This window comes from Sus scrofa, chromosome 6, assembly GCF_000003025.6.
Source record: "Sus scrofa isolate TJ Tabasco breed Duroc chromosome 6, Sscrofa11.1, whole genome shotgun sequence".
Lineage (NCBI taxonomy): Eukaryota > Metazoa > Chordata > Mammalia > Artiodactyla > Suidae > Sus > Sus scrofa.
Window position 1 is genome coordinate 89328280 of NC_010448.4, and position 60948 is coordinate 89389227.

A 60948-nucleotide genomic window follows, 5' to 3' on the forward strand; every position below is an offset into this window, starting at 1 on the left:
CAGTGTGTGGGGCGCGCCGCACCCCACCACCTCCCGCCCCAGGCCATGCTGATACAGGGCTCGGTGCCGATAGCTTCTTCTGCTGGCAGCCTTGGGTTCCCCGCCCCAGCTCACCTCTTAGCCCCCATGGCTTGCTGCTCCTGGAGCATCTACCCCACGCAGCCCTAATCCCAGGGCCTGTGGACATGGGCAGAATCTGTCTTTCTTCCTCTTCTTGTCCATTTGTCACCTGGTCACGTCCTTGGCTTTCTCTCTCTAGTGCCCTTTCCCCTATTTCCGCCGCCCCGGGGCAGGTCAGCAGGTGCCGTGGCTCAGCTGACATCCCCAGGGAATGAGCTGTCAGACGCCCTCTGGTGGTAATCTGACCTGGATGAATACTTCTCTTGGCTCTGTTCTCATTAACTACCGCTGTGTAATAGACCACCCCAAAGGTCAAGGCGTACACAACCACCATTTGATCACGCTCATGAATTCTGTGGGTCAAGAATTTGGGGGTGGGGGGTGCCTGGGAACCTCCAAGATGGTTCCCAATGACCCTTGGCTCCTGGTTTTCATGCCCTTGTTGTAGTCCCCTCCCACTTTGCACCAGATGGGTCTGTGTGGCGGATAAAATATGGCAGAAAGTGAGAGTATATCATTTTGGAGTCTAGGTTATAAAAGGTACTGTGGTTTCTGCCTCTGTCGTTTGGATCATCACACTGGGGGAAGCCAGCTGCCATGGTGTGATGACACTCACATAAGGAGAGGCCCATCTGGAGAGGAACCAAGGCCTCCTGCTAGCCCCAGAGAAAGTCTTAGATGACTGCAGCCCTTGGCCAATGGTTTGACTGCCACTTTACAAGAGCCCCAAAGCCGGAACCACCCAGATATGAGGGTCTTGGATTCCTAACTGTCAGAAACTGTGTAAGACGATAAACGTTTGTTGTTTTAAGCTGTAAATTTTGGGGGATAATTTTTTCATGCAGCAATAGATAAATAATACATTGTTCCATGATTTCTGGGCCCTTAGCTAGGAAGACTCAAATGGCTGGGGCCAGAATACCTGGAGGCTGCTTCCATTCATAGGGCTGGTGCCAGAGCTAGGATGACTTGAAGGCTCAGCTGGTGCTGTCACTGGAGGGCTGACAGGTGGCCTGTCCACATGGCCTGCTTCTCACAGCAAAATAACTGGCTTTGAGAGGGAAATGTCTCAAGAAGGAGTGAGCTATCCAAGAGACTAGGAAGAAATTGCAAGATTCCTTTTGGCCTTGGAGTTCCTGTTGTTGCTTAGCAGGTTAAGAACCTGACATTGTGTCCGTGAGGATGTAGGTTCAATCCCTGGCCTCACTCAGGGAGTTAAAGTTCCAGCATTGCTGCTGATGCTGCTCGGATCCCAGGCTGGCAGCTGCTGACCCCTAGCCCATAACCTGTGGCATATGGAACTTCCACATGCCACAGGTGCAGCCCTAAGGAGGAAACAAAGAAACAAAAACCCAAAAGACTCCTTTTGGCCTTGGCTCAGAATTTATGTGGGGCAATTTCTGCTGTGTTCTGTGGTTACAGTGAGTCACCGAGACCAGTCCGGATTCAGGGGAGGGCTGTGACTGATCCTTTTGATGGAGGAGGGATAAGATCACCTTGCAGAAGACCAAGTGGGATGAGACATACCATAGTGGCCAGAGGGGGACACAGCTGCCCTGCCTCAGGGAGAGGAACCAGCCCATTGCTCCCTGCTCTGCCCCTCAGGGAGAGACACACCTCCAGCCCTGCCAACTTAAAAGCCACTTCCTACAAGTCCTGAGGAGAGCCACTGGTCCTCTGAGCTTGGAAGGTGGAGTCCTGCTTGCATTTTGTTCCCAGCTCTGGGTTCTGGTTGGGCCTGCCCTGCCGACCACTACTTCCCATCATGCCCCACTTCCAAGTCCCTCGATGTGACAGTTCCCAGCACCTACTGCCTGCCAGGCACAGAGCTCATGTTGGGGACCCAGGAATAAAGGAGATGAAACCTCTTTCCTCGAGCAGGTCACAGTCTAGTAGAAGGAGAAACACATTTGGTTATCTGCCAAATGTCAGGTGCCAACTGAGAAGAAAAGCACAACCTAAAAACTGAAAATTATGTTTTATTCAACAGACATAATGAAGACTTAAGCCCAGAAGACAGGGTCTCAGCTCTGAGAGACTGTTCTGAAGAGGTAAGGAAGGAGCCAGGATATATAGCTTTTGCAAAAAAACCCCCAAACCCCAGAAAACCTCATAAATGAATGCTTCCCCCCCCCAAAAAAAAGCCAAGATGGGACATGAAAAGTCGTGCCTGATACACATCCATCCTTTGACCATGTTTGCTAGCATGTTGCATTGTGTGTTGGCTGAATACTGGTTTGTTCTAGTGTCGGTTTTCTTCATTTATTGTATAAATAGTAAAATAGTCAATTTAAAACATTTCTATAATATGGGACCCATTTTTGTTTTAATCTTTTAAATTATTGTTCCAGAAAGTCCATCCAGATTGTACGGTCCTTACACTCACGCAACACAGAAATAAAAACACTTTGCCTTGCGTTGTCAGTTTCAGGTGGAAGTTGGAAGCAGATTTTAGGATTCTGCCTCCCATTAGCTGTGTGATATAAGAATGAACTTCTAGGGAGTTCCCGTCGTGGCGCAGTGGTTAACGAATCCGACTAGGAACCATGAGGTTGCGGGTTCGGTCCCTGCCCTTGCTCAGTGGGTTAATGATCCGGCGTTGCCGTGAGCTGTGGTGTAGGTTGCAGACGCGGCTCGGATCCCGCGTTGCTGTGGCTCTGGCGTAGGCTGGTGGCTACAGCTCCGATTCGACCCCTAGCCTGGGAGCCCCCATATGCCGCGGGAGCGGCCCAAGAAATAGCAACAACAACAAAAAAAAGACAAAAGACAAAAAAAAAAAAAAAAAAAAAAAAAAGAATGAACTTCTAGCCAACTAGGATTCAGTTTCTTAATCTGTTTAGAGAGAAACATTTTTGTCTAAAGCATTTCAAAGTCTCTTAATCGGGAGTACTGCACAAGTGTTCAATGGTTTAAATAGAACGGCTCTTGGAGTACGCATTGTGGTTCAGCGGGTTAAGATCACGCCATGGTATCTATGAGGATGTTGGGGAGATGGCTCTGATCGTCAGTGTCGGAAAATGAGACACATGAACACGGGGAGATCTCGACAAGACTCTTTACCTCTGCAGAAGGGCTCGGGTGCTCAAAAAGCACGTGCAAAGAAGAAAAGACCCTCCCTAACACGGGCGATGTACCTGTCCCCTTCGCATTGGTCAGGTCAGGGCGCACTTTCTTCTTGGTTGGCTAACTTGAAACAAATTGTTACTGGGAGAAGAGGGAAGGGGAGGGGGCATCCAGGAAGGCTTTTCAGCTGAAACAGGAGCAAAATAGAATAACCAAGATTTCCTTTAATAGAAAAGTCATTATGTTACGTTCCACAAGGATATGGGTTCCATCTCTGGCCTTGCTCAGTGGTTTAGGATCGGGCATTTCAGCAAGCTGCTGAGCTGTGGCATAGGTTGCAGATGGGGCTTGGCTCCAGAGTTGCTGCGGCTGTGGCTTAGGCCAGCAGCTGCAGCTTTGATTCAACCCCTAGCCCAGGAACTTCTACATGCTGAAGCTGTGGCCGTAAAAAGGGAAAAAATAAAACAATACACTTCTCTTATGGCAGGAAAAAAAAAAAAAAAGAAGAAGAAGAAGAAAAGAAAACCTAAAAACCCAGGTAGTTGAAACATAAAAAAGTTACCGTAAATCAGTAAAAACCAGACACCTCAAGTTAATGAATTTCGCACTTTTCTATATATGGGAAGATGCCAGATCCTGGGCTCATTGGAATCATTCTTCTGACATGCATCTCAACTATCTAGGGCTGATCCTGTTTTTCTCCATCCTGAATCCCCTCAGGGTATACAGCAGGTCGGCTTCGGTGGCTGATAGTTTGATGGCCTAACATCTTTTATTTACTGGTGGCATTCTCTGTCCACACAGGCTACAGGGCACACTGAAGACGGCAGGGTAATACACCAACGTGAGAATGCCTCAGCCATGAAAAGGAATGAACTAGTGATAAAACAGGAACAAATCTCATAATTGTTATGCAGAACACACAAAAGAAGCCAGACACACAAAAATGTACAGACTCTCTGATTCCACATTTATGAAGTTCTAGAATGGGCACAACTGTGGATTATGTGTAGATAGAAACAAGATCAGCAGTTTCTTGGGGTCAGGAAGGACTGCCTGGGAAGAGGCATGAGGTGATGGATATTCTAAAGAAGATTCTGAGGATGAAGATGAGGGGCGTTGGCAATGTTTTAAATGTTGGTAGGAGTGTGGGTTTCACGAGATTGTTTGATTGTTAACATCAATCAAACTGTACACCTAAGATCTGTGAATTTCATTATATGTAAATTTTTAAGGGGAGGCCACATCCAAGGCTTGTGGAAGTTCCTGGACAAGGGATTGAACCTGTGCCACAGCAGTGACTCGAGCCACTGTAGTGACCACGCCAGATCCTTAACCCACTGTGCTGCAAGGGAACTCATTATACTCATTATAAGTAAATTATACCTGTGATAGGCAGCACTCAAAAGAGCTCCCAGTAGACTCTCTTTTTGGCACAGTGGGTTAAGGATCTGGCATTGTCACTGCAGCTTCTCAGGTAGCTGTTGTGGCGTGGGTTCGATCCCTGGCTTGGCAACTTCTACATGCCGTGGGTGTGGCCAAAAAACAAAAAACAAACAAACAAAAAACTTCCAGTGACCCCTCTCCCCCTGGTGTGCACACTCTGGTGTGCATGCCTTCTCATCATATCAGGTAGGTCAGTGTGGCCCATTGAATATGGCAGAAATGATGGTGCACCATTTTTGAGATTAGGTTATAAAAGATGCTGCAGTTCTTTCCTGGACTCTCTCTCTCTCAGATCACTTATTCTAGAGGAGGCCCAATGTTAAGCATCCCTATGGAGAAACGCGCAAGGCAAGGAACCGAAGTATCCTGGCAACAGCTCCATGAGCAAGCATACAGTAAATGGATTTTTAAGACTCAGTTAAAGCCTTCAGATATCTGCAGCCTTGGCCGACTGCTTGACCACAGATTCATGAACGACCCAGAGCTGGGCCACCCAGCTTAGCCGCCTCTTGATTCCTGACCCTCAGAAATGGTGTCAGATAATGTTTGTTATATGCATGACTGAGTCACTTGCTGTATAGCAGAAATTGATACAACATTGTAAAGCAACCATACTTTAGAAAAATACAACAAAAAAATAAATGTTTGCTGTTTTAAGCCATAGTGTTTCTGGAATTACTTGCTTTGTAGTTGTAAATGACAAATACAATATTTCAATGAACTAAACATGTGGGGAAAACATCTCCTAAGGAGTCCTGGCCCAGATGGCTTTTCCAGACAACTACAAATACTTTCGGTGACTCAGACTTCTGGGTTCTGTCTCCAAGATGGGGAAATGAGGGGCCTGAGCTCTGTCTAGACATCAGCAGCTAGTGTCTCCAAAACAGCCACAGCCTCCACCCGTGCTCACAGCAGGAATTGGCTGCACACAGTGCCCAGGCCCACACCTGCAGAGTCAGAGGACTCCAGAAACGCTCCCCCCCCACCACCCTGCCTGGGCATTCCTGCGGGAATCCACTCAGGGCTCAGACTGATAACAGCTGCTATTTTTAGAACACTTTCTATGTGTCAGGTGATGTGCAAAGCACTTTGTATGCCTTATTTTTATTTATTTATTTATTATTAATTTATTTATTTACTTTGCTTCTTTGCTTTTTAGGGCCACATCCAAAGCATATGGAAGTTCCCAGGCTAGAGGCTGAATTGGAGCTGCAACTGCGGGCCTACACTGCAGCCACAGCAACGAGGGTTCTAAGCCGCATCTGTGACCTACACCACAGCTCATGGCAATGCCAGATCCTTGGCCTACTGAGTGAGGCCAGGGATCGAACCCATATCCTCATGGATACAAGTCCAGTTTGTTTCAGCCGCACCACAATAGGAACTCCTTGTGTGCATCTTTTAATTTACTCTTCCCAACAACCTTCCAAGGAAAATATCACTAAATCTATTTCGCAGTGGTTAAAATTGAGGTCTGGAACACTGAAGGAAATTGAGTCATAGAGCTACTAGGCTGTGGCAGCTTTAGATTGAAACACAGGTTTCAAACTGAGAGGATGGAAGCAGCAGCCCTCAACATGAAAGTACTTTTCTCAATTCCCTGTAAGGAAACGCCACATATTCTTTCAACTCCAATGCTCCAAGGCAATGATGTAAAGCAACTTCGGAGGAAATCTGAGCTACCAAGAGTCTCAGAAGTCACAGGAGTCACAGAAGAGGGAACTGAAACCCAGAGAGGAAGGTGACATTTCCAAAGGCTCCTGTCCAGTGCTCTTCCACCACAGTGTCCTGTCCTTGCCACACAAGAGGGGAGTGGTTGCCACGTAGGGAAAACACATTGGGTGAAGGATGGCTTTGGGATGGGAGAAGGAGGAAAATAGGGAAGCCAAATGTAATAACAGAATTGAGATTTCGTAATATTGTCTTGGGTCATCCCCACCAGGGCTGGGGCTACGCAAACCAGCACCACAGATGGGCTCATTGAGAGCCTAGGCAGCCCTAGAGGACATCACAGAAAAGCTCCAAGAACAGAGCCTGACTTGTGTCAGGGCCTGATGAAAAGCACGGCACCGTCATTTGCTGTGACCCTGGGTTGCCTCATTCATGCATTTATTCCTTCAATACGTATTTATGGACTGTCTGCTTTGTGCTAAGTGCTGTTTTAGGAGCTTGAGATATTTCAGTGAACACAAGTGAAATGAAATTTCAAGTACATAGGCTTTTTTCTTTTCTTTCTTTCTTTTTTTTTTTAGGGCCGCACCCGAGGCATATGGAGGTTCCCAGGCTAGGGGTTGAATCGGAGCTACAGCTGCCGGCCTACGCCACGGCACAGCAACTCGGGATCCAAGGCGCACCTGTGCCCTATACCACAGCTCACGGTAATGCCGGATCCTTAACCCACTGAGCGAGGCCAGGGATCGAACCTGCAACCTCACTGTTCCTAGTTGGATTCGTTTCCACTTTGCCACCACGGAAACTCTTTTCTTCTTTTTTTTAATGGCCACACCCACGGCATATGGAGGTTCCCAGGCTAGGGGTTGAATTGGAGCTGCAGCTGCTGGCCCATGCCACAGCTACACCCACAGCAATGATCTGAGCTGCATCTGTGGCCTATGCTGCTGTCATTGGTAACGTGAGATCCCTAACCCATTGAGAAAGGCCAGGGATTGAACCCATATCCTCATGGATACTAGCTGGGTTCTTAACCTGCAGGGCCACAACAGGAACTCCCAAGTACAGCCTCAATATACAAATTCTAAAGTATTCTAGAAAGTGAAAGGTGATATAAAAGAAGAAAAATTAAGAAGGGGTAAGAGGACCAAGATTGACAGCAGTGTGGGTGGAGGTGTTAGGTTGAAATCTTTAAAAGGTGATGGGGAGGCCTCCTTGAGAAGGTTTCATTTGGAAATTCAAAGCCCTGGAGGAAGTGAGGGCGTTCTGCCTCTGGAGCGAGTCATCTGAATTATCTAGAGAAAAACATATTCCAGGTGAAATACACCCTGGTGTACTTGCAGCGAAGAGGAATTTTGCCTGTCATTTAGTTCAGAAAAAATAAATTATATAGGTAGATAGAAAAAGATATACAATATGTACATACATAAATATTTTTGTATATAGAGAAAAGGAATAGTAAAGCAGTGTGAAAATGTTAACATTTGGGGAAACTGGGAAAAGGGGATATAAATTTAAAAAAAAATTCTGGGAATTCCCGTCGTGGCGCAGTGGTTAACGAATCCGACTAGGAACCATGAGGTTGCGGGTTCAGTCCCTGGCCTTGCTCAGTGGGTTAAGGATCCGGCGTTGCCGTGAGCTGTGGTGTAGGTTGCAGACACGGCTCGGATCCCGCGTTGCTGTGGCTCTGGCTTAGGCCGGTGGCTACAGCTCCGATTCAACCCCTAGCCTGGGAACCTCCATATGCCGCGGGAGGGGCCCAAGAAATAGCAAAAAGACAAAAAAAAAAAAAAAAAAAAATTCTGTATGAGATTCCAAAATAAAATATTTTAAAAAAAGATTTATATTATTTTTTCTTTTCTTTTCTTTCTTTCTTTCTTTTTTTTTTTCTGGCCAGACCCAGGACATGGAGAAGTTCTAGGGCCAGGGATTTAACCTGTGCCACAGCAGTGGTAACTCCAGATCCTTAACCTGCTGAGCCACCAGGGAACTCCTAAAAAGGTTTATATTATTATTATTTTTAAAAAGTATTCTAGGCAGAGGGAGTAGCCTGTGCAAAGACCCTAAGGTGAGAGAGTACCTGTGTGGGTGAAGAAAACACACTCAGGGCACTGGCGAAGAAAAGGCAGGTGGTCTCCCACATGATGGTTTGACTTCTAATTTTTCAACTTGCTGGTGATGTGAAAGGAATATGCATTCAAGTAGAAATCGTACTTTGAATTCAGGATTTTGATCTTTTTCCAGGCTAGTAATAGGGGGTGCTGACGTCTCTTGTGATGCCAGGCGCTGGCAGCAACCAGCCGTGCTGCACGGCTCCTGGTCAGCCGTGCAGGCACGAGGGTAAACAACACATCCACTTGTAACCATTCTGTACCCACGTAACGATTCTGTTGTTCACCTTCAGTACAGTGTTCAGTAAATCACATGAGGTATTAAACACTTTATTATAAAATAGACTTTGTGGGAGTTCTCATTATGGTGCAGTGGAAACGAATCCGATTAGGAACCATGAGGTTGAGGGTTCGTTCGATTCTTGGCCTCACTCAGTGGGTTAAGGATCTGGCGTTGCCTTGAGCTGTGGTGTAGGTTGCAGACACAGCTCAGATCTGGTGTTGCTGTGGCTCTGGTGTAGGCTGGCAGCTGCAGCTCCAATTAGACCCCTAGTCCAGGAATGTCCATATGCCGCGGGTGCGGCCCTAAAAAGACAAAAAAAAAAAAAGGCAATAAAATAAAATAAAATAAAAAAATAAATAAATAAATAAATAAGATAGGCTTTGTGCTAGGTGATGTTGCCTAACTCTCAGCGAACGTCCGTGTTCTGAGCACATTTAAGTTGGGCTTGGCTAAGCTGTTATAGTCACGAGATTGAGTGTACTATTAGCTTACAATGCGTTTTTTTTTTTGTTTTTTGTTTTTGGTCTTTTTGCCATTTCTTGGGCCGCTCCCGTGGCATATGGAGGTTCCCAGGCTAGGGGTCCAATTGGAGCTGCAGCCGCCGGCCTATGCCAGAGCCACAACAACTTGGGATCCGAGCCGCGTGTGCAACCTACACCACAGCTCACGGCAACGCCGGATCCTTAACCCACTGAGCAAGGCCAGGGGTCGAACCTGCAACCTCATGGTTCCTAGTCGGATTCGTTTTAACCACTGAGCCACACGACAGGAACGCTTACAATGGGTTTTAAGGGAAGGTAACCTTATCCCAATCTGGCGAAGATGTATAAAGGGAACGCCTTGGTATTTATTACCTGCCTAGAATGCACCCTCCTTCTTTAGGGAACAACACCCCATTTTCCTTTGGGGAGCTACCCCTTCCCCACCCTCCTTCCTTCCTCGGGGAGGGAGGTGGCTGAAGGCCCAGGCCCCGCCAATCAGAGGAGCTCACATCAAGCAGCAGGGCCATGGAGACAGAGTCCTGGGGTCCAGGGCTGGCAGATGGGGTGAGGACCTGCTGGGGGAGGAAGCCAGCCCCTCTGAAGGTCTAGTTGAGACTGGAAATAAAGTCTTGGTCTGAACTTTTAATCCCTCCCTGGCTTAGTTATACTGGCTATAAGCTCTCCTTTGCTTGAGCCAGGTTGAGTTGGGCAGCAGCATCGGCATTACCGGGGAATTTGTCAAACTGTGTATTCTCAGGCCCAACCCAGACTTACCAAATCAGAAAGTCTAGGGTGGGGCCCCAAAATCTGTCACTGAACAGGTGTTTCTGAGGCACACTCGTTGAGAGCCACTGGAGAGTGCAGCAGAAGAATCAATACACTTTTCATTTCTACTCCCAAGTGGCTCTGGGGATAGCAACTGAACAAAGAGAGAATTTTCAGCTGGGTATATTTTTGTGTGTGTGTCTTTTTAGGGCTGCACCCACGGCATGTGGAGGTTCCCAGGCTAGCAGTTGAATAGGAGCTGTAGTTGCCGGCCTACGCCACAGCCATAGCAATGCGTTTGGGACCTACACCCAGCTCACTGCAAGGTACTTAACCCACTGAGAGAGGTCAGGGATTGAACCCTCATCTCATGGATACTAGTTGGGCTCATTAATCGCTGAGCCATGGTGGGAACTCCTGGGTATTTTTTTTCTTCCTTTTTTGGCTGCATCCACAGCATATAGAAGTTCCCAGGCCAGGGGTCGAAAATCTGAGTTGCCACAGAGACAACGCCAGATCCTTAACCCATTGTGCCACAGCAGGAACTTCTCGGCTGAGTATTTTTTTATTTGATTGTTGTTGTCTTCTCATTACATTTGTTAAAAATGACTTGGGTCTGGCTTGAGAGATAGTGTGTCAATTCCTTAGTTGTTGTACACTATTATTTTTTTTTCACACTTGTGTTCAGCCTAAAAGAGTGAAAATAAACATAAAGAAATCCAAAGTACCAAGTTTACCATCTTGGCATCCTGTCTGTCTATGGAAAAGTTGGGACTATAATCCCACACTCAGTCATTTCACTCAAGCTTTGCCTCCTTGGTACCCAGTCTTGAGCTGGGCTCCAAGGCATAGACTGGGCCTCTGTCCTGCCTATCTCTGTGTCAGAGAACACATACAGTCCACTAATAACTAAAATTTGGGGGTCCTAAGGGTTAGAGTCTGCTCCAGCATGAACCTGGGCTGTACCATTTTCAAGTTCCTTACCAGTGCACAGCCCTGAGTTTGGGTCCAGGCTCTGCCACTTACCAGCTGTGTGATCTTCAACAAATCACTTAGCCTCTCTGGGTCTCAGGTTCCTCCACTGCGAAATGAGTATAATAATTCCCATCTTGCAGGCTTGTTTTTAGGATGGAGGAAATGTATGTAGCCCAGTGGTGCCATTCACTAGCTGTGTGACCTTGACAGGTGAATTAGCCTCTCTAGCTTGTTTCCTGTCCTATAATATCAATAGTACAAACCTCACAGGGTTGTTGTGAATTATTTAAAGGTTATTTAAATCCTTACCACAAGGCGGCATGATAGGAAGCACTTGGGCAATGTTAGCTGCTATTGCTATTATTAAGCACAGAATACAGGCCCAGAGCACAGTAGATGCTCAATAAATAATGACCACTGTCAGGAGTTGTCTGGTGGCCTAGTGGTTTAAGGGTCTGGCATTGTCACTGCAGTGGTGACCAGGTTTGATCCCTGGCCCTGGTACTTTTCATGCTGTGGGTGCAACCAAAAATAAAAATAAATAGGAGTTCCTGTCGTGGCGCAGTGGTTAACGAATCTGACTAGGAACCATGAGGTTGTGGGTTCGATCCCTGCCCTTGCTCAGTGGGTTAACGATCCGGCGTTGCTGTGAGCTGTGGTGTGGGTTGCAGACACGGCTCAGATCCTGTGTTGCTGTGGCTCTGGTGTAGGCTGGCAGCTACAGCTCTCATTAGACCCCTAGCCTGGGAACCTCCATATGCCGCGGGAGCGGCCCAAGAAATGGCAAAAAGACAAAAAAAAAAAAAAAAAAATATATATATATATATATATATATATATATATATATATATATAAATAAGGAGTTCCCGTCGCGGCTCAGTGGTTAACGAATCTGACTAGGAACCATGAAGTTTCAGGTTGATCCCTGGCCTCACTCAGTGGGTTCAGGATCCAGCATTGCTGTGAGCTGTGGTGTAGGTCGCAGACGTGGCTCGGATCTGGCGTTGCTGTGGTTCTGGCGTAGGCTGGTGGTTACAGCTCCAAATAGACCCCTAGCCTGGGAACTTCCATATGCCGTGGGTTCGGACCTAGAAAAGACAAAAATAAATAAAAATAAATAAATATAAAAATAAATAATGGCTGCTGTTAGTACTTAGTTTCCATCTTAACTTGAAGACAACTCTGACCTAACAATAGCTAATGCTGCTTTCAGCTTCTGGTTTCTGGTTACTTCAGGGTCTCTACTTTACTGATGCTTTCAGGGAATTTACTGTGCTGACGTGGGGTTGATGCCTTTTCTGCCAATTCATCCTGGGTCAGACTCCAAGTGCTAGCCTCTCTCAAGTCTCAGGCTGTTTGTTCTTGGCTTGTTCTCAGCATTCTTTGTTCTGGCTTCACGTTCCATTCCCAGGGCCCAGCTCATGGACAGAGTCAGTCAGACCAGAATTAAGTCCCAGCCCTATTACTCACTAGACAGAGGATCAATTTATCTATTTATTTATTTATTTATCTATCTATTTATTTACTTATTATCTTTTGAGGGCCACACTCAGGCTAGGGGTCGAATTGGGGCTGCAGCTGCCGGCCTACACTATAGCCACAGCAATGCCAGATCCAAGCCACGTCTGCGACCTACACCAGAGCTTACGGCAACACCAGATCCTTAACCCACTGGGCAAGGCCAGGGATCGAACCTGCATCTTCATGGATACTAGTCTGATTTGTTACCACTGAGCCACGACAGGAATTCCTAGACCGAAGATTTAATACAATTTTCTTGTCTGTGAAGTGGGACTAATCGTGCCTATCTTGCAGGGTTGTCTAAAGATTAAACCAGCGTGGTGCCTGTCATACAGTGGGTACTCAATCAATGTTAATTTTCTTTTCTGTCACCCCTCCCTATGGAGTAAATCCCATAGTTATTCTGAACCAGGGCAGTGATCTGTAAAAAGGGGCAATGACCTTTCCTACCTGAGGCGGAGACTGCCACTCTCCACACACTAAGCACTCTCCTTTTCTTCTTTACTATTTTGACTTTATTGGGGTGGCAGAAAACAATGACATACCAGATAAAGATGACATATTCTTGCCTCCCTTGCAGCTAGTTGGCACCGTGTTCCTATGTTTTGGCCAATGATGAAAGAAATACCAGGAGCAGGTATGGGTTGAGTTGTGTCTGCCCCCAAAAGATATGTTAAAGTTCTAATGCCTAATATCACAGTGTGATGCTATTTGGAAAATACCGTCTTTACCCAGGTAATCTAGTTAAAATGAGGTCATTCAGGTGGGCCCTGATCCAAGATGACTGGAGTCCTTATTAAAAGGGGAAATTTGGTCACAGAGACTGACAGGTACCCAGGGAAGATGCTGAGAAGACACAGGGAAAAAAGAATGTCTAATTGTGTATGACTGAGTCACTTTGCTGTATGGCAGAAATTGGCACAACATTATAAATACTTTAATTAAAATTTAAAACAATTTTAAAAAGGCACAGTGAGAAGAAGATAGCTGAGTGATTGGGCGATGCATCTACAAGACAACAAAGAGCAAAGATCGCCAGTGGACACTGGAAGCAGGAACGGGCAAGGAAGGATTCTCCTCTAGGATCATTAGAGAGAGTGTGGCCCTGCCCACACCTTGATTTTGGAATTCTATCCTCCGGAACTGTGAAACTATAAATATCTGCTGTCTTGGAGTTCCCGTCCCGACTCAGCAGAAATGAATCTGACTAACATCCATGAGGAGGCAGGTTCGAACCCTGGACTTGCTTAGTGGGTTAAGGATCCAGCGTTGCCATAAGCTGTGGTGTAGGTTGCATACGTGGCTCGGATCCTGAGTTGCTATGGCTGGGGTGTAGGCCAGCAACTACAGCTCCAATTGGATTTCTAGCCTGGGAACCTCCATACGCCTCGGGTGCTGCCCTAAAAAGCAAAATAAATAAATAAATAGGTATCCGTTGTCTTAATTCACCCAGTTTTTGGTAATTTGTTACAGCAATCCTGGGAAATTAGCATGTGGAATTTGGAAATGGCTGCTTCCTCCTGCTGGAACATGCAGGGTTGGTGTTTAAAATATTTAAAAATCAGTATAGAGATGGGCACTGATCAATCAGAAAGGACACTGGCTATAAATAATTTGTCTGGTTACACTCACGTGTACTGATTAAATATTAGCTCTAGGAATGTGCTGGCACCCTTGCAGCCATTTTGGACCATGAGACTAAAAGCCAAGCAGTGAGGAAGGTAGATTTGAAAGAGAGGAGGCATCTTGGTTCCTGATGATGTTGTGGAACTGTCACACCAGATTTGGACTGCCCACCTCCAGTGTTATACTACTTATACAGTAGAGTAAATCTGTTTATGGCTTTATTACTTTTTTTTTTGGCCTCACTATAGCATGTGGAAGTTCCCCGCCAGGGATCAAAACTGTGCCTGTGCCACAGCTGCAGCAATGCCAGATCCTTAACCCACTACACCACATGGGAACTTTTTTTGGGTCTTTTTGTCTTTTTAGGGCCGCACATGAGGCATATGGAGGTTCCCAGGCTAGGGAATCTAATCCGAGCTGTAGCCACCAGCCTACATCACAGCCACAGCAACTCAGGATCCAAGCCGAGTCTGCAACCTACACCATAGCTCACGGCAACGCCAGATCCTTAACCCACTGAGCGAGGCCAGGGATCAAACCCGCAACCTCATGGTTCCTAGTCGGATTCATTTCCACTGTGCCACGACAGGAACTCCCACATGGGAACTTCTGATGGCTCAATTACTTTCAACTTTTCCCTTTTCCTCAGCCAAACCTAAATTTAACTGATATCCAATCAGATGAAATACTAGGAAGCTAGAATGAAATGATGAACAGGAAAGTATTTTACAAACACTCCAGCTCTATGCACATATAAGACATTTTTATTGTTGCAGCATTTGCAATTGCAATTATTATTGGCTTAGGAAGAATAGGTTGAAATTGACTAATATGATTCTGGCCAAAGATCAAAACCTCTTTGTTCTGCACCAGCAACATGTTCTTGAGGGCTCTGCATAGCATTCGTGGATAACAGTGCCATGAGAGACTAGCAGGAAAGGGGCCACCAGCCTTTGGACTGGATGCCAGCAGGATGACTGCGTGACTTTTTTTGATCTGGGGTCTGAATGCTCAGCCTCTGGTTGGCAATTAAGCAAGAAGGTTAAAGACCAGGCTAGAGATTTTCAATTTGAGCTCTACTCTTACTTGCTGTGTGATCCTGGGTAAGTTACTAAACTTCTCTGAGTCTCAGATTCCTTATCTGTAAAGTGGGGACAATTATAGCCCCTATGACATAGGGTTGTCATGGAGATTCAGTGACATCATATACCTAGTAGGGAAAGAGATAACGCCACAGCTTACTTGTATCTAGTCTGGGAGACAGATTTTTCTGCTCTACTACAGATTACACATGGACAGATTGGATTATGGTTTGTTTCTTTTTACCTTTATTGATTCATTCAGTAAGCATATCGAATGTGCCTATTATGTGTCTACTATATGCCAGGTGGTGAAAAGAGCTAGTGAGGCAGACTTAGGCCATGGCATCCAAATAAAATCAGCGCAAAGAATGATTTTTAAAAAAATAGAGCCAAAGTTTGTTTGGGTGCCTCTCCCCTCCTCTTACTGTTATCTCTTCTTTTTTTTTTGCCTCTTCTAGGGCCGCTCCTGTGGCATATGGAAGTTCCCAGGTTAGGGGGTCTAATCGGAGCTGTAGCCGTGGGCCTATGCCACAGCCACAGCAACGCCAGATCCAAGCCGCGTCTGCATTGCGACAGGTCATGGCAATGCCAGATCCTTAACCCACTGAGCAAGGTCAGGGATCAAACCCGAAACCTCATGGTTCCTACTCGGATTCGTTAACCTCTGCGCCATGACGGGCACTCCTGTTATCTCTTCTTGAGGGCTCTCTTTGAGGTTTTTGCCATGGCCACTCTGGTCTACTCCCTCCCTGTCAGCAGATGCTTGTTCTTAGGAGAACTTCAGTCACTAATACCATGATGCAAATGGCTACAGATCTCTCGAAGCCTTGGCCTGAAAATGACCCCTCCTGTGAGGGTGACTGCCTCCCGTGCTGTTCCTGTGCATAGGAAGCAAGAACGTTCCAGGCAGAAGGGCCCAGAGAAATCTTTCAGCACGAACAGTTTCAGTCCACAGGGAGAAATAAAGCCAGGTAGAAGTGGCGTCAGTAGGATGGTCCAACCAAGGACATCCAGCAGTTATGTGGCCAGGCCGTGGCGGTCAGAAAATGGCTCTTCTAGACTCTGTGGTCACTGCTCTATACCATCTGTGTGCTGAGGATGCTTTGATTAGATTGTGTGGGGTGCCCTAAGGAGATACAGACACAGAACAAGAAGTGCCTCTGGCTTTCAAGAAGCCTACAGCTCAACAGGGGATATGAACACATATGTTAGACCAGAAGCCTCACTGATTGGAAATGCTGCCTTCACCGTATACCAAACTTTTTCAATATGCATGTTCTAGACTCTATTCTGTTCTACAACTGTCTCTTCCTGTGCCAGCACCATGCTGTTTAAAAGACCAGAACCGTATAAAATAGAGGGTGTCCTCTTTCTTCTTTTTCAAGAATGCTTGGATGTTCTTGTACAATTATTGTTTCAGATTAACTTCTGAATTAGCTTTTGAGTAGTACAGAGAGTAACTCTTACTGAACACTCTTTTTTTTTTACGCCAGGCACTGGGTGCTCTGAGAAGCCAGGCACTCAGTTCCTGTCCCTGGAAGCTCACAGACTAGCTGGGAAGTGTAACCCAACAAGAAGTGTAAAACAACAGGAATCTCACACCATGGGTGACAAAAGCCAGAAGAGTGAAGAGTCCATACAAATATAAGTGTTGAGAGTTCCACCGCTCCTCCAGGCTAGGAAAGTCATGGGAGGCTCATCAGAGGAGGTGACATATTGGACTTTGATGGATGTGCAGGAGCAGGAGTTCATGAGATGTAAAAGATAAGAAATGATTTGAGTTAAGGAAGTCAGAGAACGCTTCTCGGAGAAGGAGACACATTTTATTTGAGGAGTAGGAGTTTGCCAGATTCAGAAGGTAGGATGGAGGGAGGGGTTGCCCCGAGCTGGGAAAGTCACAAGAAGGAATTCTGAGACCATTTCATCTGGGTTTTGAGTTGGAGGAATCAAAGAAGATGCTGGAATAGTCAAATAAAAAGGATTTTATTAGGAAGGTAATACAAGGAAATATCATTTGACCTCGGCTTCCAGGGAGGAGTGGGCAGTTTACCGGTTTAGAGAGGAGAGGCACCGTGAAGCTGAGGTAGTCCCAGAAAAGGCGGAAGCAAACAGGAAACCTCCTTGGCTTCCTCCTTACTCTAAGATCCAAGATTTAGAAGCTAAGGGTCCCACCGTGTAGATGGTCGGATTCTGAGCTGGCGGCGCTGCAGTTCTGACTTCCCAGTGTAGGATAGCGGTGGAGGGGGCTCGGCAGGATTGAGGATCAGCCTTCCGGAGCGGACCCCGGAGCTGAAGGCTTTATGTCGGAATCGACCAATGGGATGCCGGCACCCAGTTGCCAAGGCTACGGAGGGTGGCCGAGCAGAGGCGGGGCCTGGATGCCAGGGGCGGGGTCTGGGCGGGGCTTATATAAGCGGGCTGCGGGCAGAAGGCGGGGCGTGGGGTCAGTGGCTGCTGGGCGGGCGGGGCGCAGGCCGCGGGGCCCGAGCCTGGGGGAGCGAGCGAGCGGAGGCGCAGAGGATCCGATTCACTCGCTGGGGAGACCTATGGGCCGAAGCCGTGTAAATGCGTTTTAAGGCGAGTGCGGGGAGTGGCTCGGGGAGCCTGGGGAGCGGGCGCTCGCGGCTCCAGTGCTGACCTGCTCCCCGGCCCCTCTTGCCTCCTCTCAGCAGGGGCCTCGGCTCCGCAACTGCCACTCCTTCTCGGGGTGTTGCACAAGTTTCGAGGTTACCGGTGACCCCCCCTAGCAGCGCGCCTGGTTCTGGCCCCCGCGAAGGAGGACGGGGCTTGGTAAGCGGACCTCGGAGGGCGGGACCTCGGCCCTGCACTCAGGAAGGCTCACCTGGGCAGAATTTCAGCCTTGGGTTCTTGCCTGGGAGCCCGGGACCCCCACCCACCAGGTGGAACCCCCATGCACGCTTAGAATACTAGCATGTCAGGACCAGCCCGACCCCCATTTCGAAACGGTGAAACTGAGGCTCCGAGAGGGAACGAGGCGTACCCAAGGTCACGCGGCAAGAGAGCAGACCCTAACCTCAGTTCTCGAGTGGAGACTCCTAGGTGGGGCCAAGCGCAGCCACTTCAGGTGGGCGTGGTCAGGATGGCGGGAGGCACCTGGAAATTTACCTACTCGGCTTTCCTGCTCCTTTCTCTCTCTTTCTTTCCCTTTTACTAAAACTCGAATTTCAGAACTGGAAAAGATCACCAAAACAATTCGTCCATTTTACAGATGGGGGACTGAGGCTCAGAGAGGCAATGACATCTAGACAGATAATGCCTTGTCCCGGTCCAGGATTCTTACTCGTCCCAGCTAACCTAAGCTCCCCAGGCTTGTGCTGAGGGCAGGGTGTGACAGGACGAGGCGCCCTGGCCTGGGGAGGTGAGGGGCGCAGCCAAGGCCAGGCCCCCAGCGGCCCCCTCACTCTCCCCCGCAGTGTGTTGCATACTTTCTAAGGCGGCCGGAGGCATCGGCAGCTCCATCCAGCCCACCGGCTCCTCCTCCTCGGCATGGCTGGCTACCTGAGTGAAACGGACTTTGTGATGGTGGAGGAGGGCTTCAGCACCCGAGACCTGCTGGAGGAGCTCACTCTGGGGGCCTCACAGGCCACCACGGTGAGGGTCTGGGAGTGGGGGGGTGGGCCCTCTGTTCCCCCAGCAGGCCCAGCTGCCCCTTAGGGCCCTCATCTTCTTTCACTTATTTGGTATTCAGTCCTTGGTATTTGCGAGAGGCTCATTTTATCTCCAAATTCCTGGTCCTTGCCCCTAAACCTGCCCCTCCTGTGTCCCCCGCCTTCATAAACACACCACCATCACCTGCCCAGCCCTCTAAGTCAGGAACCTGGGAGTCCTTACATCCCCCTCCCACAGCTGGGCACCACTAAGCTCTGTGGATTCGGCCTCCTTAAATTACCCTGCCATGTGCGCTTCTGGAATTTCACTTGGTAGTTTAGGCCTCATATCTCTAAAGGCTCCCTAATCTTTTCTTTCCCTCACTTCACTCCTTTCAACTTTATCATAGCTCTGCTCAAAATCAGAATTCTTGGGAGTTCCCATTGTGGCTTAGTGGGTTAAGAACCCAACTAGTATCCATGAGGACGCCGGTTCTATCCCTGGCCTCGCTCAGTGGGTTAAGGTTCCGGTGTTGCTGTGAGCTGTGCTCTGGGTTGCAGATGCAGCTTGGATCTGGCATTGCTGTGGCTGTGGCATACGTATGGCAGCAGCTACAACTCTGATTTGACCCCTAGCCTGGGAACTTCCATATGCCACAGGTTCGGCCCTAAGAGGCAAAAAAATAAAATGAAATAAATTTAAAAAATAAAATAAAAATAATAATAATAATCAGAATTCTTCGGCAGTTTCCCTCTGCCGACAGGATCCAAGTCAGAACCCTCTGCCTTCATAGCCCCATGTCTGACTTTTCCCACAGTATATATTATCTTCCATCAGAGCTGGGCCAGTCTACTCATATTTTCCAGTGATTCCACGTGCTCCACCATCACTCCTTTGCCCAGGCTTCTCCCTGGAACACCCATCTCCCAGCCTCTCTTTCTTACCTACTTTCATTCATTGCTTATTACTCATCTGGGTCACCTTTTCCTGATTACCCCAGGCAGATTTTGTATTTTCCTCCTCCATAGCCCCCACTGCATTTTGTAGAAACTCCTGTTTAGTATTTACTGAATGGGCTTGTAATTGCTTAAAGGGTTAGTTCTCATCCAGACCGAAGCCCTTTCAGAACTAGAGCCCTGTCTGGTCTTTTCTGTACCTTACTTAGCATACTTGATAAGTACACTTAGTCAGACACCAAGTGGGCATCAGTAAAAAAAGTGTTGCATAGAAGGGAAACTGCATCCCAGGAAAGGGTTAAGTCATGTGGTCTCACCCATGGCCACACACATGTTCAGCCCTCCACAGCCAGTTGTCCAAGGGCATGGGTGCCATGGCAGTGGGACTACCTCAAGACTTCATTGAAAGCCAGTGACTGTAGGCTCTAGCTTTGGTCTTCAAGGAATTAATGTTTTTCTGGAGGAGGCATGTATGTATACACAGCTCTGTTACTTTGGAAGTATGTACAAAATGCAATGAGAGCATTAAAGGCAGAGTTGCCTTATTGGTTTGGGAAAAAGCAGGGTTTCAGCTAAATCTTGAAGGTAGATTAGGAATTTGCCAGACAGTTGTGGGGGAAGGGTATTCTACATGGACGGCAGGTGGGAATGAAGGCTAGGATAGAGCTGGAGTTTGAGCTGCCCTGAGGGGAGGAGCTGGAGCTGGATGGCAGAGCCTGGGATGTACTGTAGGCTTGGGGAGGGAGCCCCAGAGAACTTTAAGGCAGGAGGCTTGGGAGGTCCTTGGGTGGGGTCTCATATTCACCCTTGTTGTTGTACAGGACAAGGTTGCTGCCTTCTTCTTGGCCGACCTGGGTGCTGTAGTGAGGAAGCACTTCTACTTTCTGAAGTGCCTGCCACGAGTCCGACCCTTTTACGCTGTCAAGTGCAACAGCAGCCCAGGCGTGCTGAAGGTCCTGGCTGAGCTGGGGCTGGGCTTCAGCTGTGCCAATAAGGTGAGCCCCTGCCCCCCACTGGTGCACTGACCCTCGCTGCCTACTGAACACACACGTGGCCTGGCTGCTGTGGGTGGACCTGAAGCAGAGGGACCTGTAATTGGCCCCTGCCCTCCTGGGAAGGGCCACCCATGTGAGAGGGGTTTAAGGGATGAGGGAGGGAGAAACAAGCTTAGAATTTGCCAGCCTTGACGTTCCAAATCAGAACCATGTTCATCCCTTGGTAGGTGGGTCACTTTTTTTTTTTGTCTTTTTGACTTTTCTAGGGCCACTCCCACGGCATATGGAGGTTCCCAGACTAGGGGTCTAATTGGAGCTGTTGCTGCTGGCCTATGCCAGAGCCACAGCAATGTGGGATCCCAGCAGCATCTGCGACCTATACCACAGCTCACGGCAACGCTGGATTGTTAACCCACTAAGCAAGGCCAGGGATCAAACCTGCAACCTCATGGTTCCTAGTTGGATTCGTTAACCACTGCGCCATGACGGGAACTCTGGGTCACCTTTTTAATGGATTTGCAGACTTCTCAGCACGTGTGTCCCTTGGTAGGTGGGTCACCTTTTTAATTTTGGATTTGCAGATTTCTCAGCACAGGACTATACGTGGTATGCTTCCAATTAAAACCAAACCAAACCAAACCAGCTTTTTTAATCATTGGTTTTGTTTTTTCTTTTATAATCTTAATAAGTGACTGTACATTTTCTTAACTAATCCTTTTAGAGTTTTGTTGTTGCCAGTTCTGCATTTCTAATTTGATGGACACTGTTGTCTTAATACCCTCCTGCTCTCTTACTTTGCTTATTTACTCTCATTCTCTGAAACTCCCGCACTGTGCTAGACACTGCGAAGTAGAGCTGGCAATACAGTGTGGAGTGAAATAGACTTTTTGGTCCTTGAGTTGAAGGCTTCACTTTTCTATTTTCCTTTTGTTCTGACTTCATAAAAGCCTTTAAAGCTATAAAGTTTTCTCAGCGTACAGCTCTGGACATACTTATTCATTCAGCAAACATTTACTGAGCACCTGCTGTGAGGCCAAGGACTTTCCTAGGTGGGGATTTAGCAAGGGAACAAAACAAAGCAAAAAAAAAAGCCCTTCCTTCGTGGCGCTTGCTTTCTAAAGAACAGACAAGTTAAATGATGAAAATCTATGGTATTTTGGATGGTAAAAGCTGTGAAGAAGATTAAAGGGGGAAAGGGAAGTGGGGGAGAGACGTGAATGTTGGGAGAGAGGATTGTGCTCTGAGATAGTTTGGCCAGGGAAGGCTTCACTGAGATTTGAACGAAGGTCTGAAGGAAGCAAAGGATCCAGCCAGGTGGATAACCAGGGGAAGAGCAGTCCAGGCAGAAGGACCAGCAAGTGCAAAAGCCCTGAGGTGGCAGCAAGCCTGGTGGGCATTTAGTTTGTGATATTATTATTACTGTTATTTTTTAATGATTAGTCATGATTATTTTGAGGAAGAACCCCTTTTAAGCCCTGGTCAGCAATATAGCTGGGTGTTGTGAGGAGGATTCTAGAAAGGGATTCTGGAGGAAACAGAAGGAGAGCTTGCCTGGGCAGGATACAGGGATGCAGGGATTCCAGCGGGGAAAGCAGTGTGCACCATAGTGGAACACACAGATTCGCCTTTATCAGAGATGCATGTTAACGTCCTCATGGTCAATGGGCCTCCTTCGTGTCACCTGCAGGGCCCCTTTGCTTCAGCTCTTGCTCTGCACACCTAGTTTCATGCATGCCCCACATAAAGCTCCTTGAGGTGTCTAAGGGGAGAGATGGCCATTTTGCAGTTGAGGAAACTGGGGGCCAGCTGCAGAGCAGCATACTTGGGAAGTCCTTGGGTCCTTGGTCACAGGGTTAGGATGTCCCCCCTGCAGCATGCTAAGCCTCCACTCTGACTGAGGAGGAAGGGGACTCTTTTCCTGCCCCCTTGGTCTAGGCGTGAAGAAGAGGACTGAAGCCCACTGACTAGAGTCTTCTGCTTCTGAAAACCCAGAGAGGGGGGCACTGTTCTTGGCCCCCAGGGCTGGCCTCCGAAGGGCAGAGCCGTGGGTGCTAGGGCTTAGAAGTCAGTGGAGGACATTAAAAGCATCTCTGGTCTGCCAAGGGATCCAGGCGCTTTGCCAAGCATCTTCTGTACATGATCTCATTTTATTCTGCCACAACCCTGTGAGGTAATTATTAGCATCATGATTCTGACAACAGCCCTGTGAGGAAGCAGGTACCCTATAAGGAAAGGAGGCTTGAGGGACATCAGCGGTTGAGTGATGCACTAGGCAGGGGCCATTTAAGTATGACAAGGTCTCTGACTCTATTGCTGCTGTCTTCTCCAAGGTCCTCGGGAGGGGATGGCAGAACCGGGACCCTTCCCTGTAGGTGGGGTCACGTCGCTCTTGGGTGCATGCATTTACTGAGAGGTGGCTCCTGGAGGCACAGCTTTTCTTGGAAGGCCGAGGCTGCCCTCTTCTGGTGGCTGTAGTGGTGGCCAGGCTGTACGCACCATGGCTTTGCAGACACTGACCTAGGTTTAGGTGTGAGCTGGGGCTGGGTGTACAGCCATGCATGTATCAGACAGGCTCCAGGGTCAAGGCACCCGGCAGGCATTGCACAGGGCTCTGTGCCCCCCCTCCCCCCACCGCTTCCCAAGGACTTTGTCATCTCTCCCGCCCCCTCCCTTGTCCTCTCCTGCTCTTTCCCTCAGCATCCTCCCATCTTCCCTGGACACCACATGGTCCCCTAGCCCAATCCCTTGCTCTGTCTTCATGGCCAACTGAATTGTCTACACTTGCCCGTTTCCACTCCTTAAACCACTGCTCCCTGTCCTCCATTCATCATTTCAAGGAATCTCCTCTTACCAAGTCCCCAGCGATCTCCCGGATCCAGTGAGCACTTTATTTTAAACATTCATTTTGAATTATTCAAATAATACATTGATTTATTTGCAAAAAAAAAGCAGAATATCAGTTTTAGCTCTCCAAAGATAATCGCCATCCTGAGTTCAAGTTTGGTGGGTAACTAGTATTCAAAAAACACTTACCAATATGATCCATAGAAAACATACAAAATGTCTTGTGATTTTGTGAAAAAAAAAAAAAAAAAAAATGTTCATGTGGTCGGTACTGGAACACAATGGCTTTAAATCCAGCAGATTTTGGCGACCTGTCTGTGTTGATGTATTTAGACCTTGTAGGGTACTTTCCTTGGTCCTTCTACTTTTTGTTCTCACCATAAAAGAGGTGGTTATTTTATTTGTTTTTTGTTTTTGCGTGTGTGTGGTGAGAACATTGTACATGAGATCTGCCTTCTTATATTTTTACCTGTGTAACGTGGAATTGTTAACTACGGGCACCGCGTTGTACAGCAGTTCTCTAGAACTTATTCCTCTTGCAGAACTGACAGTTTATGTGCATTGAATAGCAGCTCCCCATTCACAACACGTTCTTTTAAAAAACACAGGCAGGAGTTCCCGTCATGGCTCAGTGATTAATAAATCCGATTAGTATCCATGAGGACGTGGGTTCAATCCCTGGCCTCGCTCAGTGGGTTAAGGATCTGGCATTGCTGTGAGTTGCTGTGTAGGTCACAGACATGGCTCCGATCCCTCATTGCTGTGGCTGTGGCATAGGCCAGCAGCTACAGCTCGATTCGACCCCTAGCCTGGAAACCTCCATATGCTGCAGGTGCAGCCTTAAAAAGACAAAAGACAAAAATAAATAAATAAATAAATAAATAAATAAATAAATAAATAAAATAAAAACACAGGCATACCTTAGAGATATTGCGGGCTGGGTTCCAGACCACTACAATCACGTGAATATCGCAATAAAGCGAGTCACCTGATTTTTTTTGGTTTCCCAGTGCATAGAAAAGTTATGTTTACACTATCCTATAGTCTATTTGGTGTGAAATAGCACTATGTCTAAAAAAACCAACATACGTACCTTAATTTAACAATCCCTTACTATTAAAAATGTTATCATCTGAGCCTTCAGCAAATCATAATCTTTTTGCTGGTGGAGGGTCTTGCCTCGATGTTGATGGTTGCTGATGGATCGGGGTGGGGTTGCTGAAGTTTGGGGCAGCTGTGGTAACTTCTTTTTTTTAATGGCTGTGGCAGCACCTGCAGCAAATGGATGTTCCCAGGCCAGGGACTGAATCCGAGCTGTGACCGACACCAATAGCTGCGGCAATGCCCAGATCCTTTAACCCACTGTGCCAGGCTGGGGGTCAAATCTGTACCTCTGCAGTACCTGAGCAGCTGCAGTTGGATTCTTAACCCACTATGCGACAGCAGGGACTCCTATGGTAACTTCTTAAGATAAGACTCTTCCTTTCACTTGAACACCTAGAGGTCATTGTGGGGTTATTAATTGGCCTAATTTCAATGTTGTTGGGTTGGTGTGTCTAGGGAATAGGGAAGCCCAAGGACAGGGAGAGAGATGGACAATGGCTGGTGGGTTGAGCAGTCAGAACACAAAGCATTTATCCGTTAAGTTCATTGTCTCAAATGAGTGCGGTTTGTCTTCCCAAACAATTAGAATAGTAACATCAAAGATCACTGATCACAGATCACCATTACAAATATAACACTGAAAACATCTAAAATATCACGAGAGTTACCCAGATGTGCCATAGAGACATGAAGTGAGCAAATGCTGTTGGAAAAATGGAGCTAATAGAGTTGCTGGATGCAAGGTTGCCACAAACTTTCAATTTTGTAAAAACCATAATATCTGAGAAGCACAATAAAGTGAGGGGAAATAAAATGAGATCTGCCTATACTCCACAATAACTGTGCTCTTAGTTTTACAAGCTTTGGAAGAGTAGCCAATGAAAGTGGCCACTGCTGTGAGCCTGCTGAGCCTTCTTCCCAGGGTGCCTCTGATGGCTCCTGCACAGACTCAAATTGCAAGACAGCATTTGCTTAGACAGAAATGGCGTAATATGGGGAGAGGGAGGGAGTAGGAGGGATCAGGAGCTTGGGGTTAACAGATGCAACTATTGCTCTTGGAATGGATTTACAGTGAGATCCTGCTCTGTAGCATTGAGAACCATGTCTAGTTACTTACATCTCAACACAACAATGGGAGGAAAAAAAATATGTATACATGTATGTGTAACTTGGTTTCCATGCTGTACAGCGGAAAAAATTAAAAAAAAAAAAAAGAATTCAGGTCATAAATATTCATTAGGGGGAAAAAAGAAAAGAAAAAGAAAAAAGAAATGGCATAATCACCCTCATCCTGTTCTGCCTTTTCTGGAGTCACTCATTCCTCCCCTCTCTGCAGGTCCTGTGTCAGTTCTTCCCGCTCTCTGACTTGGGGAGTTCCTCTAGATTCCAGCTCAGGCTCCCCTCTCTTGTAAACCCTCTGTCTTCTTAGGGGATTTCATCATCTCTCATGGCTTCAAATACCCCCAATATGCCACCACCTCACCCGTTTTGATCTCCAGCCCAAACCCTACCTACCCAGATGCTGACTTTGATGCCACAGGATGCCTGGAACCCAGCCTGTTCAAACACACTCATGATCTTCCCTTCAAGGGGCCCAGGGTCTGCTGGGCAAGGAGTCCCTGCAGGCTTCTTACCCCACACCCCCATGTGCAATCCGTCACCAAGTGTGCCAGCCCTATCTCCAGATCACACCTCTCCCTCTTGTCTTTCTTTCTTTTTCTTTAGGGCCACACTCTTGGTATATGGAAGTTCCTAGGCTAGGGGTTGACTTGGAGCTGTAGCTGCCAGCCTACACCGCAGCCACAGCAACCCTGGGATCCAAACCTCGTCTGTGACCTACACCACAGCTCGCTGCAATGCCACTGAGCAAAGTCAGGGATCGAACCCATGTCCTCATGGATACTAGTCAGTTTTGTTACCTCTAAGCCACGACTGGAACTCCTCCCCTCCCCTAGCATGGCCTGTCATGTTTCCAAGGGCGGTTGTGACTATCTCCCAGAATTCTCCGAGGCCCTTCCTTGGTCTATTTTCACGTGGTTGCTGGAATGATATGCATTAGAACTTACATTCAAAATGCACATCTAGGGAGTTCCCATTGTGGCTCAGTGGGTTAAGAACCTGACTAGTATCCATGAGGATGCAGGTTCAATCCCTGGCCTCATTCAGTGGATTAAGGATCTGGCGTTGCTGTGAGCTATGGCATAGGTTGCATATGTGGCTTAGATCTGGTATTGCTGTGCCTGCGGTGTAGACTAGCAGCTGTAACTCTGATTCAACTCCTTGCCCAGGAATTTCCACATGCCCCACGTGTGGCCCTAAAAAGAAAACAAACAAACCAAAATTCACATCCGATCATGTCTTTTCCTCTCTTGAGACCCTTCAAACTGGTTCCCACGGCCTTCAGGGTCAAATATAAACCCACATCGGCCTTCTTGGTCTCCCCATTAGCTCTGCCCGCCTCCCTCCACCCTCATCTTCCCCCACTGTGGTCACCCCACCCAGGCCACCCCAGCATCCTCTGTCCCTTGATCAAGAATGTGTTCTGAGGCACATTTTTGCTCAACCGCCACATAGGCCGCTTCCTCTAGAAACATTCTTTCCTTCCATTTGAGCCTGGCCAAAGCCTCCTGTGGGGCTCAGCTGAAATTTTTTTTTTAAACTTATATATGTTGATTTATAATATCATTTTGTTTCAGATGTACCACAAAGTGATTCAGTTATACATATATATATAAGAATATATATATTCTTTTTTTGATTCTTTTTGCCATAGTTTATTACAAAATATTAACTACACTCCCTGTGTAGTTATACAGTAAATCCTTATTGTTTATTTTACGTATGGTGGTGTGCATCTGTTAATCTCATACTTGCAATTTATCCCTCTCCTTGTCATCCCCTTTAGCAACCATAAGTTTGTTTTCTATGTCTGTGAGACTGGTTCTGTTTTGTAGATAGGTTCATTTGTGCCATATTTTAGATTCCACCTATAAGTGATATCATATGGTATTTGTCTTTCTCTTTCTGACTTACTTCATTTAGTATGATCATCTCTAGGTTCATCTGTGTTGCTGCAAATGGCATTATTTCATTCTTTTTTTAATGGCTGAGTAGTATTCCATAGTATATGCGTACCACATCTTTTTTATCCATTCCTCTATTGATGGACATTTAGGTTGCTTCCATGTCTTGGCTCTTGTCAGTAGTGCTGCTGTGAACACTGGGGTGCATTTATCTTTTCAAATTAGAGTTTACATCATTTTCAGATGTATGCCTGGGAGTGGGATTGTCGGATCATAGGGTAGTTCTATATATATATATATATATATATATATATATATATATGTTTTGTCTTTTTGCCTTTTCTAGAGCCATTTCCCATGGCATATGGAGGTTTCCAGGTTAGGGGTCTTATCGGAGCTGTAGACCCTGGCCTATGCCAGAGCCATAGCAACGTGGGATCTGAGCCGCGTCTGTGACCTACACCATAGTTCACAGCAACGCCGGATCCTTAACCCACTGAGCAAGGCCAGGGATCAAACCTGCAACCTCATGATTCCCCATCGGATTCATTAACCACTGTGCCATGGTGGGAACTCCTATATTGAGTTTTTTAAGGAACCTCCATACTGTTCTCCATAGTGGCTGCATCTAATTACATTCCCACCAACCGTGTAGGAGGGTTCCCTTTTCTCCACACCCTCTCCTTAGCCCAAATCTCTGACTCTCAGAGAGCTGTCCATCATCCCCCAGACCCAGGTCTCTCCATCCCAGGTTCTCTGCTCTCCTGTGCTTTTTCTCCATGACTCTTACCCATCTGTAATCCTATCATTATGCACTTCTCATTCATTCCTCCCCTCATTTCCATCTGCCGGAAAGCTCCACAGGATCGGAGACTGTCTGCTTTACTCATTCCTTGTTTTCATTAGCACCCGTCACAGAGCCTGACAACTCAATAGATGCTCCAGAGATACTCGTCCATTCAGCCTGGAGGTGTCTTCGCCGTTGAAGTGCTGTGGGTAAGGGCTGGTGTGCCAATGTCAGACAGTCCTAGCTTAGAATTCTAGCTGTGCACTTGGAAGCTGCGTGTCTTTGGTCCAAGCCATTTAAGGCCTCTCTGAGCCACTCTTTCCTGTCTCATGAGATTATTATGAGGATGAAATGAGAATATCTATAAAATTTAATGCAATGGCTGGCACACGGTAACCCCTCAAGGAACAACAATGGGTATTATTTAAATAATTCTAATCACAGCTAAACCACAGATCCCCAAAGTGCTACCATTGCCGCTTCCTCTCACCTTGTGAGTAAAGTGGGGAGCGAGACCACATTTTCATATCTGCTCAGACTCAGAGTCTTTGCAAGCAAGTTGTGATGACAGCAGTTCCAGCTCTGGAGGTGAACCTTTGTGTCTCCCTCTGCTACTCACTGGCTGTGTCACCACAGGCAGATAGGCTTCTTTGAACTCAATCTTGTCCTCTGTGAAGTGTGGCCAATACATATTGCATAGGAGAGTTACAGGCATCGCATGAGATAATGCACATAGCTACCTGGTGCTGAAAAATCGCTACATTAAGGAGTTTCCTGTGGCAGTTCAGTGGGTTAAGAGCCCCAACATAGTGTCCATGAGGATGTGGGTTCCATCCCTGTCCTTGCTCAGGGGGTTAAGGATCTAGTGTTGCTGTGAGCTATGGTTTAGATCACAGATGTGGCTCAGATCTGTCATTGCCATGGCTGTGGCATAGGCTAGCAGCTGCAACTCCAGTCTGACCCCTGGAAACTTCCATATGGGGCAGGTGCAACCGTAAAAAGAAAAAAAAAAAGTTGCTACATTAAAATTACAGTCCTTTTCCAAACTCAGGATCTGAAGATGACCCCGTGTCTCCTATCATGTTTCAAACTTGCCTCCTTCTTGACTTCTTCCTTTGATCGTGGAGAGGCAGGCTTGAGTTTGAAAGTTGGTTCTGCCTCTACTTGCTACACAGCCTCTCTAAGCATGTTTTCTTCTCTATAGAATGGAATACCTGTCTAATACCCCTCTGATGTGGTTATTGTAAGGAGTAAATAAAAAAGTTACTCTATGGAGTTCCCGTCGTGGAACGAATCTGACTAGGAACCATGAGGTTGCGGGTTTGATCCCTGGCGTTGCTCAGTGGGTTAGGAATCTGGCATTGCCGTGAGCTGTAGTGTAGTTTGCAGACACGGCTTGGATCCCACGTTGCTGTGGCTCTGGCGTAGGCCGGTGGCTACAGCTCCAATTAGACCCATACCTCCATATGCCGTGGGAGCAGCCCAAGAAATGGTAAAAAGACAAAAACAAAAACAAAAACAAAAGTTACTCTAAGGCAATCTGCCACACTCAGGCCACTGCCTGTTTCTTTCTTTCTTTCTTTTTTTTTTTTTTTTTTTTTTTTTAGCATCTTATTGGAACACAGACACGCTCATTCACTTATGTATTATCTGGGGTTGCTTTGGTGCTACAAAGGCAATAGAGTAGTTGTACAGAAGCTGTATGGCCCACAAAGCCCAAATGATTTCCTCTCTGGCCCTTTATTTTTGGAAGAAGTTTGCCAGCACCTGATATGAAGCATCTCATCTGGGGGCTGCTTGGTCGGTGCTCAGTGACCACGGCTGCTCTCACTATCATCATCATTGTCATCTGCATCATTAACGCAACAGGCAGGTGGAGCACTGTTCTAGAATGTGAGGAAGAGGAGGCCCCATGGGGAGAGGGCCTTGCCGGAGCCCCCCAGCACAATGCCATGCAGAGGGCAGGTCTCTGGATCTTGGATGACCTGCCTCAAAAGATTCTAGGTCTGGTAAACTTTCCAGTACATCAAGTGATATTCTCTAAAACATTCAACTCTGCCAGGAAAATGTGTCCAAAATCTATTTTCAGGACCTTGCATCTGTATAGTGCCTTTGTGTGAATTAGAAAATGTATCCCTGGAATTCCCGTTGTGGCTTAATGGGTTAAGAACTGAAACATAGTGTCTGTGATGATGCCGGTTCAATCCCTGGCCTTGCTCAGTGGGTTAAGGATCTGGTGTTGCTGCAAGCTACGGGCAGAGGTCATGGATGCTGCTCAGATCTGGTGTTGCTGTGGCTGTGGTGTAGGCTGCAACTGCAGCTCCAATTTAACTCCTAGCCGAGGAACTTCCATATGCTGTAGGTGGGACCATAAGAAGAAAAAAGAAAGAAAGAAAGAGAAAAAAAGAAAATGTATCCCTTCCTGAAAACACTTAGTTGTTATACATAAATATACTGATTTTGTTAGAATAAGGTGCTATACTGTTAGAAGTTCTTTTTTTTTTTTTTTTTTTTTTTTTTTTGGTCTTTTTTAGGGCCATACCTGTGGCACATGGAGGTTCCCAGGCTAGGGGTTAAATTGGAGCTATAGCCGCTGGCCTACACCAGAGCCCAGCAACACAGGATCTGAGCCATGTCTGTGACCTATACCACAGCTCATGGCAACACTAGATCCTTAACCCACTGAGCAAGGTCAGGGATCGAACCTGTGTCCTCCTGGATGCTAGTGGGTTCACTAACCTCTGAGCCATGACGGGAACTCCAGGAAGTTCTAATAAACATGCAGATCTACCATATATTCTCTGAATGGGGCCCCACTCTCCCTAGGATTTGTGCAGTGCACCACCTGCATGACTGTACATGGCAGCCCTGCCTGTCAATGGTGAACTAGCGTGAGTCCTGATTTTTGTATATCTGTTGTCTAAAAGCGAGGCCCACTTCTCATGGACTTCCCCAGGTAGAGCTGTGACTTTGCTCCTCATCTGTGCTTCTTTTGGCCTCCGTGGGCCCAGCGGGCCTGGCACCTTCTCACCACCACCTTTGGGACCCCACAGGCAGAGATGGAGTTGGTCCAGCATATTGGTGTCCCCACCAGTAAGATCATCTACGCCAACCCCTGTAAGCAAATTGCACAGATCAAGTATGCTGCCAAGCATGGGGTCCAGCTGCTGAGCTTTGACAACGAGATGGAGCTGGCAAAGGTGGTAAAAAGCCACCCCAGTGCCAAGTAAGCTGAGAACCACTCATGTGGGAGGCTGGGCTGCAAGGAAGGGCGGAGGGAGTGGGCAGAGTCGGGTTGGGGCTGAGGACCCTGCCCTGGACCCGGCCATGGTCACGGGAGGTTGGAGCGGGCCCTCCTGGACTGAACCCAGGATGCCAGAGCCTGATCAGGACAAAGGTAGGATTACAGCCCAGGCAGAGCAAAGCCCACTGAACTGTGGAGGTCAAAGTCATGGCAGAGAGAGCAAGGGCGGGGTGGTCGGGAAAGTTTCATGAAGGAGGGGGCATTTGAGATGGGCCTTGAGGAGCGGACAGCATCTGGGAATGTATACATAGCACATCCGTGTGAGCTGCGTGAGCAAACACAGGGAGGTTGGAAGCAGCAGGAGACATTAAGCGATAAGAAGAAATTTGGTGTGGCTGGAACATACCATGTGCAAGAGGCTTAGGTGGCAGTGAATGATGCTAGTCAGGGGGCAGGGACCCAATGCCTGTGGGCTTTGGAAAGGGTCTAGGCTGGACCTTTGGCTCAGGCTGTGGCTCTTACTTGGTCATCAGGCACCCCGGGGAGCCAGGGGGTTGGTCGCTCTGGTTCACCCAAAGCGGCTTTCATTTTGTCTGTTGTACACATTGAAGATATCAGGGTTCTCAATAAGACTTTAAAAAATGGTTCCCCTCCATACAAGAGAAGTTGGAAAAGCCTGGTTGGTGTAAAGGCTGATTTGGGGGAAGTAGGGTGGCCCAGGGGAGAGCTGGTGAGGTCGGGACCAGGGCAGGGGTCCAGGGAAAGGCCCAGGGATATTTAGGGAATGGATTGGACAGGATTCAAAGGCTGACTGGCTGTGCAGGGAGAGGAAGGGGTCAGGGGGCCTATGAGTTGGGTAGTTCTGAGCTACCAGGGTTCACACCCTTGACTTAGAGACATGGTTGGGCTGTGGGAGGCAGGGTCCCCCCTGCAGAGGTGCCCTGCGTGTCTCCTCAGGATGGTTCTTGCATTGCCACCGATGACTCCCACTCCCTGAGCCACCTGAGCTTCAAGTTTGGGGCGTCACTGAAATCCTGCAGACACCTGCTTGAAAATGCCAAGAGAACCACATGGAGGTGGTGGGTGTGAGGTGAGTGCCCGGAAGTCCCGCCCACCCCATCAGGCCCACTGCCTCTTTCCCAGGAATTAGTCAATGGTGTGTGAGACCTCCCCCAGGGCCTCCAAGGTGGGGCTGGAATTCTACCCTGTGAGAGTTTCCTCCCTTTAGAAAGAAGGTTTGGGAGTTCCTGTTGTGGCTCAGTGAGTTACAAACTCAACATACTACCCATGAGGATGCGGGTTCGATGGCTGGCTTCGCTCAGTGGGTCAAGGATCCAGCGTTGCCACAAGCTGTGGTGTAGCTTGCAGATGTGGTTCAGATTTGGTGTTGCCGGGGCTGTGGTGTAGGCCTCAGCTGCAGTTCCAATTTGACCCCTTACCCAGGAACTTCCATATGCTGCAGGAGCAGCTGTGTTAAAAAAAAAAAAAAAAAAAAGAGAGGAAAAAAAAAAAAAAGAAGATGGAGGTTTGGAATGTCCCACTGCGCCAGCCCTACAGTCCCCAGAATGTCCTGTCCCTGGAGGTTCTAGGAGGGACCTGGCTTTGCAGGAGTTTTTCCAGCCTGAGGCCAAAGGTGGTCCAGGCACGCCTTGGCTCTGCCTCTTTTCTGGTGGGGATATGCAAGAAGTAAGAGCAATGACTTAATATAGCTTTCTTTGTTCTGGAGTTAGGATGTAGCAGGCACTGTGCTAAATGCTTCACAGACATTATCCTGTAACCTTGTGGGATCTTCACATTATAGCTGGGGAATTAAAGAGGGCAGGCCACACTGCTGACTGAGCTCTACATTGGATCTGGCTGCCTCTGGGGCCCTACCCTTCATCCCAGAAAGCTCAGCCCCAGGGGCAATGTGGGGGGAGGGGAGGGGCACCAAGTGCCAAGGGACCTTGGATCTAGTCTCCTGTCTACTCCTCACTTGCCACACAGCCCTTGACAATGCACTTAACCTTTTAGGCCATCAGTCACTACATCCAAAAATGGGCACAGCATCCAGTTTGCTTGTCCAAGGTGGCTCCTGGCTGGGGCTGAGGTGGCAGTACTTGGGCCCCTTTGTGTAAGCTGCGACTCTTCCTCCCTTCCCAGTTTTCACATTGGCAGTGGCTGTCCTGACCCTCAGGCCTACGCTCAGTCCATTGCAGATGCCCGGCTTGTGTTTGAAATGGGTGCTGAGCTGGGCCACAGGATGCACATCCTGGACCTCGGCGGCGGCTTCCCTGGAGTGGAGGGGGCCAAAGTGAGATTCGAAGAGGTAAACCTGGGGTCCCAAGTGTCACATTGGGCTCAGTGGGGATGCGGGATGATGATCCTAGGAAACCCATTGTGAGTGGGTCCCATGTGCTGTGCTTGGTACTTTACCTGGGTTATCTTATTGTTAACTCTGTGTTACAGCTGAACAAATGAGGCTCATAGAGGTCACTTCACTTCCTGAGTCCATGGCAGAGCAGGCTGCACAGCCAGCTCTGCCTGATGCCAGCCATGCACATATTTGAGGCTTAACCAGGCCATATCTGCATAAGTCATAAGGCTCTTTGAGGGTCTGGTTATACCCTATTCACCCTCTCGGGGACTGATGAGAAATAATGTTGGAAGGCGGGGGAAGGAAAAGCCAGTGTTCTATCCACTTCTAGTCCATCTGTCCCCTTCTGATGGATAAGGTGAAGTCAGGAAAATGTGTCATTGCAATCCCATTTCAACAACTAGAGGGCACTTTCCCCCCAATAAGTGCCTTGTCCTGGACTGTTCACATCTTGGAACTGACCCTAAGAAAATAATCCACAAGGGACATAAAAAATTAGCTTCAAAGACGAGCACTGCAGCATTGTTCATAACAAAAGTCCAGTGGACTTCCCTAGTCCATCTAACACTCAGGGATTGGTTAAATTATGGTTCATTGTTATGGTGAAAACATTTACACACATGGGAGGTCATTCAGTTTGTTGGCTAAAACAGGTTATAAAAACATATGCACATATAGCCCTAACATGTTTATAATAAAAGATCAGGCTTGTATCGGAGTTCCCATCGTGGCTCAGTGGTTAACGAACCCAACTAGGATCCATGAACATGCAGGTTAGATCCCTGGCCTCGCTCAGTGGGTTAAGGATTCAGTGTTGCCGTGAGCTGTGGTGTAGGTCTCAGACGTGGCTCGGATCCCATGTTGCTGTGGCTGTGGCATAGGCCAGCAGCTACAGCTCTGATTCAACTCCTAGCCTGGGAACCTCCATGTGCCATGGGTGCAGCCCTAAAAAGAAAAAAAAAAAAAAAAATGTTATTTAACATATTGGTTATTCATGAAAGAAAGAGCCACATCAGGGCTTCTGGAATCTGAGTACCAAGTTAGACGAAGAGTGCATTTCCCACTGTGGAGGCGTTGAGGAGGGTGATTTACACAAGTGTAAGGATCTTGACCCAGCTCTCTCTCTGCCTATCTTTTTGGCCAGATGTCTGCAGTTACCAGCTGGGCCTTAGCAGCTGCCAAGTCCTTCTTTCTGAAATCAAAGAGGCTTTCAAGAAATAGACTAGGGGTCATGCTGTACAGCACAGAGGACTATGTCCGATCCCTTATGTTAGAACATGATAGAAGATAGTATTGAAAAAAAAATGTATATGCATGTACGACCGGGTCACTTTGCAGTACAGCAGAAATTGAAGGAACACTGTAAATCAACTATAATAAAAATTATAGATAAAAAAAGAAATAGACTGGGTGCTGTAGCAAGTCTTTAGCATAAGCCCCGTATTTCACATGTGTAACTGTGCCCCTCATCACCAGATTGCTTCTGTGATCAACTCAGCCTTGGACCTGTACTTCCCAGAGGGCTGTGGTATAGACATCCTTGCCAAGCTGGGGCGCTACTACGTGACCTCGGCTTTCACCTTGGCAGTCAGCATCATCGCCAAGAAGGAGGTTCTTCTGGACCAGCCTGGCAGGGAGGGTAGGTGCTAGCGGAGCCCCATTCTTCCCCAAAGCCAGGGGGCAGTGGCTGGCTGAGCAGGGTCTGATTTTAGGGGGTGGGGGAATCTGGAGACTGGGTCCTTGCTTTAGGGAAATTTATAATCAAGTCTTCTCACCCCAAGTGGCTTATTTAGCAAATTCTGTCCTATGCATGTTTATATTTTATGAACATTGAGATCAAAGCAACCTTAGGGAGAATAGATATTTTATTAACCCCATTGTGCCAATGAGGAAACTGAGAGCCAGAGAGAAGACAAGTGAATTGCTCCATCACTAGTAAGTGGTCAAGCCTGCATTTGACCCCATGTTTGTCTTCTCCCCAAAGTACAGGCTCTTCCTCACCCTGCTGCTTCTCATAACAAAATGAAAATAATTAATGACAACTTAACATTTGTCTAAGCCCACTTTACAGACCACAGAACGTAGGCATGGAGAGGTTGAGTCACTCGCCCAAGTTCACACAGCTAATAAGGGGCAGTGCCAGGCTTCAAGTCCAGGCGGGGCTGACTCAAGGCTTCTCTGTCCACACTGCCAACAGCAGCGTTCCACCCTGACCTTCCAGGTGGATCAGTCCTCCCAGCAGACCCTTGAGTGAGAGGTCTGACTCTGATTTGGAGGTTTTGTTCTCTGCGCTGCAACCTCCAGGCAAAAGAACCTGAGGTCTATGTGCTCCTCCCCAGAGAGAACCCATTTTGAGGGATGTGGCGCGGGGCGGGTGAGGGGTGCTCCAGGTGGAATGACATATGTGTGCACGTGCACACGTATGCGCGTGTGTCTGATTCTTCTGGCCTCCTTTGTAGATCTGGGGGACTATACTTTCTAGTCTAGCCAGAAGCCTTGGCTTCTCATTCTAGCTCATGCACTGCCCCTTCATGGGCCTCTGAGCCAGTGGTTTAACCTCGAGGGGTCGTGAGTTTGGGTGGGCTGCTCTTCTGCCTTTGCTGGGACATTGAGGGCTCAGATTGCAGGCACGGAGTGTGTCCCGGGCAGGGTTGCTCAGCCATGGGGTGTTTCCAACACCGCAGTGAACCTCCTGTCACAGGAGGAAGCAGTAGCCTATCCTCTCTGCGGAGCCCTCCGCGGTCCCACCCCGCCTCACGCTCCCGATTGTGCTGCCCCTGCCCCCTCCCTCCCCGCAGAGGAAACCGGTTCCGCCCCCAAGACCATCGTGTACCACCTCGGTGAGGGCGTGTACGGAATCTTCAACTCAGTCCTGTTTGACAACACCTGCCCTACCCCTGTCCTGCCGAAGGTGAGCCAATCCCACGTGGGCCTGTGTTCCGTTGTGTGGGTGCATTTATTTATTTTTTAAAATCAATTTCAATATATTTTACGTAACCCAGTCTATCCCACACATTATTTTAATATGTAACCAATCTAAAAACATTATTGCCATATGTTGTATTCTTTTTCCTTGCTGTCCCTGAAATCCACCCAGAGCACACCTCAGTTGATAACCAGCCACATTTCAAGTGATCAGCGGCCACCCGTGGCTAGTGGCCACCATCCTGGACAGCCAGGTCTATACATGTGGGTGCATTTAAATGACTTTCTTTGTGTGTTGTTACCTGTTTTTGAAAAAGTAAAACATATTCATTGTAGAAAGGAGACAAGAAGAATGAAGATGGTTGTTACCCCTGATTCCACCATGTAGAGAAAGAAAGATGCCTTGAACATTAGATTTCCTTTTAATCTTTTAGAAAATATATTATACTTTTTTCCCATAAGGGTGGGGTCTTATCAATTTGTAACCTAATTTTTTTTTTCACTTAGCCTCGTGTGGTGTTCTTCCATGCCATTAACCAGTCTTTGACAGCACTGTTCTTTTCTTTTTTCTTTCCTTTTTCTTTTGTCTTTTTAGGGCCGCACCCACAGCATATGGAGGTTCCCAGGCTAAGGGTCGAATCAGAGATGTAGCTGCCAGCCTAAACCACAGCCCCAGCAATGTGGGATCCAAGCCGCAGCTGTGACTTACACCACAGCTCATGGCAACGATGGATCCTTAAGCCACCGAGTGAGGCCAGGGATCGAACCGGCATCCTCATGGACACCAGTTGGGTTCGTTAACCCCTGAGCCATGACGGGAACTCCTCTTTTTCTTCTTTAAATTAAAGTATAGTTGATTTACAATGTTGTGTCAATTTCTGCTATACAGCAAAGTGACCCAATCATGCATATATATACATTCCCTTTCTTATATTATCCTCCATCATGGTCTATCCCAAGAGACTGGGTATAGTTCCCTGTGCTGTACAGCAGGACCTCATTGCTTATCCATTCTAAATATAATAGTTTGCATCTACTAACCCCAGACTCCCAGTCCATCCCACTCCCTCCCCTTGGCAACCCCAAGTCTGTTCTCTATGTCTGGACAGCGCTCTTCTTAATGACTACATAATATTTTAACCCATCTAATTCTTGTGATTGTTCACTTGGTTTCCTGTTTTTGAGCTTTATGAGTTCCTCTTGACATCTATCTCTGGTCACTGCTCTGGGATAAATTCCAAGAAGTAAAAATTCATCTTTAATGGACTTTTTCCATATTAACAAAGGAACGGGAACAGACAGAATAGTCCTCCTAGCCTGTGGGATCCAGCCCAGGGTCTCTGGCAGCTTTAGTGGGCTTCATTAAGAGGACAAAGAAGGAGTTGCCGTCGTGGCTCAGTGGTAATGAACCCAACTAGTACTCATGAGGATGTGGGTTGGATCCCTGGCCTTGTTCAGTGGGTTAAGGATCTGGCATTGCCATGACCTGTGGTGTAAGTCACAGACAAGGCTCAGATCTGGTGTTGCTGTGGCTGTGGCATAGACTGGCAGCTGTAGCTCCCATTCGACTGCTAGCCTGGGAACTTCCACATGCCAAGGGCTTGGCCCTAAAAAGACACCCCCCACCAAAAAAAAAAGAGGGGAAAGAAAATCAGACACCACCAGAAAATGCGGTCTTATATTTTCACATCTCCAGGCCTTTGTGTGGTCCTGCTTCGGGAAAGAAACTGAACGGCAGAACCAGCACTCACACCATCATGAGCTTTCAGTATGCGTGTTTGTTTTTCTTTCCCTTTCCCTCCTGCCTAGTTTTTTCAGGGGCCATCAGCGGTCAGCAGCTCTTTGTAGTTCTTCCTGCCCCTCCTCTACCGCAGGCAGAGGGAGCCCCTCCTCCCTCCAGGTCCCCCCCCCCCCCCCGAGTTGCTGGGTCCTCCTGTCCTCATTCCACGGCTGCATGGTTAACCGCGGGTTGAGCTTGTCTGAGTGCATCTCCTGACCTGCTCAGGAATTCCGTTTCCTACGGGGAGGCCTGAGCACTGCCTGCATTCCTGTGGTCTCCCACATCCTACCGCAGCGAAAGGACTGGCCAGCCAAGCCCCAGGTTACACAGCAGGCAGCAGCTGTTTCCCAGCGACTCTCCCTTCCTGTCCCCCTCCCCTCCCCTCCCTGTCCCTTCTTCCCGCAGCAGGCAGGCAGGTCCTGACCCTGGGCCCTTCCTCAGCTCCTCAGAGGAGCAGGGCTGTGCTCCTGCACTGGGCGCTTTGGTGGATCAGCCTCCGGTTGGTTTTCCTGACTTGGACACCAGGAAGCGACTGACCCTCCATGTGGTCTGTGCTGCAGCTCCTCTGATGGGTGTGCAGACCACTTAGGAGTCCTGCCAGGTGACCACACCCAGGGTGGGGCTTGCAGTGGAGCCATGGAAAGGATACTGTATAGGTGACAGCACACAGTAAGTTAACTAGAGGTGTGCTGGGAGTGTGTCAGGAGGACCCAGGCTGGCTAGAGGTATCGGCCCTTTCTTTCCCCAAGAAAGCGCCCCTCCTTAGCCAGTATGGCAGCTTTGTGCCCTGCTCTTCCTTCCCAGGGACTTTGGTTTTGGGCCTCAGGTAGGAAAAGGTGTAGTGAACATAATTATTGGTTCAGGGTATTCTTTCTCATCACTGGAATATGCTTGGTCCTTTTTTGTCTGTTTCTTGTTTGTTTATGGCCACACCTGCAGCATAGAGAAGTTTGCAGGCTAGGGGTCGAATGAGGGCCACAGCTGCAGGACTATGTCACAGCCACGTGGGCTCTAAGTTGCCTCTGCTACCTACACTGCACCTTTCGGTTGATGCTGGATCCTTAACCCACTGAACAGGGCCAGGGATCGAACCCACATTCTCAGAGAGATAGCGTTGTGTTCTTAACCTGTTGCGTCACAATGGGAACTCCCTTTTTAATTTTTAAAAATTCAACAAATAGGAGTTCCCACTGTGGTGCAGTGGGTTAAAAATCCAACTGCAGCGGCTCTGGTCACTGTGGAGGATCAGGTTCAATTCCCAGCCCGGTGCAGTGGGTTAAGGATCTGGCATTGCCACAACTGTGGCATAGGTCTCAGCTGAGGCTTAGATTCAATCCCTGACCCAGGAATTTCCATATGTTGTGGATACAGCCTTAAAAAAAAAAAAGTCAACAAATATTTGTGCGCCCTCCACATACAAAACATTGTGCTTAGGTCTGCACAAGTTAAGGTGAGGAAGAATTGTCTGTGCCTTAGAAATACAATCCTGAAGTTCCCATCGTGGCTCAGTGGTTAATGAACCCAACTAGTATCTATGAGGACACCGGTTCAATCCCTGGCCTCGCTCAGTGGGTTAAGGATCTGGAGTTGCCATGAGCTGTGGTGTAGGTCACAGACCTGGCTCCCATCTGGTGTGGCTGTGGCTGTGGTGTAGGCAGGCAGAGCTGTAGCTCCGATTAGACCCCTAGCCTGGGAACTCACATATGCTGCAGGTTAGACCCTAAAAAACAAACAAACAAACAAAAAAGCAAAAACAAAGAAATACAATCCTGCTTTGTGTGTGTGTGAGAGAGAGAGACAGACAGACAGACAGAGTCAGACAGAGACAGAGAGAGTAGTATGCAGACTACAGCAGTGTCATGAGAGGAGTTCCCATGGTGGCTCTGTGCAAACTAATCTGACTAGTGTCCATGAGGACACAGGTTTGATCCCTGGCCTCGCTCAGTGCATTAAGGATCTGGTGTTGCCATGAGCTGTGGTGTAGGTTGCAGATGCAGCTCGGATCCTGTGTTGCTGTGGCTGTGGTGTAGGCCGGCAGCTACAGCTCCAATTTGACCCCTAGCCTGGGAACCTCCATTTGTTGAGGGTGTGGTCCTAAAAAGATGAACAAATCAAAACAGAACAAACCAGTGTCACGAGAAAAGTACAAAAACTACAGAACAAATGTTACTGGAATTTTTAAAAAAATGTTTTAGTATTTATCACTAAAACATAAGGACTTAAAAAAACCACAATATTCTCAAACTAAAAAAAAAAAAAAAAATCAAAGAAAGCAATTCCGCAGTAACCCTGTCATCTATTTAGTGCTCAGATATCTCCAACTACCTCATAAATGGTTTTTATAGTTGATTTTACAGATGAGAAAACTGAGACATGAGGAGATGAAGCAAATTTAGTCAAAGTCACACAGTTAATACAGATTAAGGTTTTTACTGGTGTTGCTGGTGGCCTAGTGGGTTGAAGGATCTGGAGTTGTCACTGCAGTGCCTCAGGTCTGCACTGTGGTGTGGGTTGGATACCTGACTTGGGAACTTCTGCATGCTGTTGGCATAGCCAAAAAAATAAATAAATAAATAAAGAGTTTTTAAACTATAGACCCTTGGGATAGGATTCAAGTCTTAATCATCTCTGATTATGCTTATTGCCAAAGAACAATCTCTTAACTGCTTTCCTCTAAAATGATTGCTGCCCTAAAAAAAATCACTGCCTCCTTGTAAAATCTCTCCATCATTGGGTATTTGGGCATTGCTAATTTTGGGTTTTTTTTTTTCATTTATAATTATTTTTATTTTTCCATTATAGCTGGTTTATAGTATTCTGTCAATTTTTTACTGTGTAGCAAGGTAACCCAGTTACACATACATGTATACGTTCTTTTTTCTCACATTATCATGCTCCGCCGTAAGTGACTAGATATAGTTCCCAGTGCTACACAGCAGGATCTCATTGCTTATTCATTCCAAAGGCAATAGTCTGCATCTATTAACCCCAAGTTCCCAATCCATCCCACTCCCTCCCCTCCCTCGGGCAACCACAAGTCTATTCTCCAAGGCCATGATTTTCTTTTCTGTGGAAAGGTTCATTTGTTTGTATATTAGATTCCACATATAAGTGATATCATATGGTATTTGTCTTTCTCTTTCTGACTTATTTTACTTGGTATGAGAGTCTCTCATTCCATCCATGTTGCTGCAAATGGCATTATTTTGTTCTTTTTAATGGCCGAGTAATATTCCATTGTGTATATATACCACTCTTCTTAATCCAATAATCTGTCAGTGGACATTTAGGTTGTTTCCATGTCTTGGCTATTGTGAATAGTGCTGCAGTGAACATAGGGGTGCATGTGTCTTTTTCAAGGAGAGTTTTTTTCCAGATATATGCCCAAGACTGGAGTTGCGAGGTCATATGGTAGGTCTATGTATAGTTTTCTAAGGTACCTCCATAGTGTTTTCCATAGTGGTTGTACCAACTTACATTCAATTTTGGGTTACCCTTATTCATGTTTCTATGAATATTCTATCTGCCTAGAAGGCTCTCTGTTAGTCTCTTTGCATGACTGGCTCAGTGTACGTGCTTAAAGTATATTCATTTTTGAAAACAATTTTCTTATGGTGAGTCTCTAAAATAGGATTACCAGGTAAGAAGATTTGAGCATTTTTATGTCTCTTGATATGTATTGTCATTGTTTTCCTCAAAGCTTGGACCAATACATATTGTTATCAGTTGAGTCATTTCACAGTAAGCTCATAGGCATTATGGGCTGTGACCTTCTTATTTGCTAATTTATCTGAAATGGTACACCTCAGTATTTCTTTTGTGTTTCTTTGATAAGGACAAAGCAATTTTTGGGGGTTTATTTTATTTCCTTTGATGTCGATGTTTTGTTATATCCTCTGTTCACCTATTTGGGAGGTCTTAAAGTTTTTCTTCCTTGCAAATGAAGATAGGCTTGCATATACATATGTGTATTTAATATACTATCTGATGCAAATATTTTTCTCAGTCTGATAGTTTATTATTCTAATTTTGTGATTCTTTGTTATTTTTTCATAGAAGTTTCAACATACTATCAAGTATCTTAATAATAAGGAAATTTGTCTCTTTCTACCTGCTTTGCAGACTATAGATTACTATATGTAGTACATATATAAGAAATAGAACATTTATTGGAGAAAATGTAGCACAAACAGTAAGATAAAATAAGTCACTAATTCTACCATTCAGAGATGACCGTTGTTAGAATTTACTTTGATTCCTTTTTTTTAAAGTGTCACAGTGCACATTGTTTTTAACTTCAAAAAATATTATGAGAATTTAAATACTCTTATGTTGGGTGGACTTTTTATTTTTAAACATTTTAAATGTTCCCTGAGTGGTCTAAAATGACATATTTTGGGGTGTAAAGCTGCAATTCAATAAATGTGTAATAGCCCCTCATAAATGCAAGGTATAGTTAGACGTGGGGAGGGGCATAAAGGGGGCAAGTACTGTGGGAGTTTTACAAAAATCTCAGAAGCAGGGTGGGGGGATGTGCCTGGGCTATGTGATGGAAATCCTGTGAAATCAGATTGTTATGATCATTACACAACTACAGATGTGATAAATTCATTTGAGTAATAAAAAAAATGAAAAAAAAATCACTTTTCTTTAAAAAAAATAAAATCTCAGAAGCAAAATTCAGGGTATAATCTCTCATCACCCCACTCTGTATAGCAATACCCTCCCTTCATTGCCAAGATTAGTCTTTCTTACTTACTATTGTAGTTTATTCTAATTATTTATGGTTTAAAAACTGTGACTCTGGAATGTATTGCTATAGCATTTATCACGTCTGGATCTGGTTAGTTCTGGTCTTAAAAATTCTTTTTTCTTTCTTTCTTTTTTTTTTAGGGCCGCACCCACGACACATGGAGGTTCCCAGGCTAGGGGTCCAATTGGAGCTACAGCTGCCGGCCTGCACCACAGCCACAGCAACGTGAGATCTGAGCTGCATCTGTGACCTACACCAAAGCTCACGGCAACACCAGATCCTTAACCCACTGAGCAAGGCCAGGGATTGAGCCTGCATCCTCATGGATACTAGTCAGATTCGTTTCTGCTGTGACACAATGGGAACTCCCAAAATTCTTAAGTAATGATTTCTATCCCTTTTAAGAAATTTATTTCTGGGAGTTCCTGTTGTGCAGCGGGAACAAATCTGACTAGGAACCATGAGGTTGTGGGTTTGATCCTTGGCCTCGCTCAGTGGGTTAAGGATCCGGCGTCACTGTGAGGGGTGGTGTAGCTCGCAGACATGGCTCAGATCCCGTGTTGCTGTGGCTGTGGCGTAGGCCGGCAGCTGTGGCTCTGATCCCACCCCTGGCCTGGGAATCTCCGTATTCGGTTCTACTTTGCCATACTATACATTAGTTTTATTTATTCAATGATCTCTAGTTTTTGTCTTGTTCTTTTGATTTTTTTTTCTTTGTTCAGCCTTTTCCACACTGTTTTGATAATAGCTTTGTGCTATGTTTAGAAAACTGGTAGGGTGCCTTCTGTTTCCAGCAATGCGGTAGATGAGGTATCCAAACAGCCTCCCCACTGAGAACAAAGAAAACCGTGTCCTGACTCACAAGATAGCGGGGGATCTTCCCAGGTCAAAAAATAAATGGAAGCTGGAACCTCCCTTCGCTTAGAGTAAAAACTAGTCACCCCATCACCCCGAGGCATCCTTTTAAAATGGAAGTCAAATCATGGATCTTTTCTACCTTAAACTCTGCTTCGGCTCCTGTCTCACTCCAGATTCTAGCCAGAGCCCTTCCTGTAGCTCCCGAGCCCTGCGTGATCGGACCCTGTTTCCTCTCTGACCAGCTCCCTCACCCTCCTCCCCTTGCTCATCCCACTCCAGTCGCACCAGCCTCTGTGCAGTTCCGTGAACTTGCCCAGGCCTATTCTGGCCTCAGCTTTGTATCAGCTCCCTCCTCGGCCTGGATCACTTCTCTGCTACGAACCCTCCTTTAGGTCTTCCCTCGAAGGTCATCTCCCTGGTAAGGCCTCCCCTCACCCCGTCATTGTATCTAATTCTACAATCTGTACCCCCACCCGATCTTGTTTATTACTTTATAACATACTATATAATTTACTTTTTTTTTTTTTTTTTTGTCTTTTTAGGGCCGCACCGGGAGGCTCCCAGGCTAGGGGTCGAATCCGAGCTGTAGCTGCGCAGCTACATCTACACCACAGCTCAGGGCAACGCCAGATCCTTAACCCACTGAGCGAAGCCAGGGATGGAACCCACGTCCTCATGGATACTAATCAGGTTCATTAAACTACTGAGCCACAACAGGAACTCCTACTGCTTTATTTTGTTGTCCCCCCACCCCCATCCCACTAGATGATAAACCCCATGAGGGCAGGGATTTTTGTCTGTTTTGTTCACTACTCTGTCCTAAGAACATACAACAGTGACTATTCAAATACGTGTTAAGTGAATTACTTCAGAGAGAAAACCTAACTCTGAAACTGGCTTTCTCTCTGGGGGTGTGTACTGTATTCTTTTACATTGATCTTCAGTTTTGATAGTGGTGTAAGGTTACTAGGGAATAGTCAAGATAGAGAATCGGGAGTTTCCTCTGTGGCTTAGCGGGTTAAGAATCCCACTGGAATCTATATGGGTTTGATCCCTGGCCTGGCTCAGTGGGTTAAGAATCTGGCATTGCTGCAAGCTGTGGTGTAGGTCACAGGTGTGGCTCAGATCTGGCATTGATACGGCTGTGGTGTAGGCTGGCAGCTGCAGCTCCAATTGTTCCCCTTGCCAGGGAACTTCCATAAGCCATGGGTGCAGCCCTAAGAAGACAAAAAAAGAAAAAAAAATAGAGAATCTGGTAAGATCCTTTACCTAAAGCTTTGAGCCTTAAAAAAATACACCATCATTAGTATAAATATTAGAAAAAAACTCCCACCCAGGAGCACAGCAAGAAAATTCTTCTGTTCTGATATTGTTAGTGATTGGAAAGAGGCAAAAAATTGAGAGTTTGAAACCATAAGTCCACCTTTTCTTGGATCTGTTGCTGAAATTCATATTAACTAGGTAGTCTGAAAAACCTCAAGCCTAGAATTTATCTTACAGAAGCAAACGCAAATTCTCTCTGGAGGAGGAATCTTTGACCTAGGCTTTCAACGAATTATCTCTAAAGATGGTTAATGAGTAAAATGGGTAAATGCAGTAACTACCCCTGGGGAGGGAGGGAGAAAAAGGAAGCAACTCAGAGGATGGCTCTCCCTCCAAGGCTGAGATTGAAACTCTGAGGAGAGGCCATGCCTGTTACAAAGATATGCGGCCTACTAGTGGCAAAGAAACGTTGTGATGGTTCCCAGCACAACTGAAACACAGGAGCAGCCTGTTGCTGAGTGCAGGGAAGCTTGTTGGACTGTGCAGGCCAAAGCCGACTGTGAGAGCCGCTGAGGCAAATGCAACCAGACCCCCATACCCTGAACCATAAGTGGCCACACAGAAAAGAGCAAGCTGAAAGAGGGAAAGTTTCTTCTTGGTCTGTCCTTGCAGTGTCCTTCCAGCAGCTTCAATTGACAAAGCCTAAGGTAGACTAAAACAGTGGATAGCAATAGAATGAAAGTTGGGAGGTAGAGTGACCAAGTTGGTGGTCTGAGGTCTTGAATTATTTGAGTAGATGGTAAAGATATTGATTAATTTAATTTGGGGGGGGGTGTAAACTTTAAAACTATGAATTGGAGTTCTCATTGTGCCTCATGAGGTTAAGAACCCAATATAGTGTTCATGAGGATGTAGGTTTGATCCGTGGCCTTGTTAAGGGGGTTAAGGATCCAGCAGTGCTGCAGGCTATGGCGTAGGTTGCAGATGTGGCTTGAATCTGGTGTAGCCATGGCTGTGGCTTAGGACACAACTGATCAACCCCTAGCCTGGGAACTTCCATGTGCTGCAGGTGCAGCTGTAAAAAGAAAAAAAAAAAAAAGAGCAATTTACAAGAGCAATTTATATAATACAAATCATTGGAAACAACCTTAATGTTGTCTTGATGCAGTGCAATAGATAAATAAATTACGGTGTATTCCACACAACAAATTAGGTCCATGCAGCTTATTGCGAATCATGTCTGCATGCATCCATTGGATAAATTTGGGAATGTAGGTTTCAACTAAACAAAAAAAGCAAGTTGCAGAGTTCCCTGGTGGCTCGGTGGGGTAAGGATCTAGTGTTGTCAGTGCTGTGGCTTGGGTTGCTGTTGTGGCATTGGTTCGATCCCTGGCCCAGGAACTTCTGAATGCTGCATGTGTGGCTAAAAAAAAAAAAAGTTGCAGAGATTACATACCCCATAATTCCATTCCCATGCATTTCAAAATGTGCGCAAAATCAAATTCTAGACTTTTTAGGGTTAGGTATACTCATGGAAAATGAAGAAAAGAGCATAATGAAAACAAAATTCAGGATAATGGTTACCTCTGGAAGAGTTTGTCATTGGGGTGGGGATACAGGAAATGTTTTATTTCTTTAGCTGGGCAGTAGGTACACAGATATTCATTTTATTGTTACTGTTTTTATTTTACACATGATACAAATGGTCTTTTGTACAAATTGCATAGTTAACAAAAAATTGAGTCCAGCATTATTGCTTATTCATATTTTCTGATAGGCTCATGTTTATTCTTTTATCGTATTATTTCTAACATTTAAAAAAAATGTCCTGGGGATTTTAATTAGTAGTAGCTTATTTAATCTATTCATTAAATCGGGGAGAATTCTTTTTTTGCTTTACTCTGTTTACCCAGCCAGGAGAGGATAGGACTCCTGTATTTTATTTCTCCTTTTAAAGTTTTATTGCTTTCTTTGAGTATGTATTATTATCATGGTCCAAATACATCCCAGAGTTTAGTAACATAATGCTTTCATTACTTTGTGAGCAGAGACGGTTCCCTGTGTGTCTGAGCTGAGACACTGACTTGCAAGCTGAATCTCACTGATCTCTAGTAACTATATCCCCCTTTTGGTTTTCCAGGTGGGCAAACGTCTTTAATGTGATATTTTATTTCTTCATTTTCTCTATATTATACCTTTCTGTTTCTTTTTTTCCCTAATAGTAATTGCCAGCATTTCTCATGCTATATAAAATAGAAATAATGACAAATGATGACAGAAAGCTTCCGATTTGGAATCAAAAGACATGGCTCCGAGTCCTGGCTCTGCCATATAATAGCTGAGCAACATTAGGCAAGTTACTTAACCTCTTTAGGCCCCGTTTCTCTCATTTCTTCACCTGGAAAATGAGGGGGCTGAACTTTAATTACTAAAGTCTCTTCTGGTTTTGAAATGAGGCCATTCTAGTGTATCTCCATTCACTTAGAATCAGCTCCTTATTTTAAATAGTTTCTTTTCATTGTGGGGTTTAGTTTTATCTGTAGTTTTACTTAAGAAGAGATGGCGCAGGCTATTGAATGCCATGTTGACATGTATTCAGAAAAGTAAAATTTGAATTGTATCTATATTTCCCATATCATGATGAAACCTGTGATCACCTTGCTCATATCATGCCTGCCTTCCATTTAGAGATGTTATCTGATCACTGAAGGTGATTCTTTGAAAACGAGTATAGATTTGATTAACTAGGGTTTCATTTGGGATTTCTGCCTATATGTTCACAAGTGAGATTTTGATCTTAGGTTTTATGCCCTTTCCTTTTTCCCCTTTTTGTGTGCTGCCTTGTTCATCCCTTTTTTCCTTTTAAAATATTTTTGTAAACTGTATCCAGTATAGGAATTGATTAATTCTTTAAAAATTGGGGCATCATTCAGGGATTCCATCAGAGACATGTGCCATTTTAAATATTTCACCTTGTCTCATCTGTGGATCTGCATATTTATTGGGCCTCTTTTTTTGGTCTTTTTAGGGCCGCACCCACAGCATATGGAGGTTTCCAGGCCAGGGGTCTAATCAGAGCTATAGCTGCCGGCCTACGCCACAACCACAGCAACACCAGATCTGAGCCACGTCTGCTACCTACACCACAGCTCACAGCAACGCTGGATCCATAACCCACTGAGCAAGGCCACGGATCGAATCTGCACCCTCACGGATGTTAGTCAGATTCGTTTCCGCTGCACCACGATGGGAAGTCCATTATTGGGCCTCTTTGAGGAAGACAGCCATCTGGGCGCAGCAAGAAGGTGCCTTGTCTGGGACCACTAGGAATTCCGCTACCAACTCCCTCTAGAGCCTGGAGCGGGTCCCTTCTTCTGAGTTTTCTCCTCTGTAACATGGGAACTGCAGGTGCCTCCCCGGTGAGGTATAAAGCACTGGTGGCCACGCTCTGTGCACTAGGAACCTCCTCCTGCCCACTCCCTCAGAGGGGGCCCTAGTAGCAGACCGGGCATCTTATATTTTTACAGGTGCTTGTCCATTTTCACTCAGTTTTCCAGCTCATAAACAGAGCTGAGACTTCGAAGCCTGTTGCCACATGCTTTTGGAATACTTACTCTGCAAATTCCTTATTCCCCCCACCCCACCCCCGGGCCATGGTGTGCAGTGGCTTGATCTCAGATCTCAGTTCCCATACCGGGAACTGAACTTGGGCTGCAATGGTGAAAGCGCTGAATCCTAACCACTAGCCCGCCAGGGAACTGCCTGTTGTTTCCTTTTTTTAAAAAAAAGACTTAAAATAGTAACGAGGTAGCTTTGCATTATTTCTTGTGAAGTTTTAAAATCTTCCCCCACCCAGCAATCTCTAATTTATACTACTAATAAGAAGTGAGAGAACTCTGACTATAACTCAAGGGTATCTTTTGTTTTTATTGTGGAAGAACCTTTGAAACCTGTTTTTTCAAGGATCCTCATGGATACATTTATATAGCATTTTCCCTCACAAGTCTTTAAAAGTTAGCTTAATGGTTTTTAACAATTGGAGCTAAGGGAAATAATTCAGAGCCCCTGAGATGAATATTACTCATTAACAAGAAGCCTGTGAACAAGCATATTAAGTTATATGGATAGGGATATATTTGTCTTCCTTTCCTGGAACATGAGCTTCGCGAGCACAGGAACTTTGTTTTTGTCTTCATGGATGCATCCTCAGCTCCTAGATCAGAGCCTGGCACATAGTAGGTTCTCCATAAGTATTTGTTCAATGAATTCATGAGCGTAGGATAGTTTTCATGTTTGATCTTAATAGCATGTACATGATTTTCTTGATTAATGAGACGATGGCTTATTCATTAACTTTTTGTCAAATACGAGTGTTAGCTCTGCTTATGGAACTTGGGATTCTTCTTTCTCAGTTTGACTCAGCCCTGCTCCTGGCTGAGGTTTTGAAAGACCTTTCCCGCTTCCTCCATTGATCTTCACTGCCTCCTTCTAGGCTCTTTGGATGGCTTCTATTCATACCTTCTTTTTCTTTGTTTCTTACTCTTTTTTTTTTTTGTCTTTTTGCTGTTCCTTGGGCTGCTCCCGCGGCATATGGAGGTTCCCAGGTTAGGGGTCCAATTGGAGCCATAGCCACCGGCCTATGCCAGAGCCACAGCAACATGGGATCCGAGCCGCATCTGCAACCTACACCACAGCTCACGGCAACGCTGGATCCTTAACCCACTGAGCAAGGGCAGGGACCAAACCCGCAACCTCATGGTTCCCAGTCGGATTTGTTAACCACTGGGCCACAACGGGAACTCCTGTTTCTTACTCTTTCTTTTGTCACTCATACCTTTCCTGTCCTTTCATTTAAGAAATGTTATTCACAAAAGCACCTACTGTGTGCCAGACCGCTAGGTATGGAGGAGAGGGGGGTAAACAAGACTGCTGTGATCTCTGGACTCATGGGGTTTGTAGTCTGACAGGAAAGGCAGGCCTGGGTAGATACATTCCATAAATCCCCAATTATAATTTGGAGTAAACATGTGAAGGGAAAGCTTGGGGAGCCTTGGAGTTCCCATTGTAGCACAATGGAAACAAATCCGACTAGGAACTATGAGGTTGCAGGTTTGATCCCTGGCCTTGCTCAGTGGGTTAAGGATCCGGCATTGCTGTGAACTGTGGTGTAGCTCGCAGATGTGGCTCGGATCTGGCATTGCTGTGGCTGTGGCGTAGACTGGCAACTATGGCTCCGATTAGACCCCTAGCCTGGGAACCTCCATATACTGAGGGTGCGGCCCTTTAAAAAAAAAAAAAAAGCTTGGGGAGCCTTAGGAAAGGTTTCCATGAGGAAGCTGAAATTTACAGGAAAATTAGGAATTGGCAGGTTTGAGGCCACAGGGAACAGCATGGCGATGGCTGGGGTTGGGGAAGGGAAGCAGCATTTACCTGGGAGCCCAGAGCAGCTGGACTAACTAGAAGGAGGGGCTTTCCAGGGCAGGAGTCAGTCAGGACTGGCTCACGTCCACCCTTCAGTCATGCCTCCTCCTCCAGGACCTGCCTGGCAGGATCCCTACGCTGTGACAAACTGTACTGATATCTTGGTTGTCCACCAACAGTCTGTGTCAACAGATTTCTTTTCTAGATTTGAAGTCACCTAAGAAAAAAACTAAAATTTTGTGTTACTGTGAGTTTTGTCTTTGGGCAAGTCACTCAACCTCTCAGAACCTTAGTCTCCCTGAAATGGGAGTAGTTCTCTCTACCCTGCGAGGTCCTCTGTGACCTCTGTCAGGTCACCCTGTGACTATGGGAAGCCAGTTTTCCTCATCAGACTGCGAGCCCGAGGGAGGAGGGTCTGGCTCACTGGGGTGCTGCCAGCTTCTGTTACCAGGCCCCGTGTGGGAGGAGGGGATCAGGAGGCCTTGACAGTCAAAGGACCTCAGGGCTGGGCCCAGAGGACCTCTCTATTTGAGGGAGAAGGAAGGGCTGCAGGGTGGGGACACCCCTAGGGTCTGGAAAGAGGCAGATACAGCAGAAAAGACTGCAGCCAGGAGGTGACAGCAACACCCACAGTAATGACAGTGCTAACTTACTAGGACCTGGCCATGTGACAGATGATGTCCTCAACGCCCTACCTGTACTCAGTTATCCTTTCAGTGACCCTAGGAGGTAGGTACTATTATTCCCATTTTACACATGAGCAGACTGAGGCACAGAGGGATGATGTATCTTGCCCAAGGTGACACAGCTAGCAAGTGTTGGAGCCTGGATTTAAAACCAGGCACTGTGGCTTCAGAATGTACAAGGCAATGGATGCTGAGAAGTGGGAGAGCCTTAATGCCAGGCTAGGAGGCCCACTTTCTTTTTCCCACTGGCTTTGGGAGCCAGGAAGGCTTTGGAGGGAGGGAGTGCTCGGGCTGTGCACCTGTGCCCAGGGAAGCTGAACGTGGCCATCCCTCTCTCCTGCAGAAACCATCCCCGGAGCAGCCTCTGTACAGCAGCAGCCTCTGGGGCCCGGTGGTCGATGGCTGTGACTGCGTAGCTGAGGGCCTGTGGCTGCCATCACTACATGTAGGGGACTGGCTGGTCTTTGAGAACATGGGCGCCTACACCGTGGGCATGGGTTCCCTCCTCGGGGGGACCCAGACCTGCCGCATCACCTATGCCATGTCCCGGGTGGCCTGGTAAGGGGGCCCTGCTGGGAAATGGAGTGGGGGGAAGAGAAGGGCCCAGGCTGGGCAGAAGCTATGTGGGGAACCCTGAGGCTTGGGACCCTGCTCCTATGTCATCTAATGTGACGAGCAGCTCTTGGCTGCTGATTCCAAGTGAGACATGTGCCAAGTAAGGCCACCTGGCCGTGGCCTTGAATGAGAATGAACTTCCCGCGAGGAGCTCAGAGTCCTGTGAGAGACACAGAAACAGAAGGCACTCTTGATAATACAGGGCTGTGTGGAGGGGCAGGCTCTGGAGGCTTAGAACCCCTACCCCCACCCCCAAGGCCCAGATCTGATTCCCTGAGGAAGGATGAGGTCAAAGCCAGGTGGAGGAGTGGGAGCTAGGTGGTGGGAGGCAGGAGGGGCGGGAGGAGGGTTCCAGGCAGAAGGAACTGGGAGCAAATATGCCCTCAAGAAACTATATGAGGTTGGTCAGAGCTGGAGAAGAAGCAGGGCTGGATCTGGAAGGGCCTTGAAGGCTTGTGAGGAGGTTTGAGCACTGGCAAGCAGGGACTGGTTGGAAATCGGGGAACGTGGTCTGATTAGGATTTTAATTAATTAAAACTTTTTTTGGTCTTTTGTCTCTTTAGGGCCACACCTACAGTATGTGGAGGTTCCCAGGCTACGGGCTGAATCGGAGCTGTAACTGCCGGCCTACACCACAGCCACAGCAATGCAGGATCCGAGCTGCATCTGCAACCTACACCACAGCTCACGGCAGCACCAGATCCTTAACCCACTGAGCGAGGCCAGGGATGGAACCTGCATCCTCATGGATACTATCCGGGTCTGTTAACCACTGAGCCACAACGGGAACTCCTGATTAAGATTTTAGAAAGACCACGCTAACTACTGAGTGGACTAAGCAGGGATGAGAGCAGATGCAGATGGAGCCGACCCGTCGGGTGGCTGATCTGTGACCCAGGAAAGACTAGCCCGCTCACTGAGCTTGCCCTCACCAGGCTAGCATAGGGATCCAGTGAGGCAAGACAGAAAGAAAGTCACATTTGGGAGTTGCCTGGTGGCTCCGTGGGTTAGGGATTCGGTGTTGTTACTGCTGTGGCATGGGTTTCAATCCCTGGCCCAGGAATTTCTGCATGCCTTGAGTGTGGCGAAAAAAAAGAATCACATTTGTCGAACCTTTCCGTCAGGTCCTACATTAGGCATTTTACGGTTTCCTTTTATTCACACAAAATGCCATGGGGTCAGTGCCATACACAAACAGAGATCCGTGGTGAAAAGGCCCCCCTTTGGGGCTGGGAAGATGGCTGCAGAGGACAGAGCTTTTGTGCTGGGCCCTCAGGAGTGAGTGCCACCTGTGTCCCCAGGGACATGCTGGGTCCTTGAGGGCCCGCAGGAACAATGCTACCACACGCCAGGCCTGATGGGGCTCAGGATCAAAGTCAAGTGTCGTTTTTCCAGTCAACAAACCTCTGTTTTTCCTACGCTCTGCAGGGAGGGGTACAGGCTAGGCAGATGTAGCCATTCTGACAGCAGAGGTGTTTTGACAAGGCCGGAAAGACAATCTTAAAAAGCAATAAGCATACAGGCTTTCTTCTCCCATCCTGGCTCATCATTAGCAAACACAGGTGGGTGAGGTGCAAGGAATCAGATACAGTCATGACTAGGAACAAAAAAATCTGATGTATTGAAATGGCCTTGTCAAAAACTTCCCTGTATCTACAGTTCCCCTTGTGGCTCAGTGGTTAATGAACCCGACAGTATCCATGAGGACATGGGTTCGATCCCTGGTCTCGCTCAGTGGTTAAGGATCCGGCGTTGCCGTGAGCTGTGGTGTAGGTCACAGACCTGGCTCGGATCCCACGTTGCTGTGACTGTGGTATAGGCCGGCAGCTGTGGCTCCAATTGACCCCTAGCCTGGGAATCTCCATGTGCTGCAGGTGTGGCCCTAAAAAAAAAAGACAAAGGACAAAAAAAAAAAAAATTCCTCATATCAAAGAGGCCTCGTTGAAATGTCCTGCTTTAGAGCCTAGCCCTGGGCTGGGTCCTGGGAGGTAAAAGAGCATCTGAGAACGTGGTGAGCGAGGTTGCAGACACAGATGGTGGCACAGAGTGTGCAAAGGTGACGAGGGAGGGCCAGCAGGCTGGGGAGGGTGGTCAGAGCTGCTTCTCAGGAGGCTGAGGAGTTTGCCAGGCACAGGAGTGCAGGTGAGCGGACAGGAGTGTGGACTGGGCTGAGAGGGGTGAGGGCTTCAGAGTCCAGTTCGTCCAAAAAAATTTTTTTTTTGGTCTTTTTAGGGCCGCACCTGCAGCATATGGATGTTCCCAGGCTAGGGGTCCAATCAGAGCTACAGCTGCCAGCCTCCACCATAGTCAGCAACGCAGGATCCGAGCCGCATCTGCCACCTACACCACAGCTCACGGCAACACTGGATCCTTAACCCACTGAGCAAGGCCAGGGATGGAACCCGAGACCTCATGGTTCCTAGTTGGATTCGTTAACCACCGAACCACAACAGGAACTCCCATCCAAAGAATTTTAAGCGGCTCTGTCTGGCTGGAGCAGCATGTGGGGAAAAAAGCTGGATGAAGAAGGACCTGGAGGCCCAGGTTGGACTTGATCTTGAAGGTAGCAGGGAGCCAGTGAGGGGTGAAACTTAGCTTTCACAAGCTGTCTCCAAGACAGAGTTCAGGCAGAGGGTGCTTTGGCCCAGAAAGCCTCCCACCTGAAAGGGGATGGCCTGACTGGAATGGGTGCAGATACTGCCTGCTGATTTGTGGCTGAAGTGCACATGCTGGCCAAGAGGGAGGCCTTCCTGTAGGTGGGGGCTGGAATAGGTTTGAAGTATGAAAGGAGGGGAGGAGAGAAGAGGGAGGCTCTTGTGGGAAAGCAGATCTTGGCCGAAGTAAAGGACAGGCTGTTGTGCTGCCCCCACCCCAGGCCTCCTGACACCGAAACCAGTGCCTTTTCCCTGTCCTCCCACCCAGCGTCCCCCCGTCACCCCCATCAAGTGTACCATGTGTCGCCTGCTGTTGAGGGCACAAGGCAGTAGCTCAGATGACCCCTTGCGCTGCTGTCATTGAAGCAATGTCAGAGACAGAGACATGGAACCTTCGTGGTATCAGGGAGAGCACTGTGCTGTGGGACTCAGCCAAGGGTTGACAGTGCAGGCAGAGGCCCAATGTGCACACACCTGGGATGGGATGTGTGTGAGCCCAGAAGATGGCTGCTGTGGATGGCAAGCAGGTGACACTGTCGTGCGTGGTGGGAGAGGCTGGCGGGCGCCAATCTCACGGGGCCTAAGAGTAGGGGGGAAACCACTGGCAACTCACAAGCAAGGATTTGCCTTTTGGAACGATTAGCCTGGGGAGTTCCTGCTGTGGCTCAGCAATAATGAACCCGACTAGTATCCATGAGGATGCAGGTTAGGTCCTTGGCCTCTCTCAGTGGGTTAAAGATCTGGTGTTGCCACAAGCTGTGGTGTAGGTCGCAGATGTGGCTCGGATCCCACCGTTGCTGTGGCTGTGGTGTAGGCTAGCAGCTGCAGCTCTGATTCAGTCCTTAGCCTGGGAACTTCCACGTGCCACAGGTATGGCCTTAAAATAAAAAATAAAAATAAAAAAAAGAACCTGGGTCAGAATTGTCTGGAGGGGGCAAGAGCAGACCAGGAGATGGTGGTGTCAGCAGGAATGGACAGAAATGGGTACCTGTCAGGGTGTCCAGGCTGGGCTTAGCAGGGATCGACTGGGTGTGGGTGTGGATACAAGAGCTCCAGCTTGCGGCTGGAGTCTGAGTTGTTTATTAATGTGGGGATGTAGGAGAAACAGCTTGTAGGATTTCTGAGGGGGGCAGATCAGATTTTTTTAAGTCCTAAGCTTGAAGTATGAAGGATGTGGGCTTTGAAGTGAGTGTTGGGTTGAATCCCACTTCTACCACTTTCTAGGGATGTGACCTTGGGAAGGTAACTTTCCTGAGCTTCAATTTCCTCATAGTAAAATGGGGATGTAATGCCACCCTTACAGGGTTTGGGGAAGATACAGTCAGACCCTGTTAGTGAAGTTCCTGGCACAGTGATGGGTTCTTCTCCCTTACGGGGTAGACTATGGGGAGAAGGGAGCAGTGGGGAAAGAGGAGTCACCAGGCCTTCCCTGCCCCGGGTTCTAGGGCTCATGGCTCCAGGTTTTCTGGTGCAGGAGCCATCAGGAATTTCCCAGCCTGGGGGCCCATGCTGGCTGCCTCCAGGGACCCCCTCTCATTTGCAGGGAAGCCCTGCGAGGGCAGCTGCTGCCTGCAGAACAGGACGAGGACACCGAGGGCATGTGCAAGCCTCTGTCCTGTGGCTGGGAGATCACAGACACCTTGTGCATGGGCCCTGTCTTCACTCCGGCGAGCATCATGTGAGCAGGCCCCGTTCCCCTCTGGAGAACCCCAGCGGGGCTGCAGAGATGCCTCTGGGAGAGGTGGGGAAGGTGGCGAGCAGGGGCAACCTCTGGCCAGGACTCTGGTGCTCGCTCTGCTGCCCCCCACGCTCCGCCTGTAGTGTTTCTGCCCTGTAAATAGGACCAGTCTTACACTCGCTGTAGTTCAAGTATGCAACATAAACCCTGTCCCTTCCAGCTGTGTCTGCCTCCTCTGCAGCGCAAGGGGCCTGGTCAGCCAGGTGTGGGGGTGTAGTTGGGGGTTTCCCGTGGTCTCCTTCCCCCTCTTTGTAAATATGAAACAAATAAATATTTAGGTTTTTTAATACTCCAGTGGACTCCAGCAGTTCAGTTCACAAAGCAGCCTGGGTTAGGCCAGGGCCAAGATTTCCCCACCCACACCGATGACCCTGCGCCCTCCGACTCAGTCCTAACCCGGCTGCAGTGTGGGCATCTCCCACTGGTGGCCAGCTTTTCTGAACCATCTCTTTCATCTTCACAAGGCTCCATGCCTGGCGTCATGAGGAAAGGAGAGCTGTTAGGGGTTGGGGTGGCGATCAGGGCTGCCTCCCCGCAGCCCTGGAGCTGCAGCTCATGGCTGGTGAAGGGCCTCTGCGTGAACCCAACATCCAGCTTGAGGCCTGGCCCAAAGTGGGGGCAATCCATTATGTGACACTGCTTTTGGAAATTTACACCAAAAGTAAAGAGCAAAAGATAGGTATCTGGCAGATTTTGAGGAGACTCTGTACACTTCCTCTCCTTGCAGGTCAGCAAGGCAATCAGAATAATGCAGCTACCTGCTGGTTGGTTTTGCTTATTCAGGCAGTAACTGTTAGAACGTGGTTGGCCAATGTGTTGCCACATTCAGTGCCAAGCCCCGATGCCCATGTCTCCTCAGACTGGCAGTTTGCATCAGGACAAAGGTGACTTCGCAGCACTAGGGTCTCAAGCTGTGTGTGCTTGGGCTGTGTGGGCTGCTTAGCAAAGGAGTTCAAATTTTAGAGTTCCCCCAGCTGCTACTGGGTTACCTCCAGGTGATCTTAAAGTTTTGTTTTTTTTTTTGCGCAATAAAAAAAAAATTGAGATAAAATCTTCAGGCCTTAAAGTTCACCCTTTCAAGGTGTAGAATGGTGGTTTTGAGTATATTCAGAGTCTGTGCAACCATCACCACTACCTAATTCTAGAACATGGTCATCACCTCAAATATTACCCATTAGCAGTCGCTCCCCATTTCCCGACACCCACTAATCTATTTTCCGTCTCGGTGGATTTGCCTGGTGCAGACATTTCACTGTGATTGTTTTTATATCTTCACTTGAGCTTCTCACTGGGTACAGTGTGTGTGTTTCCCCACAGCACCAACCAATTCTCTGACACCAGCCAGGTGTCCTACAACACAACTCAATTCTGACACTACCTACCTGGAGACAGAATCACATCCCACAGGTTAAGGGCTCAGTCTTACAAATGTGAACAACAGAGCAAGGAGTCTGAACTTAATTCTGCAGGTAGTAGGGAGCCCTATAAGCTTCTGGAGCAGAAGCATGACAGGAGCTTTGAGAGGATAACTGAAAGCGTATTCAAAAGGGACAGAAGGAGAAAACCTGGTAGGCTGCTGGTGGCGTGCTCTTCCTTCACCCACCGGCCAGTTTAAGGCAGGTCCAGCTGGGGGCCTGATAGGAGTCCGAGGGACAAAATTTGTCATCTCTGTCCACCCCTGCTCAGGAGGGAGATGGTGGCTCTCTGGGTGTCACCCTCCCCTGGGAAACCCACTGGCCCAAGCCAATTCATTCCAGCTATAAAGGGACCACAGGGAAGGCAACAGGATGGGAGCGCCTACTCACCCTTTGCTCCATTTTATTATTATTATTATTTTTTGCTATTTCTTGGGCTGCTCCCGCGGCATATGGAGGTTCCCAGGCTAGGGGTACAATCGGAGCTGAAGCCACTGGCCTACACCAGGGCCACAGCAACGCGGGATCCGAGCCGCGTCTGCAACCTATACCACAGCTCACAGCAACGCTGGATTGTTAACCCACTAAGCAAGGGCAGGGACCGAACCCGAAACCTCATTGTTCCTAGTCGGATTCATTAACCACTGCGCCACAACGGGAACTCCCCCTTTGCTCCATTTTAAACCCTCTTCCTGGCAGTTATGGGCTGAGTAGCTAAGCCTGCGTAAATTTAACCAGCAAACTTATCTGATATAGGCTCCTAGCAGCCAGAGGGATCATTCTGAATCTGATAATCACTCCTCACTGAAAACCCTTGGGTGGATTCCCATTGTGATGCCAATAAAAGTTAAATTGCCCAAGATCTTCACACTTTCCAACCTCATCTGCCACTTTTTTCTCACCACACACCAGCCTACTGGCCTCTTTTCAGTTCCTCACGTTTACCAAGTTCTTTGCTGCTTGCAGGCCTTTGCGCTCACTGTTCCCTCTGCCTAAATAGCTCTTCTTTCAGCATCTCCTGGGTGGATCATTCCCATCTTAAAGGGCTCATGTTAAATGTCATGTTCTCAGGTTGGACTGAACACCGTGTTTAATGTGGCCCCCAACCTAGTTATAAGGAGTCCATTTTACAAAAATTAAAGGCAGTATTTAAGGCAAGAAACAGTTCGTTAAAATCATCATTGTAAATCCCTGAGAAAGTTCCCATTGTGGCTCATTGGTTAACAAACCAGACGAGTATCCATAAGGATGTGGGTTAGATCCCTGGCCTTGCTCAGTGGGTTAAGTGTCCGGTGTTGTCATGAGCTGTGGTGTAGGTCGCAGATGTGGCTTGGATCCCGAGTTGCTGTGGTTGTAGTGTAGGCCAGCAGCTACAGCTCCAATTCGACCCCCTAGCCTGGGAACCTCCATATGCTGAGGGTGTGGCCCTAAAACAGCAAAAAAAAAAAAAAAAAAAAAAAAAATCCCTGAGAAAGGATTATATTGCAGGCAATACATCATTCCTCTTTGTGTTCCTCTAACATGCCAGGCACATTTCCTTATAACCATAAATAGCTCTGTGGTCTTGAACCCTCACACCTTCAGATCTTTGCTCAGATGTCAACTTCTCAGTGAAGCCTTCCTGACCACACATTTTTTTCTGTTTGTTTTTAGTCAAGCCCACACCATGCGGAAGTTCTGGGGCCAGGGATGGAACCCAAGTCACAGCAACGACAACACGGATCCCTAACCAGCTAGGCCACCAGGAAACTCTGTGACCACACTCTTTAAAACTGTAACACTTCCACCTCCACCCCAGCATCTCATGATCCTCTCTGTAGTCTTTTCCCCCCACAGTTCATCATCTGGCATACATTTTACTTAGAATTAAGTTCTTAAAGACGGAGATAGGTTTATTTTGTTTACTGCTGTGTTCCTAGGGCCTAAAACACTGCTCTACACACAGATGTTCAATAAATAACATCAATCTTTCAAGCCTCAGGTTGGCTGTCTCCCTTTTTTCTAACTCTATGCCTAGGTATTGTTTCTCTGCGCTTTCACAGCTGAAGTGTTTACCCGTGTTAAAGAACTTGTCGATCACAATGTGTTGTGAATTTTTCTACTTGTCTTCCTGCAAACCTGTTAATTCCACAAAGAGAGGGAATGTTTTTCCTACTTCCCTGTGTCATCTCGAGCCTGGGTTTGTGCTTGGCACAAAGTGCTTCATGTCTTTTTGAATAAACAAGTCTTGGAGAATGGACGGAGGGTACCCCTGTACCTTGAGGCAAGGATATCTGGCCCCTTCCCCTCAGCTCCTGAACAGCAGCCTAGATCCTGCGAAGGGCTGACCACTGACTGGGACGGACCAGGGGCCTGCATGCTTCAGGGTTACACCAAAGAGGAGCGTGGGTCCACAAACCAGTGAACCTTAGCTAGGAGGCGGGCATATAGGATGTCTCAATAACCCTGCTCTTGATTTTGGGGTAGGACTGTCATATAAAATACAGGATGCCCAGTTAAATCTGAATTCAGAAAAATGACGGCTCCTTTTCCAGTAAACGTATGACCCATGCACTATCAGGGATATCCTTATACTAAAATACTGCTATTTACCTGAACTTCAACTTTAACTGACTGTCCTGCATTTTATTTTTATTTATTTATTTTGTCCTTTTGCCTGTTCTCGGGCCGCTCCCTCGGCATATGGAGGTTCCCAGGCTAGGGGTCGAATCAGAGCTGTAGCCACCTGCCTACACCAGAGCCACAGCAACGCGTAATCTGAGCCGCGTCTGCGACCT

At 47.4% G+C, this 60948-nt stretch overlaps 1 protein-coding gene and 1 long non-coding RNA gene across 3 annotated transcripts in view; one reads left to right on the top strand and one right to left on the bottom strand.

Annotated features, from left to right (window-relative positions):
• Positions 1–324, bottom strand: part of LOC110261133 — an 8366-nt gene extending 8042 nt beyond the window's left edge. For both annotated transcript variants that reach the window (XR_002344966.1, XR_002344965.1), the window contains exon 1: positions 115–324. This is a non-coding gene — a long non-coding RNA (uncharacterized LOC110261133). The remainder of the gene's footprint in view (positions 1–114) is intronic.
• On the top strand, positions 18581–57044 carry AZIN2 (antizyme inhibitor 2). The gene is given in 11 exon segments (NM_001123193.2): positions 18581–18757; positions 20532–20705; positions 31517–31689; positions 32665–32672; positions 32675–32769; positions 32772–32797; positions 33850–34015; positions 35540–35702; positions 36862–36974; positions 52093–52307; positions 56562–57044. Coding segments are annotated over 11 exon segments (1377 nt in total). The 5' UTR covers positions 18581–18652; the 3' UTR covers positions 56701–57044.